Source organism: Lagenorhynchus albirostris, chromosome 15 (genome assembly GCF_949774975.1).
Source record: "Lagenorhynchus albirostris chromosome 15, mLagAlb1.1, whole genome shotgun sequence".
Taxonomy (NCBI): Eukaryota; Metazoa; Chordata; class Mammalia; order Artiodactyla; family Delphinidae; genus Lagenorhynchus; species Lagenorhynchus albirostris.
This window is the reverse complement of record NC_083109.1, coordinates 60,997,793-61,069,881: the sequence shown is the minus strand read 5'-3', so window position 1 is coordinate 61,069,881 and position 72,089 is coordinate 60,997,793. Positions and strand designations below refer to the sequence as shown.

The following is a 72,089-nucleotide window of genomic DNA, read 5'->3' as shown; positions in this document are numbered from 1 at the left end:
GGTCTGGAACCGAACCCACAATGTCTCTGAGGTCTGTCTGTACCTTCCTCCCCAACCCTTATTTGTCCTGAATTTTCTCTCTTCTACCCCCTTGTGTGTGTTTGTTGGGGGAAGATGGTGAGTGTCTATTTCCCTCTTCCCTGAAGGTCAGTAGCCCATTATGATGGGTGGATGGAGGAAGAGGAAAAACAGGTTTATCTTTAAATATAGTATGAGGTATTATTAATAATTGGATGGGACATTCTAATTTTGGAAATGAGACTAACTTGTGACTTAGAAATCATAGGACTTAAAAAAAAAACTACGAGTGAAAGGAAAGTCATGGTTCCCCCCTGAAGTTTCCATCCAGTGCCAAGATAAGGACTTAACCCACTGAAACTGCAGAGAGATAAGAGGAGGCAAAACTAAAGTTGGCTTCGTGATCTCATCCCCTAAGTTCTCCTAGACAGAAGGCCAGGCAGGTTAAGTGACCTACTCAGGGTCCCAGAGCCAGTGAAAAAGGCAGAAGCATGTTCTTAACCACATTATTAAATTATTTCCACCCTCAAGGAAATTACTCTCTCTTCTGTTCCTAACTGGCCTATTCTTTTTTTTTTTTTTTTTTTTTTTGCGTTCGCGGGCTTCTCACTGTTGCGGCCTCTCCCGTTGCGGAGCACAGGCTCCGGACACGCAGGCCCAGTGGCCATGGCTCACGGGCCCAGCTGCTCCGCGGCATGTGGGATCCTCCTGGACTGGGGCACGAACCTGTGTCCCCTGCATCGGCAGGCGGACTCTCAACCACTGCGCCACCAGGGAAGCCCCTGTACAGCCCACTTTGCTGTACAACTGAAACTAACACAGTATTGTAAATCAACTATAGTTCAATTAAAATTTTTTTCTAAAAAGAATATGATTCAAAGACCAGCAAATCTGGAGAGTTTCCTATTTCCATCTACCAAATGCTTTGATGATGATTACGATGATATTGGGATTATTAGCATGATCACTGAGACTCACTAAGTTCCAGGCACCAGGATGAGTGTTTTTTTTTTTTTGTTTTTTTTTTTTGTGGTATGCGGGCCTCTCACTGTTGTGGCCTCTCCCGTTGCGGAGCACAGGCTCCGGACGCGCAGGCTCAGTGGCCATGGCTCACGGGCCCAGCCGCTCCGCGGCATGTGGGATCCTCCCGGACCGGGGCATGAACCCGTGTCCCCTGCATCGGCAGGCGGACTCTCAACCACTGCGCCACCAGGGAAGCCCAGGATGAGTGTTTTTTACGTGCTTTCTGATTAAATCCTAGCAACCCCAGGCAATGGATCCACCTGTGCGTTAGCCCCACTTACGCGGGAGGGCACTGAGGCGTGGAGGAGCACCTCCCACAAGGATGCAGAGGCAGCTAACAGAGCCAGATTTCAGACCAGGCCTGATACTGGAGCCACACTTCTAGCCAGGGCCCCTGGAACCTCACAGCCACCCTCCCCTCATGGCTGGGAGTTACCTGCAGGGAGTTTCCTGCTGCTGTGCCTTATTCACTAAAATGGACCCTCTCACACTGTTTCTGTTGGTTTCCAATTAAAAAGTTTATTTGATCAGACCCAGTCACACAAGGCTGTCAGATCTTGAATTTTTTGAGAGCAAAAACATGGGACGAGCTTGGGGAATGGGCAGAGGGATATGATTTGTAGTTATGAAGGTGGTGACAGGACTGAGGGTCTTCTCTACTATTCAGGACATGAGTACATGGGATGTAGTCTAAGGCAGAAGCCAACATCCAGTAGAACTTGGTGACCACAATCTGGATCTCTCTAGACCTGTGATCTATCCCACTATGGGATCAAGCAAAACCAGTGCTGAAGTTTTTCACCTACACCCACAGTGGGGATGTCTCCAAAAACTATTTATCGACACTATCTAGATGACAACTTTAGTGCAGTAGTTGACAACACAGCCTTGGGAGTCAGATTGCCTTGGTTCAATACCTTAGCTATGCACCCTCCATCGAAGCACTTAGGTTCTGAACTTTGGTTTCCTAACCTGTAAAATGGTGATGCAATATCTTCTTCTTGGTATTTATGAAAGTCGTTAGTCTATTCACAAATATTCCAACTCCCCTTCCCCTCTAGGTACATGATAAAGTTATTATTATATTTTTCATCCCCTTTGAAGTTAATCATGACCGTGTAATTTGCTGGCCAGCAAAATAAGAATGAAAGTGATTTCTCACTACCAGAGGAAGCTTTAAGAATTGATGACCAGTTTGATTTTTAACTTCAGGTGTTTCCAGTAGCCCCCACCCTGAGGGTCTCTGATGAGCCCTGCCCCTCCTCCCAGTTCTAATCACCACTGGATATGTAGCAGGAGGGAGAAATATATCTTTGTTGTCTTAAGCCAATGAAGTTTAAAGATTGTTTCTTACCACAGAATAACCTAGCCTATACTGACTATTACAGGGTTGGTGGGAGGATTAGATATAAAAAAAATGAAGTTTCACTAAGATACCTCTGTACACCCACAAGAACAGCTATAAACTAAAAGAGAGACAATAGCAAGTGTTAGCAATGATGTGGAGAAACTAGAATCCTCATATGTTGTTGGTAGGAACGTAAAATGGTGCAGCCACTTTGGAAAACAGTTTGCCACTTTCTTAAAAATTTAATCATAAGCTTACTGTACAACTCAGCAACTGAACTCTTAAGTATCTTCCCCAAAGAAATGAAAATATATCTCCACACAAAGACTTGTATTTGAATGTTCACAGCAGCATTATTTTATACCACAATAACTAAGAAGTTGGAACAATCCAAATGTCCGTTATACACAAATGTGGTATATCCATACGATGGAATACTACTCAGCAATAAAAAGGGAACAAAATACAGATGGTCCCCGACATGATGTCTGACTTGTGATTTTTCGATTTTACAGCGGTGCAAAACTGAAATGTATTCTGTAGAAACCATACTTTGAATCTTGACCTTTTCCTGGGCTAGTGATATGTAACATGATTCTCTTTCATGATGCTGGGCAGTGGCAGTGACCACAACTCCTGGTCAACCATGCGATTGTGGGGGTGAACAACAAATACACTTACAATAGTTCTGGACCCAGACAACCATTCTGTTTTTCACTTTCAGTACAGTGTTCACTAAATTACATGAGATATTCAACACTTTACTATAAAATAGGCTTGGTGTTAGATGATTTTGCCCAGTTGTTGGCGAATACGTGTTCTGAGCATACTTAAGCTAGGCCAGGCATGATAGGTGGCAGGTTAGGTGTATTAAATGAACTTTCCGCTTATGAGATTTTCAATTTATGATGGGTTTATTGGGATGTAACCCCACTGTAAAGTCAAGGAAGATCTGTACTGATATATGCTACCACACAGACAAACGTCAAAAACATTGCACTAAGTGAAAGAAGCCAAAAGCCAAAGACTACATATTGCATGATTCAATTTCTATAAAATGTACAGAAAAGAGAAGTTTGTAGAGAGGCAGAAAGTTCAGTGGTTGCCTGGGGCTGAGAGTGGGAGTGGGAATTAACTGTACAGAGGTTTGAGGGAGTGTTGGGAAGTGATGGGATAGTCTAAAACTGGATTATGATAATGACGGCACAGCTCTATGTATTTTCTGAAAATCATTGAATTGTGTGCTTACAATGGGTCAATCTTACGGTATGTAAATTCTATCCCACTAAAGCCATTAAGAAAAAACTGAGCACAACATCTGGCACATGGGGAAAGCTCAGGAAATGTTTGTTATTATTCATCATTTTAGGGATGAAATGCTAGGACTGAGCCTCTACAATGAATTAATTAGGAGTAAAGATTTGCACTTAGTGAAGAAGGGAGGTCTGGCGATTGGGGCTTGTCAGGGAACCCCATTCTTATACCCCCCAATTTTGTATGTCCTCTATGCTGACCACCACCTGTAACAGGCCAGTGGATACTTACACTGTCCTGCACCAAGTTCCACTTGGAGACCAGGGGTCAGGGTCAGGTATCCTAGCCCCAGACTATTGCTGTCCTCTGCTGACATTCCAGGATGCCTTGAAACTGAGCCTTTTCAAGATGCTACAAGCAGACTTAACCTGGTCTGGCTGAAAAGTGTTTCACTCTCCATTGCACCCTATCCTCAAACCTGTATTGTCAACAATTCCCTGGGGTGCAGTGGTTAAGACTCTGCGTTCCCAATGCAGGGGGCCCAGGTTCAATCCCTGGTCAGGGAACTAGATTCCACATGCATGCTGCAACTAAGAGTTCTCATGCCACAGCTAAAGAGCCAGAAAGCCACGACCAAAGGAGCTGGTGAGCCACAACTAAGGAGCATGCCTGCTGCAACTAAGACCTGGTACAACGAAAAAAAAAAGTTGGAGTGGGGGAAGGGCAGGAAACCGGCCTGGTACACGCAGTTGTCTGTCAAGTGCAGCTGTAGCATTTGCAGACCAGCTGATGAAACTCCAAACAATTATGACTTAGGCCTTAGGGCTCCCCAGGTAAGACAAAACTGATTCAGAGAGGCCTTGAATCCTAGTGGGTTAAAGTTTGAAGGGTCACAGTTACAGTATCACTGATGGAAAGATGGAGTCCAGCCCTTCACTAGTCTGTTCAGGCTGCTATAACAGAATATCACAGACCGGGTGGCTGATAAGTAACAAAAATGTATTGCTCACAATTCTGGAGGCTGGGAAGTCCAAGATCAAAGTGCTGGCAGATTTTGTGTCTGTGAGTACCCACTTCCTAGTTCATAGATTGTCATCTTCTCCCTGTAACCTCACATGGTGGAAAGGGTGGGGAGCTCTCTGGGGCCTCTTTTATAAGGGCACTAATCCCATTCATGAGGGCTCCACCCTCATGACTAATCACCTCCCCAAGGCCCTGCCTTCTAATACCCTCACAGTTGGGGTTAGGTTTCAAACCATGACTTTTTTTTAAACTTATTTATTTAATTTATTTATTTTTGGTTGCATTGGGTCTTCGTTGCTGTGCGCTAGCTTTCTGTAGTCGTGGCGAGCAGGGGCTACACTTCATTGCAGTGCATGGGTTTCTCATTGCAGTGGCCTCTCTCGTTGCAAAGCACGGGCTCTAGGCACGTGGGCTTCAGTAGTTGTGGCCCGTGGGCTCAGAAGTTGTGGCTCGCAGGCTCTAGAGTGCAGGCTCAGTAGCTGTGGCGCACAGGCTTAGTTGCTCCGTGGCATGTGGGATCTTCCCGGGCCAGGGATCGAACCCATGTCCCCTGCATTGGCAGGTAGATTCTTAACCACTGTGCCTCCAGGGAAGCCCCCCAAATATGACTTAACGGGATATAAACATTTAGTCTCTAGCAACTAGAGACCACCATGGCCCTTTGGTTAGCATTCCGCAGGAAGCAACAGTAGAAAAGAGATAATGTGTATAGTAGCATCATCTGAACAACTGGCATTTTGGACCCATAGCCAGGTCCCCAACAGAGAAATGTGTTTTTGATCTTTTCTATTTCCAGGGCCTCAGTCCTAGCTATGACATTCTCACAGTGCATCCATCTCTCTGGCTACTCACTGGAGAAAAGATAAGGTTTAAGTGGTTTTGTTATTCAATAAAAATGAAAATAAAAAGAGCAATTAACTAAACAACTGAGATAAAAACTAATAAATCTAAGGACGGGAGAAGGAAATAAGGAAAGATAAAAGCAGACATAAGCAAATTAGAAAACAGAAAAACGACAGGATTGGTAAGATAAATAAAAAAACTAACTCTTAAAAAACCAATAAAACAGACAATCCTCTGGCAAGGTTACATGAGAAGAAAAGAAAAAATACAAGTAAATAGCCCTAGAAATATGAAAGGGATGAGAAACAAAGACATGAAAGAAGACTACAGTTAAAAGCACGCTCTGTTCAAATTTATACTAATAAAATATTAACCAAAATAAGACAATATAATCCACTCAAGAAGAGGTAGAAAAATTCAAGACAAAAAAAGTCACAGAAGAAGCTGATAAAGAGCTTTCCGCAACTTTGCTGAAATGAGAACTCAGATGATTTGGGCGGGGGTGGGGGAGTGGGCAAATTCTGTCAGACCTTAAGGGAAGAGAGAATTTCTATATGACTGAGCTGGTTCCAGAGCATAAAAAATGTTTAAAAGTGTCTCAGATGATTTTACAAACTAACCCAGCTTTGGTAACCAAATCCTGAGAAGAGAGAAAAAGAGACAGAGACAGAAAACAAGAGCCTTAGACCAAACTTATTTAGGGATAGTGTACTGGGTTGACTAGTGTCACCCCAAAATCCATATCCACTTGGAACCTCAGAATGTGACCTTAACTGGAAATGGGGTCTTTGTAGATGTAATTATTAAGATGATATCATACTGGATTAGGGTGCACCCTAAATCCGGTGACTGCTGTCCTTCTAAGAAGAGGAGAGGACACACAGAGATGTGCTCGGAAGGAGAAGGCCACGTGAAGATGCAGGCAGAGACTGGAAGTCAACGAATGCAAATGTCGCCAGCAGCCACCAGGAGCTGGAAAGATTCTCCCCTGGAGCCTCTGGAGGGAGCATGGCCCCAATGACACCTGGATTTCCAACTTCCGGAACTGGGAGAGAATAAAGTTCTGTTGTTTTAAGCTCCCCAATTTGTGGTGCTTTGTTATGGCAGCTCTCAGAGACTAAGACAGATAGGGATGCAGGTATTTTTCTATTTCTTTGGTCATTTGAGTCATTTTGAAAGGAAAGAGAATATATGGGCTGAATTTACTATCTGGGAAACAAATGAATACAGAAGTCCCTACATTGCTCCCTCCTGTGGGTCCACCCCGGTGGCCTCATGATCACCTGGAGGACTTAGACTCAGCAATGCTTTTTCCCCAAGCAATTATGGGACCTGAGCAAGAGTTTGATGGGAGGCCTGTATACCATATGGCTAGAGTGATTAAGAGATAAAAGTAAGCTAACTGCGCTTAAAAATTGTGGCACTTCTACCTTGATGGATATACTTTTATAACCACTTGGGAAGCCAAGTTTCAACTGAGAATTCTCCCAGTCTCCTTGGCATTCTAAGATATTATTGAGTGGCATAAGGACAGTTGAACACCCTTTCCTCATGGTCCCCAGCCCCGTCCTACATCATAATGGGCCTATGGGAATACTGTGGACATTTCAGCCCACTTGTCCAAGCTTTGTCCACCCTCTACACAATCAGCTGTCCCTGGGGCTTCCCTGGTGGTGCAGTGGTTGAGAATCCTCCTGCCAATGCAGGGACACGGGTTCAAGTCCTGCTCCGGGAAGATCCCACATGCCATGAAGCAGCTAAGCCTGTGTGCCACAACTACAGAGCCTGCGCTCTAGAGCCTGTGAGCCACAACTACTGAGCCTGCATGCCACAACTACTGAAGCCCACGTGCCTAGAGCCTGTGCTCCGCAACAACAGAAGCCACTGCAATGAGAAGCCTGAGCGCTGCAATAAAGAGTAGCCCGTGTTTGCCACAACTAGAGAAAGCCCGCACACAGCAACACAGCCAAAAATAAATAAATAAATATTTTAAAATTAAAAAAAACAAATGCAAAAAAAAAAAAAAATCAGTCATCCTTGGTCATTCTTCCAGGCCTGGGAGTGCAAACACGTGCCGTGCTGTCCTCCACTGGAAGAACGGACATAGGAAAGAGGCCTGCACAGGCCCTGGGTGCAGGCTTGGGCCATTTAGGTAGAAGGCAGGGAGCACAGGGCCCAGGCATTCAGTAATCCAGAATTCCCAACCCAAACAGGCCTGCACCCACTTGTAGGACCTTCACCCTGTGGTCCCTTACCTTCTGCGGAGGAGTGTGGCCAAAAGAGGGACAGAGCAGGGCCCTGTAAATCAAAGGCAGGAGCTGCCCTTGCCTGGGTCTAAGGGTGGTTTTGCTTAATAGTTTGTCACATTGCAAAAAAAGACCCAATTCTACAGTACACTGAAGACAATGGATACTTTATTAATAGCTTTATGAGACATCAGAGAAAGGAACCAAATTACAAACCACAGCAGACACTGTGCGAAATCTCGGTCCCTTCCCCCCAGAGTTCTTTCCCCCTCCTCCTCAAAGAGCCTCTAAAAAAGCAAGATTTCTGTACTGAGAAGAATCGAGCTTGAACATTTCTCCCTCAGCAAAACAAAAGCCGAATAATCATCCATCAATCCTCTAGAATGTCCGCGTGGCCATGGTGAAGCTTTACCACCTCTCCCTTCCCTCTAAGTGTCACACTATTTACCCAAGAAAACAAGGAGGAGATAGTGGTGGTCGTGCGATGGAGGCAATAGGTGAGTTTTGCTGCAAAAACAAAACAAAATAGACCTTTTCCCTCCTAGTTTTGTAACTCTTCAATAAGACAGAAAGTGGAATACAACTGTATAATAAAAGAATAACATAATGTGAGTAATTATAGCTTAGTTCCACACATCACAAAGGCAAGGATGGTTCAATATGAGAAAATGTATGGATTCATCACATTCATCCATCAGAGAAGAAAACCATATCAGCTAATAGAATTCAAAGTTCTCTCTTCATATAATATTCCTGTTAGATTGGAGAGAGACGGAGGCTTCACGTGAAAAAGAATAACTCAGGAGTCTACAAAATAGCTAACTGGTCAAACAGTGGAGGCATTTTTACTAAACCAGGATGAGGCAAGAATGCCTGGTATTCCAACTCAATACATTCTTATATTCTGGAAGTTCTAGCCAAAGGGGGTCATACCCTGAGCCTGGGTTGAACCTGACCGTCACATATTCTATATTTGACTTGCCTGTTGTTTAAAACGTTTGAATTCATTTTCAACACTTAAAAGACTTATAGATTTCACATTTTAAAAAACACTTGATTTTTGGTATATCTTTTTTAAAAATCTGACCACCTGTCAACACGTGGCCTGTTTCTCAAACGGCACAAAATGGCTGGAGCTGAGTAAGAACTTCTCCCTTTAGGTAAGACTTGTGCTCTCCCATTTGCCAAAGGCCTCACCGGGCCCACTTCTCTCATTTATGTTACTTGCCTGGGCCCCATAGGCATCTGAATTCCTGAACCCGTACTGAAGCCAAGAACTAGAAAAAGAGGTATAAATGTGGAAAGGGAGACAAAATTATCATTTGGGGGGGGAATGAGCTACCTGCAACATCCAAAAGAATCAATGAAAAACCCTTAAAATGAATAAGAGTTCTGTAAGATGGCCAGTTACAAAATCCATAAAAATTAATATAGCAGAATGACTCGGGGTTGGGGGAGGTAAGAGAGTTTAGTCACCATGTGCAATAACAACAAAAAACTTTGAATTAACTTCGCAAGAAATGTGCAGGATTTGTGTGACTCAAACTTCAAGATACTGCTGAAGAACAGGAAATACAAGTAAAGTAAAGTAAAAATATTTCCTAATATTGTTGTAAGGATGTCCATTATTACCAAAATAACATAAATTTAATACAATTCCAATAAAAATCGAAACAAAACTTTTTTGGGGAAACTTGACCAAGAGGGTCTTAAATATTTGTCTGGAAGAATAAATGCTTGAGGATAGCCAGCTAGCCAATAAAAATGTCAAAGAGCATAATAATAGGGAAGCATCTGTCCAACAAATAATTAAAATTTATTATAAAATGATAATTAAACTTGTAAGATGTGACTATAGGAACAATCAGCATAACAGGATGAGACTCGAAAGCACAAAAACAGATCCGAATGTGCACATAAATATAGTACAAGTCCTACTTCAAATCAGCAGGTAAAGAAAACATTTTTCATAGAGTTACCATATGATCCAGCAATCCTACTCCTAGGCATATATTGGAAAAAACTCTAATTTGAAAAGATATATGCACCCTAATGTTCATAGCAGCACTATTTACAATCACCAAGACATGGAAGCAACCTAAGTGTCCATCAGTAGATGAATGGATAAAGAAGATGGGATATATACACGCACATACACACACAATGGAATATTACTCAGCCATAAAAAAGAATGCAATAATGCCATCTGCAGCAACATGGATGGACCTAGAAATGATCACACTAAGCGAAGTAAGTCAGAAAGAGAAAGACAAATACCACATGATATCACTTATATGTGGAATCTAAAATATGACAAAAATGAACATATCTACGAAACAGCAGTGGTCTCACAGACATAGAGAACAGACCCGTGGTTACCAAGGGGAGGAGGAGTGGGGAAAGGGAGGATTGGGAGTTTGGGGTTAGCAGATGCAAACTAGTACATATAGAAAGGATAAACAACAAGGTCTTATTGTATGGCACAGGGAACTATATTCAATATCCTGTGATAAACCATAATGGAGAAGAATATGAAAAAGAATATATATATATATGTATAACTGAATCACTTTGCTGTACAGCAGAAATTAACACAACATTGTAAATCAACTATACTTCAATGAAATTTAAAGAAAAAGAAGACATTTTTCAAGAAATGATGCCAGGCAACTAGCTAGCCATTTTGAAAAAGTTAGCTCCAGACTTCCCATCATAAACTGACATCAGTTTCCGATGGAACAGAGATTTAAATGTAGAAAATGAAATAAGAATACTCCCCTACAATTCAGGTGAATTTTACATATCCTCAAATGAAAAGGGAATTTTTAAAATACCAAAACATATCAGATTAAAAAAATCTGAAATGCAAAAGCGTAGAAAAAAAGATAAAAGACAAATTTAGAAAAATGTTTGCAATGTTTATGAAACTGGTTAAAACCCTCAACAGATGTAGTTCTTACAAAGACATAAGAGAAAGAATATTGGGTCGATAAAAGGGGAAATGACACCAATAGACAATTCACACACACACACACACACACACACACACACGCACACAAAGGGCTGGGGAGGGGGGTGGGGGTTGGAGAGAGAGAAACAAATGGCCAAGAAACAGATGAAAAAATTAATCTCAATAATAATTGAAGAAATACAAGTTAAAATAGTGAAATGACATTGAACTTAAGAGTACTTTGATAGAAGTCACAATGCTGCCATTCTTAGTGAGTTTGTAGGAGAATGGGTTCTCACATCCTGCTGACGTGAATATCAATTGATAAAACCTTTTTGCAGAGCAAGTCCACTGGATATATCAAAAAGTGAAAACACGTTCTTACTCTTTGATTAGGAATTCCCACGTACCAGAATTTATTCTGAGAACGTTATCACGGATGTGCACGAAGGCTTAGTGTAAATGAGACGCATGTCACCATTTCTTCTAATAGGGAACCATTGGAAACGTAAGGGTCGACAGCACAGAACTGGTCTGATAAAGTCTGGGGCTGATACGAGTGTGGGAGAGCAACTTGGATTGGTTGGTGGCGCTGATGCACATTTGATAAATATTTTAAATTCCATCCACACAAGGATATACTCTGTACCGCTCAAATAATGACGTGGAAGAACATGTATCACGTTGAAAAACTATATACAATAGCATCTATGGCAAGATTCCAAAACAGAAAGCAGCCTAGGATACACGTCAAAATGCCAGAAATGATATCTCTGGCTAGTAAACTTAGATGTAGTGTTTTGCCTACTCTTATTTTCTAATAATTGCACAAGATTCTTAGTTTCTTTAGTAGAAGTTCTTTTTTTTTTTTTTTCTTTTAAGTAATTGTCAACACTGGTGGAAGCTACTCCTGGGTCAAGGATGGTCACATCTAGAAAGTGTCCGTGGCTAGGGTCAGGGTACTGGTAGTGAGATAAAGGGTTACAGGCTTTCAGGAAAAAGAGATATGTATATATCAGGAGATTAACATATGAATATGTATAGAAAAATCCCCAAATGAGGGGATTATGGTTGTTATTTTCTACATTCTTTTCTATAGAGCAAATATGATGAGATTATGTGTTGTTTATAATTGGGGGGGGAGGGGATGAACACAGTACAACTGGTAAATATTATAAAAGCCTACCAGGGCTGGGCTTCCCTGGTGGCGTGCTGGTTAAGAATCCGCCTGCCAACACAGGGGACACGGGTTTGACCCCTGGTCTGGGAGGATCCCACATGCTGCAGAGCAACTAAGCCCATGCGCCACAACTAGTGAGCCCGTGTGTCACAACTACTGAAGACTGCACGCCTAGAGCCTGTGATCCACAACAAGAGAAGCCACCGCACTGAGAAGCCCGCGCACCGCAACGAAGAGTGGCCTCCACTCGCCGCAACTAGAGAAAACCCACATGCGGCAACAAAGACCCAACACAGCCAAAAATAAATAAATAAAATAAAAATAAACTGTAAAATGTCATTAAAAAAAAACAAACCCTACCAGGGCTATAAATCCTACCAGGGCCTGGCCTTGTCACCCCCCATATCCCACCCCCATCCCTCCTTAGGTTGCTGTGCACCAGTGCCTGGGGTTCTGTTGCTTCCTTTTTCCCACCTCTGCTTTCCTAGTTTCTTCTGCCAGGAGAGACTTCTCATTTTTTGTATAAAATACAGATAAATATCTTTTAGACATTGCAATAGGAAAAGATTGATTAGACAATTTTAAAAAAATTTCTTAAATTAAAAGCTTTAGTTACATCTTATGGTTACCAGTGGGGAAGGGGGAGAGGGATAAGTTGGGAGATTGGGATTGACATATACACACTACTATATATAAAATAGATAATATGGGCCTACTGTATAGCACAGGAACTCTACTCAATACTCTGTAATGACCTATATGGCAAAAGAATCTAAAAAAAGAGTGGATATATGTATATGTATAACTGATTCACTTTGCTGTACAGCAGAAACTAACACAACATTGTAAATCAACTATACGCCAATAAAAATTGAAAAAAAAAGAAAATTAAAAAATGCATTAGCTCAAAAAGAGTCATGTACCACAATGTTCATTGCAGCACTATTTACAGTAGCCAGGACATGGAAGCAACCTAAGTGTCTATTGACAAATGAATGGATAAAGAAGATGTGGCACATATATGGAATATTACTTGCCATAAAAAGAAACGAAATTCAGTTATTTGTAGTGAGGTGGATGGACCTAGAGTCTGTCATACAGAGTGAAGTAAGTCAGAAAGAGAAAAACAAATAACGTATGCTAACACATATATATGGGATCTAAAAAAAGAAGAAAAGGTTCTGAAGAACCTAGGGGCAAGACAGGAATAAAGACGCAGACGTAGAGAATGGACTTGAGGACACGGAGAGGGGGGGAAGGGTAAGCTGGAACGAAGTGAGAGAGTGTCATGGACATATATACACTACCAAATGTAAAATAGATAGCTAGTGGGAAGCATAGCACAGGGAGATCAGCTCCGTGCTTTGTGTCCACCTAGAGGGGTGGGATAAGGAGGGTGGGAGAGAGAAGCAAGAGGGAGGGGATATGGGGATATATGTATACGTATAGCTGATTCACTTTGTTATACAGCAGCAACTAACACAACTATGTAAAGCAATTATACTCCAATAAAGATTAAAGAAATGTATTAGCTACAAAAGAAAAGATTGATCTATTTTATTATCTTAAGAACTTTTATCCATCAAAAGGTACCTTAAAGAAAGTGAAAAGAAGTACAGCAAACAAAGGATTAGTATTCAGAACATATCAGGGACCGCTTTTATAAGAAAAGCACCAGCAATTGTAGAAAGATGGGCAAAAAACACACAGACACTCTTCAGAAGAAAGGAGGTGTATTTGGCCAATCAAATTCAAAGGGATGCTCACCATCAAAGGTAAAAATGCGAATCAGAGCCACAGTGAGGTACTGTTTCACACACAATCAGTCGGCAAAAATGAAAAAGCCTGAAAACATCAAGTGTCGGACAGGGTGTGGACCCATCACTTCTCACACACATTGCTGATGGGGGTGTAAACTGGGGCAACCATTTTGGGGAACAGTTTGGCTTTGTACTCTGAAATCGAGCACATGTGCACAACCCAACTTAACAATTTCACTCCCAGGTACGTGCCCAAGAGAAGTGTTTGCATATGTGTAAGACCCTTACAAGAACGTTCATAAAAGTACCGTTTACACTATCAAGGATCTGTGAATGACCCAAATGACCAGTAACGAGAGGGTTGCTGGATAAACTGTGGGACGCTTATATCATAAAATATTATAGAGGAGCCAAAACAAGCCAAAGGCAGCAACATGCAACAGTAGATGAATCTTAACAGTGTAAGTCCTAAAAAATTGCATACAACACGATGTCTTTTCTATAAAAGTAAGAACAACATATATACACACATATAGACACATACACTTTTCTGAATACATATAATATATATATAAAACTGTGAGGCTAGATAAAAAAGAAAGCAAGGGCATACTGAACACATAAATCAGGATGAGGGTTCGCTTTGGCTTGGGAGAAGCAGGGAAATAGGCTGGGGGTAGATCTGTGTGGTTAGATGTAAGTTATAATCTTATTGTCAATGTTCTAGCTTTTTGGGGGGGCGGGGCGGTAGCTTCATGAGTACTTTCTCATTATTAAAAATAACAAACTAAATAAAGCAGGTCATACATGGATCAATGGCGACGTGTTTCAGGAACCAAGGATTATTAATTAGTTATGCACTGCTGTGCACCGGAGTCCAACAAGAAATAAAAAACCTATGTTAAACGAAAGTTAGAATATGATAAAGGAAACACAATTATTAACCAGAGGAAACATAGGAAGCTTGAATCTGGATGACAGATTGAAGATTCAGTTTGAAGGCATAGATGGAAGGTTTGAAGCACCTATTACAAACCACATGCAAAGGTATCTCCTAAACTGCTCTAAGGAGTAAGTTATAGAGACCTACCTGGGGCTTGTCTTTCATTTTATAAAAATTCTCTTCCATTTCAAAACCACCCTCTGACACCATTCAGCGAAACCAGGGAATAGTCCAGAGACCTTCAGCAGCCGAGGACATTGTTTCCTTGACTTTTCAAGACAACTCAGCTCTCTCATCGGCTGGAAAGACTCGTCTCATGCTATCTTATTCCTACAAGGCATTAAATGTGAAAGAAGGCCTAGCTGGGCAGTTTGCCACGAAGTCTACTTTTACAGCCTCTGTAACCTATGCTCACGGCATCCCAGAACTCTGTAATGCATATCACAGTGCTTGGAAGGTTTGGTCATTTCCAGGCAATGAGTGTGTGTGTGTTTAATCCAAGTAATATTTACTGTAATTCCATTATTACAAATTCAAAAGTTGGCTCTGCTTTTCAGATTCTTTTAAGATCTGGAAAAAACAACAACCTATAACTCCAGCCCCTGGGCTGTGTTCTGCTTACCGTCTGGCACACAGTAGGTGCTTCATGAGTGTTTGTTGAGTTAACTGGCATTGTTTTCCAAATAATGATTTTGAAGACCCTGGATTTCAAGAGTAAACACTTGCTGAGTCATCCTTTCTACAGATCGTGTTTACACAGGCACACCTCGTTTTACTGTGCTTTGCAGTTACTGTGTTTTTTACAAACCAGTATCAATCACGTCTATTGGCATTTTTCCAACAGCATTTGCTCACATCATGCCTCTGTGTCCCATTTTGGTAATTCTGGCAATATTTCGAGATTTTTCATTATTATATTTGTTGTCGTGATCTGTGATCTTTGATGTTACTGCCATGACTCACGAAAGGCTCAGATGATGGTAAGCATATTTTAGCAAAGTATTCTTTAACTGAAGTATGTACATTGTGTTTTAGACATAATGCTATTGCACACTTAATAGATGACATTACAGTGTAAACATTACTTTTATGTGCGCTGGGAGCCGCCAAAATGTGTGTGACTTGCTTTATTGTGATATTTGCTTTCTTGAGGTGGTCTGGAACCAAACCTGCGGTTTCTCCAAGGTGTGCCTGTATAGCAAAAAACAGTCTAAAAAGAATGAATGCATGCATGGGGGGTATGTCAGGTAAATAGATGAAATTTGGGACCGTCTCTGGAAATTAAGGACACAGCTAGTATATGTGAGATCAGCCTCTGTGGCAAGGACATATCTTCAAAGTATATGTAGAATCCAGGGAGTCAGAAAATACACACACACATACACACAAGCACCTCCCCCCGCCACAGATTTAGTAACAGAGAGATGAGATTAAAACAAAGCCCTCCTATATTAATGACCTTCTTGTAAAGATGACAAATTTTCCAAATCACTTTGTTGTGTCCCTTGAATTTGTTCACCAAAAGACAGCAGCCGACATACGGAACTATGAAAGAAATAATTAAAACCTTACCCACAAGGTTATCAGCCAGAAGCAGGTATTATGGAGAGAATCTCTCTAGGAGGAGGAAGGAACAGTCACTTTTCCTGTCCACCACGGGCATGTCATCTGAAAGCAGAAAAGTATCACATACTTTTCAGAAGAAGATCGTGAGCAAGTCCCTGCATAAACTCATATTCATATTTTCCCAATTGAGGTCGATCACATCTAAAAACATCTGGGCTGCCCCTCCCTTCATTGTGGCTCTTTCTTGATTAGCCCCACCTGCCAAACCACTTGGTTTTTCTTTGTCATCTAAGCACACATGTGTTCCTTTCCCCCTAAATTAACTTGCTCTCAGGTTTGCTGGCGTCCAAGTGTTAAGTCATTTCACCTGTGTGGGATCTGTCGGCACCGCCCATCGGCGAAGCTCCTGGGCGCAGTTATGCTGTTGGCTTGCTCTGACTTGTATTTGCTGAAAGGGGAAGGCACCCAGGGCATAAACAGACGTCTCCAGTCTCGAGGCTGCCGGGAAGCAGGTGGAGGCAGGTGCATGGCAGGTCCTTCTTTCTGCCTTTGCTACCCAGCATCTACCCCCTCTCCAAATTTGTTGCCAGTCTATGCTTTACCTGTCCGTGCTGTCTTGGGTCAGTAAAAATAAATAACTCACCTACCAGCACTACTCTGGGCGTGTGGGATCAGCACACCAGTGTTAGGTGGTATGACATCATCATCCTTTCATGCGTGTACACTTCCTCTGTGTTTGCATCCAAATGCAAAGCAACAGATGGGTATGGATGGGGTAGTGAGGGCGTATACCCGAGAGCTTAAGGATAAATCACCATAAAAATGGGTTGGCCAGGTCTTTTCTTTTTCCACCAAACTGCTAACTGTGTTTATTACTTAAAAAAATCTTTGCGGTATAATTTACATACAATAAACCGCACATAATTAAAGTGTATACTTTGAATGATAACTGGCATATGTATATGTTGTGACACTGTCACTGCAATATTCCAGACATTTCCATCAACTCCAAATGAGTTTCCTTGTGGATATGGCCAGTTTTTATCTTCAATTTGGAAGCCTTTTTGGTTTTGAGGGAATCACATCTCACCTAGGAGCCCAAGGCTTAGCATGGGGTCACTGATAGTATTGAAGAAATTAATAGCAAAACACAGCACCCCCACCCCCCACCCCCCCACCCCTCCACCTCCCCAAATCCACCACTTCCGCAGGGAAAACAATCCCTCTGACCAACAAAAGACTCGGGACTTCCAGTATGACTCACCCTCAGTCCTGGAGCGCATACTCAGGCTCTGATAAGAGGCAGTCAGTCTGTCCTCCGTTTGTTTATGAGTCATGCTGGAAATCAGGCAGCTCCTTTTTTCTCTCTCCCATGTCACGGACAAGAATCAGAGGCAGATACACTCCATTCAAAGTGCAGTCCTCCTTGAAGTGTCCGGTGACTCAATGGGGACCCCTACCGGTGGAGACAGAGAGGGCCACGTCATGGAGTGGAGGTCTGCCTTTCTCCCCACACTTCAAGGCCAGATCTTAGCGACTTGCAGATTTGCAAGAGACTTGGGAAAAAGCAGCTGAGTTTTCTGTGCATCCTGTTCACCGATTATTAGTGACAGAGTGGGGCGTGAGTCACAGCCTGCAGCCGGTGCCCACACTGGAGCGATTAACCACATAATTGCTTCAGTGATGAACCTTCCCCCAGCTGCAACCCGCCTCCCCTGGTAGAGCTTTAGGCTGTGAGCCAACAAGTCTCAGTGGTAGGAATAGTGAAGGCCGGGGTTTAAAAAGCCCAAGTTGTGATTCCTTTAGCCAGTGCCTTCCTGGCCCCGATTTAAAGTTCCTGCACACAAGTCCTGACGGGAGCAGTGGAGATGTTTCAACTAGAATTAATGTCATGATCAAGTCAACGTAAAGTAGATTGATCTGCTGTTTCAAGGTATTGCGGCAAAGTGCTCTGTTTGGAGAACAAATCACCATAGCAACTCAGCTGCCCCAGTTACAGTAGGCGCAGGACGACCAAAATAAAAATCCTTACCAAGTCACAGGATTGGCTAGTGAGAGCTGCTGAACAGAATATCAGTTTCCAGACGGCATGAGCCAGCACGTATTTTGGCTTCCTAAATCACTGAAAGGGACGCTTTAAATAATAATAAAACTATCCAGCCAGGTTACAAACAGAGGGGTTCTGGGCCATCCCCCCTCCAGCTTAAACACAAGCAGACTTCACCGCCAAACAGCAGCATTTGTCCTTAAAACAAACTTCGGGAAAGGGCTCATTGTTACTTATTGGGGCTTGCCAGTTCCGTTCCAAGTTGGGAGTAGATGGTACTCTAAATGCTGGTTTTTAAGAAGAGCCAAATCCGTATGAAAACAGGTTTTATGTAGGTGTGAAAAGAAGAAAAGCAAAACCACTCTTTCTTCCCTCCACCCCCTGGACCCCCAGCACCGAGTTCTGGTTCCATTGATTATCTGTTCTCTCTCTAGCATCTTCCTTCTCTCACTCGGCTCTGTTCCTTCCTTCGGATCACCTACAAAATCACCTTGGCCGTGGGGCTTGCCCATTGTTCTCTGCATCCGCACCGTCCAGGGCTCCCTTTGGCCCCTCAGTCTGGTGTGTGTCCCGGGATGCCCAGAGCTCTCTGCCTTGCTGCAAACTGAGGCCACCCGTGTTCCTACTGTTCCACTCCTGATGCTGTGGGTCACTCCCCTGAAATTCTCTCCTGCTTTTGATTCTGGTTGCTGCATGATTCAGAATCTTCTTTTTATAGTCTGTCTCCTCTATTGTCTCACTTCCTAAATTTAGGCATTTTCTAAAGTCCTGTCTGTTTCATACTTGCTTTAACCATTTATCTGATGTCTTCAATTCTCATTTCTAAGCAGTTGTCTACCACATCTTCAGCTGAGACTGTCCACCTATCGGTTATCTGACTATCGGTTATCTCAAAACCAACTTGGTCAAAACTGAGCTTAATCTCCCCAACACAATAGGATCCTTCTCCAGACTCTTTGTTTCTGTTAATGGCTTCATCATTTCCTGAGGCTTAAAGGCTAAGTGTTATTTAGACTCTTCCTAGGCAGATATTTTCTTTGCTATGTTCCATAGACTGTCCTTTGATGCTTCTTCCATTTATGTCCTTCTTTCCATTTCCAAAGCTATCATCTGAGTTCTGGCCATCGGCACCTGTTGCTGAGGTTGTTACAACAGCTTCTGAAATGGTGTTTTCACCTCCAGCCCTTCCTTTGAGGTAGCAAGGTATGGTAGAAGGAAAGCAGGCTTTGAGTTGGAGTCCCACCTCTGCCATTTACTTCCACTGTGAGTTTAATTTCTTAATCCCTGAGTCTTAGTCTTCTCCCCTGTAAAGCAGGTATAATCCGTATATTTCAGGGTGTGAGGATTTAATGGGGTAACATACATAAAATACCTGGTGCACTTTAAGTGCTCAACTGATGTTAGTTCCTTTCCATTTCAAACTCACTACTGCCAGACCGAAATCTTAAGACAGACTTCTTGGTCACGTCCTTCCCTTACTCAAGCATTCGTTTTTCTACTGAAATGAGGACAAACTCCTTGAGCCTAGCACTTGAGAGGCTCCTACGGTATGGCCCCCGTGTCTTGTTCCAACTCTGCTGTTCACGACTCTTTCTTTAAACACCATTCTATTTCCCATCTGCTTCTTTGCTAGTGCTCTGGACTGGGACTTAAGTGCACTGTCTGCATCTCTGTCTGATGAAATTCTAGCTGTTCTTTAAGAGTCATCTTGAATTCTATCTTCTCTCTGAGGCCATCCCTGCTCCCTACCATTGGGTATGAAATCTTCCTCTGGCCCCTGGAGCACCCTCTCTTGTGGCATTTTTATTATTCTACTTGCTCATGTTCTTTGTTTGACGTCTCTTTACTGCACGACTGAATGTCCTTGATGGCACGGACAGTTACAGCACTGAACCCAGGGAGAGCCCTCTGCCTTCTCTCTCTGCCTTATGCAATAAACGCTTTATGCCAAAACCAAACCTGCCTGGTCACGCTTCTCTTGGTCTACCGAGCTTTCTTCTTCCCTAAGCTTCTGCCGGGTGTCACTTTTCCCAGAAACAAAGTTGCACAGGGAAGCAAATCTCTTACTCAGTGAAAGGCATTCTCTCATTGACACCAAAATTCTGGAGGTTATCATTACAGGAAAAGTGTCCCCAAATATCATCTCAAATATACCGCGTCACCATTTCATCAGACCCAGTTTATTTACTATTTTCATGAACCCCAGGAAATTCCCTTATTTGAAATCACAAGTTGATTTTGTTTACCTGTCTCCCAGGCCCCCAGGGAGCACTGTTCTTTCCGTGTAGAAATACCTGCTTCATGCACATGGATCCTTGGGAATATCTGAAACTTCTCTTTTTTCTCATTCATGAATCAAGTCTCTTTAACACTGATAATACGACACAGAAAAGGAATTCAGATTAAAGATTCCATTGAGCTTTTGTAAACGGAATGAGAAAGACAGGGCCACTGAACCAGCATATTAAAATGTGTCTATAGTTCTTAAATATTTAATCAATTTATAGTTTTTAATATTAATGTCTTAGTTCCAAAGTACAGTTCTTAAATATATATGTATATATATATATGTAATAAAATCCACCTTCTAATTTATAAGGTTTCATTTTAGGATGAATGAGGCTGGAAATATGGATTCATCATTACATGGGAGCTCATGTGGCAACACCATTTGCAAAGCACAATTTTCAAAAGGTTAAAAACATGACTCTCATACAAATAGAAAAATAACAGAAGTCAAAGATTTTTTTCAATTCAATTAATGAGGAAACCAGTAAGATGTCATGATTGATTCAAGAGAAAATTCAAGGACCTGGAGATTTGTAGTTGGTCAAAGGAATTCAGAATAAATTTGCTAACAAATGCAAAACTGGTTAATGTTCCACTAGGCAATATTCTTTGTGGTGTTACTGTACAAGAATCATTTGTAATGCTATCAGTTTTCTGCAAATTAACCCCTATTCTTATAAGCTTGCATAATAGCCTTCCTAATCAGTCAGCAAAAGGTTCCCAGCCCTAGAAAATCAGATAATCCCCGGGCAGCAGAGGTCCCTAGGCAACAACCAGGTCTACAGAGTAAGGGTACTCAGTACTCTTTTGGACTGCTTTCCAAGTTTTGCATACCTGCTCTTGACACTTCTGACAGGCATGGAAACAAACCAATCTGCTTCTTCTGTATTTGTCATTAGATTTATGAAAGGGGACACAAAGCACAGTCTCCCACTCTCCACCGGCCCTCCTTTGCCCCCAGTTTTTCATCATGGGCTGTGGAGTCAAACTGCTTGAGTTCCAATCATGGTTCCATTTACTACTGGGTGACCTTGGAAAAATTACTTAACCTCTCTGTGCCTCAGTTTCATCACTGTAGAAGAGGACTTTAAGTAATAGTACCTTTATGGCTTTACCATGAGGATTAAATGAGATAAAGCACAAATGCTAATACATGTGAGTTATATTACTACTGAGTAAGGGTTCATCATTCTACCAGAGTATTCGGACATTAAAACATTTTGAGAAATAAACTGTCTGACACCTTATGTTAAAGAGGGTTTCGGTTCTACATTTCAAGGCAGAAGCAAAATACTTAAAATCACTGAAATGAGTCAATTAGTAAACTAATGATTAACTTGTTTAAGAGGCTACAACAAATTCGCAATGTGTTAAAAGAGTAATTTACTTCTTTTAACTTTAAAAGGAATGTTAAAGGAACAAAAATGTATGAGTCAGGGGTGGCAGGAAATTAATCTTTGTTGAGTTAAGGTGTCCCAGGCATTATACTTACCCCATATTCATTACATTGTCAACAAATGAGTATTTTCAGAAGGAGAATGGTTTTCCCCCTTCCTTAAGGACACATGCTACAAAATGAAAAACAGTAAAGGAAAATAACCAAAAGAAAAATACTCTGATGCCTTAGAAAGTGGGTTTACCAAGCAAGTCAAATGCCAAAGCAGTGGTTCAAAGTGCATTTCAGCTTTAATCGTTTACTCTGCGTAAAAAAACCAATTAAATATTCTCTGAATTTTAAATTATATTTACCAACACACTGGTAACTATAATGTACTGGGAATATATTCCCTTTCACTATACATGGTTATTTTTATTTTGCCCACAGAATGCTGAGGAGAATACTGAATAAATACACGTTATTAAAACACACACAAATAACTCTGTTACAAATTGATGTAAATGGTTAGGTCTCCCTCCCATACAAATTTTGGCTTATATACCCTTACATCAAAAAAACAACAGTGGTGTAGGCCACCAAATACCCATGGATAAAGATGGTAACTTAAGCACTGAAGTCCAGAATCAGACAGGAAATAGCTATAAACCAAAATAGAAAGCAAAATAATGAAGAGAAGTGACAACTCATGTCAAAGTCTGGGTAAATTTTAATATGCCCAAGCCTGAGAAAAGAATTTTCCTAAAATGTTGGTTCTTAAGGAGACATTTGTAGGTTAAACTGAACACAAAAGAAAAGGGAATTTCCCTAAAGAAGTTTTCTGAGCCAAAAGAAAATCAAATTATGCTTGAAAAACTAAAGCAAAGACTAATAATTCCTGTCTTTCTCCCCTCACCCACCTCTCCAGATTCGCTTCAGTGTAGGTTTTCCTGCTGGAGGCCATTTATTAACTCTATATTCTGTTATCTCAACACAACTGAATCTAGACTTAACCCTCTGTGTCTCAGTGGGTTGATAAATGAGACAATTATTTTCAGTCCCTCATGAGCTGGGAAACTGCATTCTGGACGTGCCCAAACATACGTAGACATAAAGACATACTAAGCCTCAGATTAAAGAAACACTAACTACTGCCAAAAGGATATTATTTACGGCCACTATTATAAATGATTTCTTCTTATATAACTTTAAGAAAGTATCAAGAGAGACACTGTGAGTTAAAACTGAAAACGACTTCTCACAATATTTCATATGCTCAAAGTTTTATGCAAAAAACTTTTAACCTAGAATAATGTTGGTCTCAAGTTTTTAAAAAAGGTTTTTAAAAAGCTAAGCATGAGTTCATAAGTAAACTGGATGTTCGTGATTTTGAAAGAAAAAGGCAAAGTTAATAAAATGATGCTAGAAAATAAAGTGATATAGTTTCTTGCAACTGCATGCATTTCTAGTTCTTTGCCAAAGATTCTTAGATTGTAAAAATTTTAAAAGAATTTGGCAAAAGTAAATACATGATGGTTGCTTTGAAGGCTTTCCACAACTGGAGACACTAAAATATATTTTAGTTGGCAGAGGAAGTGGCAGTGAGAGCCTTTCAACTATAATGACCATTTTAGAGTTCATTAGACAGTATCGTTCATAATTCAAACACACATGAGCTGGTGCACTGTCTTAAGATGTCTAGTAGGTACAACAGCAAATAACAGAATTTGGGAGACAGAAGACACTGGCTCTCTAATACAACTAAGACTGTTTTCTATGTTGTAGCAGATAACAAGGACTGTTTAAAATGGTAGCTTTGAGAGCTTATTTTTGAAAACTTAACTTGGAGTGAAACCCTTACCAAAGAATGTGCTGTCAGGATTTTCCTTTTACGTAATGAAAGAATAAAAGGCAGGTGGAATTATACCAGGAGAAAAAACCAGAAATTACATCTTTCAAGCAGAAGTGCTAGGATAGAGTGAAACAAAATTATAATAACCATTACTATTTGAGGTGGTATCTATTTTAATGTACTTTTAACTATGACTGAATGCTTAAATAAATAAATGCATACAAAAGTGAAAGTTAACGTATGTGCCTGACATTTTTGTTTTCCTATTCTCAAGGGTATATTTTTAACCCTGGGACAAAATTAGTAGCCCAAATCTTTATTCTGCCTTAAACTAACTTTTTGTTTCTTCTCTCCTCTCCAAGTCACTCTACAGAGTCAGACGATAACAAATATGGTTCCTTGATACCCCTTAATTCATTCTTGTGGTATCCTTGTATAGAGTTCAAAATCCATATACTTCAACGTATGTCGACATACCAAGAAATCAAGATGAAAGGTTCCGTTTGGAGATGACAGTTGAAAGACTTCTGTTAAAGTTGAAGACCATTTTGCGTTACATGGTCCACTGTCGACTCCGAGTTCCAACAGTGTAACAAATAAAAACACGGCCGACAAAATGTGACCCTATGTGATGTGGCCAGCAGAACTGATGTCTACAGCAGCTCTTGAGGTAAAAACTTACTACACATCACTAAATATGTGAATAATACCTAAGTTAATAATGTTTCAATATAAAAGTTTAAAAACTGCACAAAGATGCTGTGAATGTCCTGTACATATACTTCAGTAAGGACCAGAAGGAGGTTTGGAATGAGACTGTTTTCTTTATGGATTTTCAAATATATATATATTTCTTTAGGATTTTTATATATTCTATGCATTGATCTTCCATCTCCTTACAACCCTTCTGACTCAACTCATGGAAGGAAAATCAAATCTTCAAGGCTGTGGGTCCCTCCTTTGCCTGTGGGCCAGTCCCCACACACAGGCGCAGGAGGCTGGTACAGGGCGTGGGGGGCGGAGACCCGGGAGAGGACCCGAGCTGGGGGTCCCAGGACAGGTGAGGAGGGGCTGGGAAGGAGGAAGTCTAAGAGACTCTGCTGGGACTTAGGAGGATAAACAGCTATAAAAACGGAGCATTTTCAGGGCTCCTTCACCCACGCCATCCAGTTCCGTAAACTGGTAATTCATTTCATGTTTTAAAAATACTGGTTTTGAACAATCCAGTTATAGTTATAGTACGTGCCTCATATCTTCAGGTGATCAGAAGACCGACTGGCCGGTTTTAGAGGTGGCTGCCTTTCTTAAATTAGCAGTAGGAAGTCCCCATGAATTTATCCCAGAGGCAGACAGGTGGGAGAAGCACGCAGCTGAGGAAAACCTGGAGGGGAGAACAGGTCGGCAATGGCAGAGATGTTCCCTTCTCAGTGTCCTGGGAGCCCCTCTGTAGACAGAGGGTAAGAACACGATGGTGCGTTTTCAGTCTGTGGAGGAAACCTAAGTTTCTGCATGTTTCAGAAATGGCCTTCTATAAACATCTGCAGACACTTTCCCTGATCCTGACACCTCATGTAAAAATGGAACGTACTAGACCTGGCAAGGATGGTGCAGGGAAGGAGGAGAGCAGGCGCGGGAAGTAAAAATGATTCCTGAACGCAAAGTTCAGAGCCCAGCCTTGGCCTCTGGTCCCCTGACCCAGGAGACAGCCCAATCATTCAAAGACTGGCAGAGAATGAGCTACTGGGCTAGTAATTAATAAAGACCTGTGAGGGCAGGCAAGGAGCAGCCGAGAAGCATAGTCACAGGATAAGAAAACAGGCACCACTGTTCATTTTTCCATTTTCCCTTTGGAGATGACCTCTGCGTAGGAGGTGTGAATGAAGTCATAGAGCTGCCTGGCATTTGCCGCGTTCCCCAGCAAGAGCACCAGCTTGTCGAGGGACAGGCTTGCTAATTCGGCGATGTTCTTAATGTTGGTCATCAGGGAGCGACAGTTTTTGGCATTTACCCCTGGCATTTTTAACAAGAAGTCCTGGGGACCGGGATTATACTTCTCTGCCTCGGGGAGGGTCTCGGAATCGGCTGTCACGGCCATGGCCGTCGCCGCGTCCGGCTGTGGCTTGTTCTGCTTCAGCCCCTCAAACAGCTCTGCGGTGGCATGCGGGGAGGGGCACCAGAGGATCCGGAGCCTGGGGAAGTGCAGCGTGAGGAGCGTGAGCTTGGAGCTGATGTCGTTGCCGGAGATCTCCTGATGGAAGGCACCTCGGGACATGAGAGAGAAAGGCTTAGTGGGGTCGAACTCGATCAGAAGCACCGGCCGCTTGTAGTAGCGGGACATGGAGATACACTGGCTGTAGAGGCGGCCATTGTTCAAAGAGCCGATCAAATCACTGACGCTCTTGCGCTCCACGCACATTTCTGGAGTCAGAACGTAGTCTCCGACCTCTAAGGTCACTGGCTCAATGTCAATGCCCCGACGGTGGATCAGAGATGGGAGTTCGCTTCGAAACTCGCGCATGTCCACAACGATACTTTGCTGGGTACCATTCTGTTCCTGGCCGCCTATGAAGAAAAAGAAGCACTTTAAGTAACGTCACTGAGGAATAACTCTCAAAGGTGGCAGAGCACAAAGTTAAAAATCTATGTTTCCGCTGTTAATCTCCGATGCCTGGTTACACGGTATGACATGTTATTCCACACTTTTCCGTATTATAAAAAGGTTTATTTACAGTTTAAGGCTATTTCCCTTAAACTAAATAGAGCTGGTAGGAAGTTGGGGTCTCGTGGTACTTCCTTACTTAGAATTCACAAATACCAGCATTTGCCATCGTCTTCCCTCTGTGGTTCCTCTATGGCAGCGGTCCCCAAGCTTTCTGGCACCAGTGACTGGTTTCGTGGAAGACAGTTTTTCCACGGACGGGGTTGGGATGTGTGGGTGCGGGGGGGCTGGCTCAGGCGGTGATGTGAGCCATGGGGAGCCATGGGGAACTGCAGAGGAAGCTCCACTCACCCGCTGCTTGCCTCCTGCTGTGCGGCCCGGTTCCTAACAGGCTGCAGACCAGTATCGGTCCGTGGCCCAGGGGTTGGGGACCCCTGCTTTATGGTCCCTCACTGTTGCACTAACCACATTTTACTGATCATCGTCGTCCCAATTCCTAGGACATAGTAGATGCTTAGAAATGGCATAAACTGCCTTGTGGACTGCTGTGAAAAAATTTGGAGCTTTTAGTGCTTGTATCAATGAGTCCAGAGACGGGAAAATGCGAGAAGCTGGGAAAAACAAGAGCACAGAGCTTCTCCCACTAACGTGCATATGAATCACCTGGGATGGAGTTAAAGTACCTACTGTTTCTGTAGGTCTGGAATAGGGTCAAAGACCCTGCGTTTCTAACAGGCTCCCACGTGATGCCAACGCTGCTGGTTGAAGGACTCAAAAGTGCTGTTGTAGGCAGAATGGTGGCCCCCTGATGATGTCCATGTCCTAATCCCTGAAACCTGCAAATATGTTACTTTACACAGCAAAGGTGACTTTGGAAATGTGATTAAATTAAGGCTCTCATGATTGGGAGATTATTCTGTATCATCCAGGTAGGCCCAAGGGTCTTTATAATGAAAGAGGGAAGCAGGAAGCTCAGAGTTGGAGCTGCTGACCTTGAAGTGGGAGGAAGAAGCCATGGGCCAAGGGATGCAGGCGGCCTGGATAACCTGGAAGAGGAAGGGATTCTCCCCTGCAGCCTCCAGGGGGATCGCAGCCCGGCACACACCTTCATTTGAGCTCAGTGAAACCCATTTGGACTTCGGATTGTAAGATAATAATGGTTAGATAATAAATGTGTGTTGTTTCCAGACACTAAGTTTGTGGCAATTTGTTACAGCAGCAAAGGAAAGCTAACACAAGCGCTTAGAGGACTGAACTCGAAAGGGCAGATTTCTGTGAACAGCTTTCTGTGTGGTACCTACTTTCTCCAAACTACCTCATTCATATTGCCTGACATCCTGCTGTTCTGCATGACATGTCCACAGCCTATTTGAGTTAATAGGAATCTTCTTCAAAAGATACTCTGAGGCAGTGTTTCCCAGTACGGTCCAAGGACCACGTCCATCAGACGCTGACCCCATTTCAGATCTACTGATTTGGAATTGCTATGGACTGGGGTCCGTGAATCTACAGTTTTAACAAGCATCAGAGATTATTCTTAAGTACGCTGAATTCTGAGACCCACTGCTTTAACTGCGCTGGACCCCACCGAAGGAGAAAAGGGCTCAACTGTATTGTTTTTCCCACGCCTCTTGGCTGAAAGCAGCTGCTGACATGGGAAAACAGGGCCTGGGGCGTGGGACATGGCTAACCCTGCACCATGGTGCACGTGGCATCCAGCAGGTCTTGGTGGAAGCCACTGCTGGGACGCTGCATGGCAGTGAGAGTACCACACACCTGGGATCTGGAAAAGCGCCAAGAAGCAACCAACAAACACAGATATGGAAGTGGGAATGCACCCCAAACAATCCTGAATCTTTATCTAGGGGCAAACTGGCCTCTTCAGGTAAAGGTAAGAACCTAATCACCATTTACAAAAGTTTCTTGGCAAAAGTACATTCTGAATCTCAACCAGTGCTGGAGTGTAACTGATTTCCAATGCCGGTGCGTAGATCACAACCCCACTTATCTTACAGGTGAGGAGCCCGAGATCCAGGGAGGACACGTGGCTAGTAAACAGCCAGCTGAGACCAGGGTATGGGAGCAGACAGCCACGTTTAAGAGCTTATTGAGAAAAACCAAGCTTCTGCAGAGAAACTCCGGAAACTAACAGCCTCCTGCACAGGCAGCAGGAGTGCTCGGCAAAGGGCAGGACTCACCGGCTTTGCGTGTGTCGGTGGGAGCACCCGCAGATACACAGCCTCTTACGAGGTCGAGGTTCGTTTCGTCTCTGCCTTCTCTTTCTTCAGGGACAACCATGCTAGCCTTTTCCCTGGGGGTGGGAGAAAAACATCTTCAACATTTCTGAGCTAATTTCAAAATTCCAGATTTTAATCTCTTGTAAATTATAATATACAAAATGATCTACATAACTGTAGTGGTAAAAGAGAATACAGGAAACACTAGAAGTAAATATGCACAGTCAAGTGATGTGTAAAGGAAGCAGAAAGAGCTTCTTGGTTGGGTACTCCTGCTCATCTTCCAGAGTTAAAAAATACTGTTATTTATTTTCTATTCTGTATGTCCTCTAAACACTTTGCGGCATGAAATAAGCATGTGAAAAATGCCAGAGAGATTATTGAGACTTTTTATTAAAATGTGCTAAATGTGTTACTGAACATTGAAAAGGATTCAAATAATTTATATCCCAATATTTTCAGAGTAATCATAAATAGGATGGTTAAAAATCAATGATTAGGGACTTCCCTGGTGGCGCAGTGGTTAAGAACCTGCCTGCCAATGCAGGGAACATGGGTTTGAGCCCTGGTGCAGGAAGATCCCACATGCCACAGAGTAACTAAGCCCGTGCACCACAACTACTGAGCCTGCGCTCTAGAGCCCATGAGCCACAACTACTGAGCCCATGTGCCACAACTACTGAAGCCTGTGTGCCTAGAGCCCATGCTCTGCAACAAGAGAAGCCCCCACTTGCCGCAACTAGAGAAAGCCCATGCACAGCAACGAAGACCCACCTCAGCCAAAAAAAAAAAAAAAAAAAATCAATGATTAAAGAAATGAAAACAATACATGGTTAAGCTTTGATTTAAAAAACTCCAGGTGGGAGGCCCCATTAAACACCCTCGGTTTTAAAGGAAAATCAAGATTAATATTAGAAAGCAAATTTCCAACAAAAGATTTAAACAAAAAAATCAACATCTCAGGTTATGTAGTAGAGCAGCATCAATTCACTCACTTGTGCGTTTACTTAAAACATTTACAGAGGGCTCCCACATGCTGTGCGAGGTATTTTGGATACAAATACGGTTATTTGTATCCGATAATTCCTGTCTTCAAGGAAGCTCAGTATCTTAAACCCGGTAGATTGACAAGCCTGTACAATCCTAACTCAGATTTGTAATCGAGAACCAGAATCATGGCAAGATCCTCAATAACCACAGGGAGAGGAGGCCAGGTGTGCCACAGTCTTATTTTTCAAAACCAGTAAAAGATGCTATCATCAGTTCAGGAAAGAGCAAGTACTGTGTGTCCCTCTGTGCCAGGCTGACAGAAAAGATGTATAAGGATGGGTCTCTGCCCTTGCTGGGCTTGCAAGTGAGTTTCACGGCAACGTGAAAACCGTGGAACTGACTGACTGCAATAAAAGAGGCCAGGGAAGGTGAAACAAGAGGAATCTTCATCAGCAACTAATGATTTCAACAAGGGCTCAAACAAAAAGGATTTTCCAATGAAAGGAAATAAAATCAGATGGAGCAATTCCCCAACCACTCTGGATATGTGATGTTTTAGGGCAGGGCACCACGAAGAGATTCCACCAGAGAACAGAAACTCCAAGTTTAAATTCTTTACTATTTGAAACAATATACAAATGCAAGGTTATTAACAGTATAACATTTTATGACTAGATCGCAAGGAGGCAGGCAATAGTTCCAGTTCTGTGCTCCCTCATCATTCTCAGTACCGCTGTCAAGTGTTGCTGATGAAAGATTCTTTGCAGTGACAATGGCTCTGGCAGCCACTCATTACTCCCCCTTTACACCAACTAGGCTCCAGCTGGGGGTAAGGGGCAAACCGTTCAAAAAACTTACTGCTCTTAAATTTCTTTTTCTTTTATATTTGGGATCAACATGGGGGATTTTTTTTCTTCTTTATCTCCACTTACCTTACTGGCTAAGCTATCACACGTGAGGGCATCCTCATTTCCTGATTAATTTGTAACTGTAGCTGTAGAGCACAGCGAGTTAAAATGCAGACTCTGGGCCCATGTTTCGTGAATTGGAAACCACTTACTGGCTGTGTGACTTTAGGCAAGTTGTTTAATGGTTCTGTCCCTCAATTTCATCTGTAAAATGGGGATGATACTAAAATCTAACCTCAAAGAGACTGTTAAAAGGATCACATAATATATGTAAGGCACTCACAAGAGTGCCTGGCACATAGGAAGCACTATATAAATGTCAGCTGTTATTATAACCGTACTTTTCTTACACGTAGTAACCTCATCCCCTAATTATCCACGATTATGCTAAAAAACAGAAGATTTTCTTTCAAATGATTCCACAACTGTTTCAGTTAATACTGTTAAAAAACAGCTAGTTTACTATGAAATGTTATAACTGCAAACTGAATCTGAGAAAAAAATATATTCCTGAAATGAAACCAGGGTTGTGAAGAAAATAGTTAAGTCTTCCTAATCAGTAACTCAAATTAGTTTAACAGAAATTTGCCATACTTATATTCAGTCTCTTGCTTTCAACATTTGCATAATTTTTCAAGTTACTCTTTGTGATAGACACAAAATAATAATTAAACAATTCAGGTCCCTATTTCCACTTAAAGTACTGTGGTTTCTTAATTTTGCTTTAACATCTTCAGTAATATTTGAATAGCTTGTACAACGTGATAACACAGGGAGGAGACACTGGACTAGAAGTCTCTTCAAATGGGCGTTTATTCAAGCCCTCATGCTAACCCATTTTGTGATATTTTCTAACTGTAAAATTTCAAATAAGCTAATAACCCTTTTCTTTGAAGAGTGGTGACCTCTCCAAAACTATGTATACTCAGAATGTTATTACTAATTTTTTGACGCAGGGAGCATTTTATTAGCAATACTTACAAGTGTAACTTTTTTTCTCTTTACTTGTCATCTGTAATCTACTGATCTCCGGTCCAGTCAAACAGTCCTTTCACTGCCAGTTCGCCTGATTCATTCCTCTCTGGTTATTTTAAATAGTAGCATTGCTTTTCTTCTTACAACATCACTCATGGAGGTCCTGGCAAAAGCACATTCCCTCGGTCTCACATCAAATTTTTCTCTAAGTCCAGGCTTAGTGCAAATGCTCTTTCAGCCATGCACCTCACATATATTTTGCTTTTCAAAACAAACACTTCTCAAATTCCCCAAGTTTTCTGGGAAAGTAAATATCTTAAGATTCTGAACGGCGTAACTATCTGTGTAATATGGGAAGATCTAACATACATAATAAGTAGACAATCACCACTGAGAGTTTATAAAATTATGCCAGACCATAGATAAAATGACATCAAAACCTGGTATGAAAATTACTGTAGAGATTGAAACATAGGAGAAAGTCCGTATCCTTGGTTCTGCTGAGTGAAGTTTCCAGTATGTGCCAGGCTTACCCGAGCTTTGTCACTGAGCCCTTCGAGTGTAAAATCACTTGTGTAAGCTGGGAATGGCACGTGGTCCCCGATACCTGGCTACAATCCACTGACGGCACTCTTTTTCTAGGCCAGGTTCTGATGCACTGGAGAAGAGGCAGTCACGGGAAGGAGGCCTGCAGCATAAAACTCACCTACTCAGAGCCTACCAGGCCCCCCTTGGCTACAACACTGTGCAGGAAACGGTTAAGGGAGCAGGCCCGGGCTGCTCAAACCCTGCACATTCCCAAGAAAGGCCTGTCTCCTCAGCTTGTCTTCCCAGAAGCCCTTGGCCAGCTTCTGGGAGTTGAGGTCTGAGCTCTTGGAATACAACGCCTGATAAGAGGGTTTTTATAATGCCTGGGGCCACACGGCACCAGTGTGATCAGATGGTTTATGCCAACAGTGTGATTTCTAGCGAATACCTGTTTTTGCTCCAGGGAGCTGGAGTCTGTCACTTGAGTACTATGTCTATATGACTGACTCCCAATAAAAACGCTGGACTCCAAGTCTCGGCTAAGCTTTCCTGTGGACGACACTGAGCGTGTGCTGTCACACACTGCCACTGGGAGAATTAAGCACGTTCCTGCGACTTCACTGGGAGAGGACACTCAGCAGCTTATGCTGGATTTTCCTGGACTTGGCCCCGTGTGTTCTTTCCTTTTGCTGATTTTACTCTGTGTCCTTTTCCCTGTAATAAACCGTTAACTACGAGAATACCAGTTTTTCTGACTCCTGGGGGTCCTTCTGGTGAATCACTGAGCCTGAGGGTGGTCTTGGGGACCCTCAACATGAACACCAACAACCTAATCCGAATATTTTAGCTCCATGTGCTCATTTGTGATTTAGAGACAGTTACTTTAATCAGAGAAGCCTTAGGCAAAGGATATTTTAAAAAGAGTGAAGGAGCAATTAGGAGGTACTGGCCCACATCCAGTAGCACCAATTCTTTGATGCCATTTCCTCAATATCTCTTAAATCTGTCCCCTTCTCTCCATCAACCTAATCTTGGCTGCCACCGGTTCTTATCAGACAATTGCAGCAGCTTTCCTGACTACTTCCCTGCTCTATCCATTCCTCAGTTTGATGCCAGAGAGAGCCTTTAAAAAATACTCCATGTCACTTTCCTAATTAGAACTCTTCAGTGCTATCTTACTGGCTACAGAGTCAAGTTCTAAATCCTTAACAGGCCTTGTGCACCTCGGAGCTTTCACACACACCCTTGTTCAACAGAACCCCTGGCCCACCTTGTCCACTTAGCAACCTACCTTGTCCACTTAGCAACCAGCACACATGCTCCATGGGTCAGCTTAAAGGTCATTCCTTCAGTGACACCGTCCCAGACATCCCACACTGGGTCAGATCTCTTTGACAGACTCTCGTAGGATACCTTTTCTTTTACCTTTGTAGCCCGCCGCCCTCTGCCCATGTCTGTTTATGGTATTATTCATAATCATTCAATGTTTGTCTTTTCCACTAGGGGATAAGCTCTAGGAGGCAGGACAGAGCCTTTTTCTGCACCACTGTAACTCCAGCACTTTAACATTAGCACAGGGGTTGGCTCATAATAGATGCTCAAGAAATATCTGTTGACTGTTTGAGTCTTGGGAGATGAAGGTCTAGGAGACACAGAGAGGCGCTAAAAAGCTCTAGATAAGAAGAGGTAGTCTGCATAATACCTGTTTTTTTATAACACTTTCTGGAATACTTTTTCAAAAAGCATATGTACACACATATAAACTATCCCATAGAGCACATTAATAGAAAATACATATCTACGAAATGCAAACAGATTCGCAGACATAGAGAACAGACTTCACAAAGGGGAGGGGGCTAGGGGAGGGAAGGATGGGGAATTTGGGATTAGCAGATGCAAACTAGTATATATATAGGATGGATAAACAACAAAGTCCTACTGTATAGCACAGGGAACTATATTCAATATCCTGTGATAAACTATAATGGAAAAGAATATGAAAAAGAATGTACATATATGTATAACTGAATCACTTTGTGTATAGCAGAAATTAACACAACTATGCTTCAATCAAAATTGAAAGAAAAATACATATTTTCATAAGCTGAAAGGACTGACCAATAATTGTAGGGCCAATAGCTGCAAGAATCCATGGCTAAGGCATGCCACAATCACAGAGGATAGGAAGGGAAGAGAACTGCCCACGAACCGTGCTGAGTTTCTTCAAAGGGACTCAATGACACTGATTCAATAAGCACTCCTGCTTCTGGGAACGCATGCCCTGGATGAACTGGGGTATCTGCATATTTTAAGCATATACTGAGAGCCCACAGCCAGTGTTGAAGGATGGCCGTCCATTTTGAAATTATGTCTAGGTCCTGGCTAACTGCCACTAAAAATGATTTCTGCCCTCTCGCTGTCACTGATATGTTGCCTATGTCTGAGGCTTGAAAGACTGGTCTGGCCCAGCCACTGCCAGGCCAGGCCATGGTCTCCTCCGGTCTAGCCTTTTCTCTGGCTCGGATCAAGGATGCCCTGTCCAGCCCCCGCCCTGGCTTCTGGGGCTCCTTAGAGAGCATCTGATCCATCTTCTCTCACCAAGCTGCCGTTTCCTTGATAACATCCCTTGGGGGAGGCTATTAGATTTCTCAAATGCTTGCAGGAGTAAGAGGTAGCCATGTAGTTTGTGAATATCTCAATTAGAAACATTTTCCTTACGTTAAACCAAAAGCTTTTTCTATTTGGATATGGAACATTAAAGGCTACTTACTCTCAAAAAACACACATCTGTTCAGACCAATGTCACACCTTTAAAAAAATATTTTTCCCAGAGTGATTCTATTGATCTGAACTGACCAGGTCATAAAAATATTTCCCAGTTGGGCTTCCCTGGTGGCGCAGTGGTTGAGAGTTCGCCTGCTGATGCAGGGGACACGGGTTCGTGCCTCGGTCCGGGAAGATCCCACATGACGCGGAGTGGCTGGGCCTGTGAGCCATGGCCGCTGAGCCTGTGCTCCGCAACAGGAGAGGGCACAACAGTGAGAGGCCCGCATACCGCAAAAAAGAAAAAAAAAAAAAATTCCCAGTAAACAGTAAAACAGTCACCCACCCATGGACAATGGAAACTTTACAAGGGAAAAAAAAATGATTCCAAGGGAAGGGAGAAATCTTGTACATGGGGGAGGGGGAGAGAGTGTTTCAGTTCTATTGCTGGTGTTTTATGTTATATTTCTTTATTAACATAAAAGCAGTTTTCTTCACATTTCTATTCTATTAAACCCCTGAAAAGCACCTGGAGATGGAGAAGCAGGGGAAGAGAAAAGGAAATGTGTATTGATGTATATAAACCCTGGAGTGAATCAGACTACAGGTGTATCTTGATGTGGCCCTCCCCAGCAGCTTCCTCTCTCCATCTTTCCTGACGGCTAGTAGATATTCCCCCACTCAGAGAAGCCTCTGGATCTTCAAAGGCCTTTGATTCCTTCATACTGATCTTCTATGTATTTACCTTATGAGTTTTTCAAAAGCTTCCTTTTCTTTCCGCAAAGCAGTGAGATAGCGCTGTTCCTCGGTTGAACCTCCGTATATAAGAAAGTAAACCCTGCAAGTTAAGACAGAACTCTTTTAGGTTGCAAACACATAATTTTTAATCCCTGGAAGGAAGAGCATGGCATTTGAAATCAGCAACCTACAGTGTTCAAATAATAAATATTTGACTGAGAAGAAAAGGTTCCATTAATCACACACTTACTAAAATTAAGCAGCCTAAACCCCACCTGTTAAAGGTCTCATCACCACATGGGTTTTTTTTTTCTTCTTTCACCAAAAGGAGGAGCAGAGTTTAGGTAAACACTGAAATATAACAAAGAGGGATAGAATAATGCTTTCCTCATAACTATAAACAAATCAGAAAACACAATCTTAGCGGCTTCTCTTTTTTCAATTTTTTTCTTTGCATCTCTGCCAAACAATCGTTTAAAAAGTTGGATGGTGGTTATAAAGGCCAGCGTATGAAACTTCATGTTAGGGAAAAATAAACAAATGAAATCTATATGACCTTTACCTTCACAAGTAATTTCTCAGTTCCTTTTTATTCATGTCTTAACAGAACCGAGTCATCACACATTTTATGTAAACACACAGACAGAGAAGACATGGATTATATCAAGCTCCTCAAAAAATAATTTGACATATTCTTTTCTCTTAGAAAAGGCCAGCTTTCCTATCTTGTTGGTTGCTAAGAAGCTGAATGAAGCACCTCCTCTGCCCCTTTTCTTCACCTTCTATCAGAGACATTTTCCCTTTTTAGCCCTCGATTTTTCTTTTGGTCTTCATTTTCCTAGCTTATATTTCTTTGAAGTGCGGGCAGGGAAAAAACCATTGGCCAATGAATCCAGAGACCTGAGCTCTTCCATGAATGTATCATGTGGCCAAGGGCAAGCCATTCACCATGTCTGGGCCTCAGTTTCCCACTGATGGATCAAGTGGTTGAACTCTGAGGTCCCTTCTGGTTCTGACCTTTTGTTTCTAAATATCACACTATTCCATATTCAGGCAACAGAGAACTTTTGTGCACACAAGCTATCTCCAGTGTTGATCAACAGCAAAGTATGAAAAATTTATCAGCCTATAATTATTTCACCAGCTTTGTCTCATCTCTTCATCCTGGGTTATTTCTGGTCCACCTCCTCCATTCACCTCTACTCTGAAAGGCTGCATTCGTTAAACTGGCTGGAGAGGTTTCTCTTGGCTCTGCTTTTGGTTCAGGCTGAGTTCAGGATATTAACCTTGAGGTTTATTTCCCTCAGATAACTGGAGAGCCGGAACACTATATTCTTTGGGAGGCATCATTTTCTCATCTGATATTTCTTGAAACTCAAGAATACAAGGTACAATAATTCCCCAAATACTTAGTTTTATGTGGCTGTAACTTAGAGTCACTTTTTCAGATTTACAAGAAAGACGTTTTAGAATTATGAAATTTAGCTGAGTCATAATTACATTACCATTTGGTAGAAGTTAGGATATTGTAAATTCCCTAGGCTTGTTCAGAGACGGTGCCCCCCATAGGCTACAACCGATGCATAAAGAATATGGCACAGAACAGCAGGAGAGCAAGTAACGAGAAGGGGGGCACTCCCTCAGATTCCTGGATCCACTACAACATTCGACCTCCTTCCCATGCGTACTTCCCACACTGGTACTTCCCAGACTGATCAGAATGCCAAATAAGGTTTCATAAACTCAACCAACATCATAACAATGTAACGTTAAAGATAAGAAAGCCCGTGGGCAACTGGTCTATCTGTGCTAAATCCTAAAGAACTGCAAAACTGAAGCCCATGCGATCGCAGTTCATATTCCTTACAACTTGCCTCAGGGGCTTCCCGGGCCGACTTGCCCTGTAAATTTCAAGCTGACGCACGAAGGTCAGCTCTGCGTCGTACAGGACCACGTATCTTGGCTCCACCTCGTGCAGCACCCGTGTCAGAGCGTAGGGGTCGCTGCAGCCCAGGAGTGGGTGGATAATGGTGAGGGGGTCTTTCATGATTCCATACGCGGCATCAGAGGACACGTTTAAATCAAACTCCTCATGCTTAATTTCTTCTAAGCAGCTTTCGGGGCTACTGCTTAGGTCTCTCGGACAGCCCTCCTCGACACCCCCCTCCTCCTCCAGTTCTTCAGGTTGTTCCATCATCTGAGTTAAAGTCAGCCTTGGTTTCTTCTTTTTGAGAGCCCTCTCTTTGGCAGAAGCCCTGTCTTTGTTTCGGAGGCCTTTGGGCCTTCTGTTGGATTTCATAATTCTCTTTGAGCCATCCTCCTTCCTAAACCTCATCCACACGTCTTCGGCTTTGCTGTCCTTCTCAAAGGTTTTCCTGTACAACCTCAACAAGAAGGCCTCTGCTCCGACAGCGATGCACTCTCGCAGCTGGGAACAGGTCCTGTCATCACTTGCGCAAATAAGAACGTGTCCTAAAATTAGAAACAACGTTATGTCCTGATTACCACACTTGTCGCCCTACCCCACGCACCCCCTCGTCCCTTCCCCCCCAGAGACACAGCTCACCCCTTGGCGCTAAAGATACTTTACAATTTGTTTAAAAAGGGTCTCGGATGCTCATCAAAGGCTTTCGCCTCCCTGGCAGGATTACTTAAATCTTCTGGGTAAAGGTGAAGCCAGAAATATTTAGAGTCTTACGAAAGTATAGCTGTGGTATAATGGAGGCTTTAAAGAAGCTCTTTTTAATTAATAATTTTCCAGAGGATCTGGAAATAGATCTGGAAATACCAAAATAAATTCCAAATGGATTACAGTCAAATGTTAAATGATACATCATGAAAAAAAGATGACTATTCTCCACCTCTCCATATGAAGATGATTTTCCAGGCTTACAAGCAATGGAAGAAATCTCAGAGAAGACTGATATCTGTGAGAAGATATCAACTGATCAATCAATTGACTGACTCTATGAGAATAAAAAACTGCATTAAAAAAAGCTAAAGACAGGCTGCTCCCAAGCCTTTTGAGATGGACCACATTTTGCCTATGGAATGTGCATCTCTAAATAAATCCACTTCTTGCCTAAAAAAAAAAAAGCTAAAGACAAAAAAACCCCTTTATGTAACTATGATAAATGTTAGTGTCTTTAATATATAAAAAGTTGATACAAACTGAGGACACACTCTAAACCAGCAAAGGAAACTAAGACAATTCACAAAAGAAGAAATGCATCTGAGAAAAAACTGAGCTCCCCAAGCATCAAAATTTGAAACAAGATCACATTTTTCTCCAATCAAATGAATAAAATTGTTATACATATGTAATATATGTAGATACACACACAAATATATACAGAATCTCCAGTCATTACTAGCTGGGTAAAAAAAGATAAGCTCTTATACTTCCAAAAGAAATGAAAATTGATAAAAACTTTCTATAAATCAATGGGGTAATATGTCTTGAGAACTTTAAAAATGTCAGTATCATTTGGCTCATTAATTCTATATCCAGAAATTATATCTACACTATAACTTTAACAATGTGAAACAGAAAATACACGAAAGAAAACCAGGAAGGAAATATGCCAATGTTAACAGTGGCTGCTAGATGTAATTTTTTCCCCTTCTTTATTCTTTATGCTTTTTTTCTAAGTACACATGTATGACTCTGGGTCTTAAATCACAGCACCATAAGTTCTGGGATAATATCACAGCATAATTACTCATATAAGGATTATGTGCTTGCCTTTATTGCTTTAAAGGAGTTCAAAGTCTCAACAGATTTTTTTTTTTTTAACATCTTCACTGGAGCACAATTGCCCCACAATGGTGTGTCAGTTTCTGCTCCACAATAAAGTATATCAGCCACACACACACACACACACACCCACATCCCCTCCCTCCTGCGCCTCCCCCCCACCCTCCCCATCCCACCCCTCCCTCCAGCTACCCATCCTACACTTGGTAGTGTGTATACATGTCCATGGCACTCTCTCACCTCGAACCAGCCCATGCCTCCCCGTCCCCGTGTCCCCAAGTCCACTCTCCATGTCTGCGTCTCCACTCCTGTCCTGTCCCTAGGTTCCTCAGAACCGCCCCTTTTTCTTTCTTTTTTCTATATTCCACACACGTGCGCCAGCACACGGCACCTGCTCCTCTCCCTCCGACCCACTTCACCCCGCATGACAGACTCCAGGGCCGTCCACCCACCACAAACAGCTCAACTTCGTCTCCTCCCGTGGCTGAGCGACACTCCATTGTGTATACGTGCCACATACTTCCCTCAATAGATACTTTTTTAAATTTAGTTTTATTTTCTATCTGGTTTTATTTTTAAAACTTAATTCAGGTTCAGTCTACAGTTCAGGTTCAGTCTACTAGTATACTTGTGTTTGAAGAGAGTAGCCCCAAAACTTGAAATTTTTTTAGCACTAGGTCAATGTCATTCTATAATACAGTTGAGGCTTCTTTGAAAAGACACTTGCTGAGAACCTAAAACTTAAGCCCATTAGCTTTCTCCTTGAGGATTCCAAATTTAAAGCCTGGTGAATATATATGTAGAGATTTTGCTGCATCTTTTTTTTTTTTTAATTGAAGTATAGATGATTTACAATGTCCTGTGAATTTCTGCTGTACAGCAAAGTGATTCAGTTATACACACACACACACACACACATACACACACACACACATTCTTTTTTATATTCTTTTCCATTACGGTTTATCACAGGATATTGAATATAGTTCCCTGTGCTATACAGTAGGACCTTGTTGTTTTTATCCATTCTATATATGATAGTTGATTAGTTGCATCTTTAAATAGAAGTCCTGAGAACCCAACCAGTAAAACAACCTGCTTTCATGAATATACAGTGATTCAACCTGGAGAAAATCACATCAAATGAACAGATAGGCGCTTGTCACTAAGATTTCAGTGTTCATGGGGCACTTACTCTTCTACATTTGATAAAGAAGATAATAGTATAAATTATTTGTAAAGAGCTAATCTAAAAGACTCATTTGCTAGATTTTGAATGCAAATATCATTATCTCCTTTTTTCCTACCTGGACCACCAAGGGCTTCACTCTCCTTATTCTCTGCCTCAATTTCTTTCAATACTTCCGAGAGTGCCTCCCATTTTGGGTTGTTCTCTAGGACCAGTTCCTTTCTTGTTTCTGTATAGAAATAAAAGACAACCTCATTCTATGTGATAATATTTATCTATAAAGTATTCCAAAGGCTTTTAAGACAACAGATAACACAGGCATCACTCCATAAACCCACTCCTTTGTGCTTCTTTCATAATACTCTATAGATAGGATCTGCTTCTTTGAGAAAGGTCTCCTTATGGTCTAAATGAAGACACCTCAAACCAACATTAACACAGGTTCCATAATGCCTTGAGAGAAAGTGATATGAGTGGTCACTAATAAGAGATGATTACATGTTAGTTGTCAACTGTGACATTATATATAAACTGCTACACAAAATAAAGGACTTGGTATTTCTTATTTCTAAAATAACAGTATTTATTATTTCTAAAATCCCCAAGATTTTCACAATCTTGAACATGGGATATAAGCAGACAACAATAAAACTTTTATTTCTGTAAGTACTCAAACATATTACTAATGTATTTAATTAACTTTTGAAACAGACCTTTGAACTAGGCAAAAAGTAAACATTAACCCTATCCCATGCTTTAAAAAACCAACGATATTTATTATACTTACTAGATGAGTGTGAAATAAAACCCACTATTTGCCTCATTCTAGTATTTATGTCCCCTAAAAGCTAAAAGGGATGTTAAAATGTCCCACTAAGACTTCAAGTGCCCAAATAGTAATTATTCCGAAGTTAAAAAAAAAATCTATAATTCTTATGTAGTAGTAAGAATCCTCTTTTTTGCGTTACGTCTTAGTTGCGGCATGCAGGATCTTTCGTTGCAGCACGCAGGCTCCTCACTGTGGTGCACAGGCTTCTGTCTAGTTGTGGCGCGGGGGTTTTCTCTCTCTAGTTGTGGCACACGGGCTGCAGAGCGCATGGACTCTGTAGTTGGCGGCACACAGGCTCATTAATTGAGGCGTGTGAGCTCAGTTGTGGGACGCAGGCTCAGTTGCCCCGCGGCATGTGGGAATCTTAGTTCCCTGACCAGGGACTGAACCCGCGTCCCCTGCATTGGAAGGCGGATTCTTTACCACTGGACCACCAGGGAAGTCCTAGCAAGAATACTCTTGATTGATATTTGGCATTTGTTATTTGGAATCCCCTGGCAATGAATCCATACCAAATACTTTTACCATACATTATATATGTCACACGCAGTTACACATTCTTCACACAGCCGAAGGAGATTTAAAGTTATACTGTAACTTGATGAGCATTTCCACACCAAATACTTAAATAAAAGACATTTGAAGACTTAAGCATACAACATACCTTGCTCTTCTTTAATCTCCAGTTTTTCAGGCAGTTTGCCTTTTTTACTCATTTTGGCATCTGGAACATGATAAACCCTTGCTCGAGCATTTATAAACATTGAGGTGCTGGAGTCAAGAAACAGCCAACCTAATAAGTTTAAAAAAAAAAGCCTTCAATTTATAGTTTACTTCAGAGAATCTCTGAAGGTCACATGACCTGTTTATCAACCGGTCACCAGCTTATTCATCCCCCAACCACACCTTCTCCCTTGTTATGGCCTCTGTCACTGTTTGGCTAGACCGTGGTTTTCAAAGTGCAGCCTATAGACCCCTGGGGGCCCCCAAGCTGTTTTTTTGGGGGGAAGGGGGGTCTGTGACCTCAAAACTACTCTCATAATAATACTAACTCATTATTTGACTTTTTTCCACTGTGTTGACATTTCCAATAATGGTGCAGAAGCATTGGCAGGTATCGCTGCTGGTGTCCAAGCACAGATGAAGGCAGTGGAACCCAAAGCGTACTAGCAGTCAATATGTTCCTCAATGCTACACATTTGTAGTTTATGACTCGAGAATATTCCTGGTGAAGCAGTTAAGAAACATTATTTGTATTAAATCTTGGCCCCAGGGCCCCTGGACCACACTTTAGAAAACATTGGTTTAGCCAGACAGTGAGAAAGATCATGGTAGTGGGGGAAGGATGTGACTTGTAAAAAAACAAGATGGCGGACAGCCGCGTATGTATGTTTCCCTACAAACCTCTTCTCATTCTTCACCACTTCAGCTGATGAAATTCCATATTCCCATTCTGTTTCTTCAGGGAATATTAATTTTAAGTTCATAACAACTAAACTTCCAGAACACAACCTATTTCTAAGTTGGGGACTGCCTGTGATATACAGTCTTTTCTAGAAATAAAATCTCTTGTAATGGATATGAATATTTATTATTATACAGAAGTAGGTGGAAACATTAGCTATCAATAAAACCTACATCCTTGTGCTGTGAACATAAAACGTAATTTGAAATCTTACTATACCATGTAGCTGAATATAGCACTGCCCACACCTGATTCCCCCCAAAAATCCAGTACTTTATTCAAATGAGCTCTTAGGATAAATATTAGTATTTTTATCTCCCACCTGAATTCTGACCAAATGCCTTCTCTGTTGCTTTGAGAGATTCCAGAAGATTAAGAAATGTGATGCAATCATACTGAGAGAGATATTGCAGCAAAGTTCGTAATATCTTCAAATCCTGAACCAAGGATTTAGTCTTGGCTCCAAGCTGGTGCCACAAAGGATCCAGATAATGGCGGATTGTCTAAAACAAGAAAAAAATTAGAACTGCTAAAAGATGTTCAATATAGCTATAATTAATGCAAATTATACTTTCAACAAACATTATCCCTTGTATACATAAAAAATGGTTAAACTGGTAAACTCTGTTATGTGTATTTTGCCACAATAATAAAACATTATCTCCCAAGGAAGTGAATAGAAAATTTAAGTTCATAAGATTCTAATAATAATGTTTAATTTTTCAAATATAAAGCAGAGTGTCATCACTAGAATCTTTATGATCAGATAGAGTCAATTCATAGTTACCCATATTTACATTATTAGGAGAAAAAAGGCCTGATAAACATCAGATGATCATTTATTTGCTTTTATGAAGAATGAAAGCATGTAGCTCAGATACATTCAATTTCTGCCAAGTTTGGTCGAGACCCCATCCTGGGTGGATAGAGATGTGAGATCCAGCTGCACGAGGAAGCAGAGGACATAAACTAGAGAAACTACATGGAATCAAATTAAATAACAGTGGACCTTAGTCTGTTGGTATAATAAAATATTTAGTTTTTTTCTTTAAGTGTGATTCATGTATGGGAAAATATTTGTTAAATTAACAACTAACCAAATTTGAATACTTTTTAAGATCCTGAAAAGTTGCCTAAAACACAGAACAGATTTATGTATATACTATGTAGGTATCTACATATCCACAGCTATATATATGCACGTTTCCTTCACAAGCTGATTCTGTTAACTAAAAGGGATAATGTAGCATGATCTGGAAGCAGTTTCACTACATGGCATCTTATCTAACATATTTAATACTGAGCAGGAGTAATATATATTTGGATGACCAAATAATCTATTGTCCAAACTGGAACTCTTGTGAAAATGAAATGATACTATTAATAATTACTCCAGGATAACAGGCAGGTACTGGGAGTGTCCTAGATAAACTAGGACATATAACTCTTTTGTATATCATCTTTTGTAAAAAATCATTTACATACCTCTTTTGTAAAATCATCTACAAATTTTCTAACAAGTGCAAATTATGTCTTGGTTACTAAAAGAACGCCTAAAACAATACTTTGACTTTCACTGGCCAGGTGATGATAAACAGAAATTTAGTGCAAAACATATCTGGTTATATTTTGGTTTTCTAGGGACATATACATTCTACTAAAAGAATGTGAGAGGTTTTTTTTTTGGTATACCATGCACTAAATTATAATAAACTCTACTTTAAAAACAGAGGCACACAACACATGGAATTACTTTTATGTATCATTATTTCACAGTAAAATGACTTTGGAAGAATCAGAAAAATGAGGACTTAAATTTTCCTTTTTAAAAATCAATATGCATTACTTCCAGTGACAAAGAGGTTGATTCAGAGTTTGAAAGAAAAGAACTTGTTCTACCAAAATATGAAAAAAAAGCTGCCTGGAATTTTTTAAAAGTCAGCATTTTCTGTATGTACAATTCAATCTTAGACATTTACATACTGGAATTAATATTGATCTATGATGAAAAATTAGTTAGATAAAAAGTCCTTGCACTAAAGTCTTACCATTTTCTCAATTCAGAATGCAATTTTAAGACAGAGCAAGTTTCACATTCCTCAGTAATCAAAACTCATCCAAATTATTTTTATTCCAAATAAGAGATCATAAATTTGGAAGGATTCTTATGTAAACTCTTCTATCTGTAGCTATCCAAACGTTGCCATTTCAGAGCAAAAGGTTATTCATCATCCTCTTACATATACTTAAAATAAGAGATAATCACCATATAACTGCAAAAGTCAGAGTTGTGCTTATATGCCAATCAATGTATTCTACTACAAATTACTTTCCAGTAAACCAAAGAAATTATACTTTAAATCACCTCCAATTTAATTTTAAAATAACAGCAAATTCCTATTAAGAACATTGTAAATATTAAAATAACTTGCATTCTTAAAAATTACAACATAACCAATGGTGCTTAAAAAGGAAAAGAAATAAAGAATACCTTGTCAAAAGGTTTTCCAATAGCATTTTCTAAAGATAAATCTTCAACTTCAAGCGACGGGTTATGGCATTTCAGTTCCTTTAGACATGCATTTAGAATGTCCAGAATAGCAGTCTGTATAGCAAGCATGGCAGGTGTCATAGAAACGTGAATTTCTACGACTTCGGGTTTATGCTGTTCTAAAAATGAGTTTACTGCTACATGGAACCTAAAGAGACAAACATTTTTCAAATATTTCTAGAGTTGCAAGAGCTATGTGTTTCTGGTCTCAGTTTAATACTCTAATAGCTCTTTGTAACTGCAATTAAGAAACAAAACGGAAAGCCAAATGACAGTGTTTTCAAGAATACTTTCAACCTCTATGAATAGAAGTATTACTCAAATAAGGCAGGGATCAGCAAATTATGGTCTGCGCTAAACCCAGTGCCCGTTTTTACAAATAGTCTTATTGGCACGTAGCCACGCCCATTGTTTATGTATTGTCTGTGGCTGCTTTCACACTGTCACGGCAGAGTTGAATAACTGTGACAGGTGCGTGGCCTGCAAAGGCTAAAATATTTACTCTCTGGCCCTTTACAGGAAAAGTATGTCAATCCCTGAAGTAAGGTATAATCAAAAAAGGAAAAAGACTGCAATAACTACTCTCAAATACCATACAGTATAACCAAGATACATATTAGCATAGGTTGCAAAATGTTTTGAAAATTGATACCTTATGTTTTTCCTAGAAATTTACATAGATTTTTCAAAATCTTGGTGCTTTATTTCCCTCAAAGTGGAAGTTGGAATCTTAACCAGTGAATCTGCAGTTCACCTAAAGCTGTTGTGTATGTGAGCCTCTAGATCCCTGCGTGGTTTCACTAAATGTACAAGAAAGTGATAGCCCTGGGCTACCAGAAAAATAACTATCAATCCTCTCTCTCCTGTTAAAAGAATCACAAATGTGGTGACCATTTATTTATATTTGGATGTACTTGTTATGAACCTGACTAGCATGTATCAAGTGCAATGACAGTAAATTTTACATTATAGTGCAAAATTAAATTACGGCAGGTTCTCTCGCAGAAACTGGTCACATAATGCTATTTACCTTGGCCACAGATACAGCTTCCTTACGAAAAGATTTCTCATCACTCTCTCCACATGACAAAAGCCGGTGTCAAAGGCAATAGCGTTGTCTGTGAAAGCTTTAATAAAACCATGTTTGTTTTTCTGTCGGAAGAGGCGCAAGATGAATGCTTCTTGACAAGACTCGATTATTCTGTGAGCTCTGTACACCAAGATGCCTGGGCGGGGGGTGGGTGGGGAGGAGGGCGGGAATCAAAATTTAAAGTACAGAAAAGACATGTCATTTTCATGCTCGCTTTCATTGATTCATCACAGTTTTCTTGAATGCCTACTTGAGCATGGGCAAGCTCTGTTCGAGGTTGGGGATACAGCCATGAACAAAACACGTAAAGCTGTCCTGTGGCATTTACAATAAACAACTACAAATAAGTAAAATATTTAGTAGGTTAGAAGGGATAAGTGCTGAGGAGAAAAAACGATCAGAGGAATAAGAGAGGGAGTATGTGTGAGGGGTGGTAGCTTGCAATTTTCTTATTTAATCTTTTAAAAATTGAAGTACAGTTGACGTACAATATGTTACAGGTGTACGATAGAGTGATTCACAATTTTTAAAGGTTATACTTCATTTATAGTTATTATAAAATATTGGCTATACTCCCCGTGTTGTACAATATAGCCTTGTGGCTTATAATAGTTTGTACCTCTTACTTCCCTACCCCTATCTGGCCCCTCCCCTTCCCTCTCCCCACTGGTAACCACTCATTTGTTCTCTGTATCTGTGGGTCTGCTTCTTTTTTGTTATATTCACTAGTTTGTTGTATTTTTTAGGGTTTGCAATTTTAGACAGGGTGACCTCACTGAGGTCTTAAGTGAGTAAAGCCTGGATGGAGACGAGGAGGTGAGCCTTGTGACCATGTGGGCCAAGAGAGTTCCGGGCAAGGGAATAACAGCAAAGGCCTGGGGTGGGGCATGTCTGGCCTGGTGGAGGAGGAATTTCTGAAAGCAAAGCAGGTCACTCATTCTTTTAATATATGAATCAGATGTGAACTATGCAAAACAGCTGCCTTTCAGAAGTTTGGGCAACATCTCCATCACTTATTAGAAGAATTCAACTTTCAGAATCAGAGTATACTCAATTGAAAGGTAAATTAGTCCATCTGAAATAAAAATCTTTAATGAATATGCTTAAACATCTGTTTTGTGGGGTGGATGTGATAATGACACCCCTGAATTACAAAAACAAGGACCATCATATGTGTTTCCTTAATTATAAAATTAGAGTACTGGACCAGACAATCTCTCATATGTATGTATGATATACACATGCCATTGTGGTGCAGTGGGATTCATGGAAAATTAGGGAGAGACATGAGATGACATAAGATTGCACAGATGTCATTTCTGGATCAAAAACTCAATTATTCTATGACAACTCTCAGTCTTTTAGACCTAAACCAAGCCAGTTACCATATATATTTGCTATAAATGCACTCGCATGTTTTTGCTCCCATGCTCATTGCTCCTAGGATCTGGAAAATGACACCAATAGTAACCCAAGACTCCTAGTAGTTCAATAGACTCAATTCAGCTTCTACTATTTTGGTGTTTAAATTTTAGATTGAGGTGGATGGAGCTAAAATTTATTCTAGCTAAGCAAAATTGTTTTTCAAATATGGTAAAAATTAACAGTGCTATTTAGGACTTTTTAGACAAAAGATTTTCAATAACACCAGTACGTGCACATAACTAATCTACTGCTCATAAAATATTCCGTACCTAGCAGGTATGTTTTTCCAAGTACTCTATTGGGCCAGAGTTCCTGGACTGAAATATGACAAAGCTAGAAATAATAAAAATGGACTTCTAAAGAAAAGGTGAATCTCAAGTTAAGAAAATGGTGTGCTCCAAAAGGTTGTCATTTCTTTTGGAATCTAGAAGAAGGAGGAGAAGAGAACTAATATTCTATCCCAGGCACTGGGGTTAGGTACTTTTATAGACTTTATTTCATTGAATCCTCACAATAACTCCATGGGGTAGGTATTACTATGAGACCAGGAAAGGGAAGCAACTTGATCAAGGTCACTTCGCAAGTAAATAGGAGACCAAAGGTTCCAAATCATGAGTGTCTGAGAACAAAGCCATGTCCTTCCTGTTAAGTGACATCATCTGAGGACCACACCGCCCCCTTTAAAAAAATACAAGCAGGTTAGGTTTCTGGGGCAATTCTAGTCCCACATTTTTATGCTCCCACAACACTCTGTATCTCATGCTGCACTGTAATTACTTCTCTACACCTGTCTCCTCCACTAAATTGCTTGAGGACCAGAACATCATAAGTAGTAATCAGAGAATGTTTACTATGTGCCATGCGTGATGCTAAGAATTTTACATACATTAGCTCAGTTCATCCTCACAATAATCCTAGGAGGAAGGTACTATTACTGTCTCCAACTTACAGATGCGAAAACCGAGTCATACAGAAATGAAGAAACTTGCCCAAGGTCACACAGCTGGTAGCTGGTGAAGGTGAGCTCAAACCCAGAAGCCGCCTAACTCAGGAGAGCACCCTACCGTCCTGTCATCTTTCTGTCTTCAGCACCTACCTCATTCCTGCCAAATAAGGGACGGTTAGTAAACGAAATGTTTACCAACATTTAATGTTAATAATGTTGAATGAATATAAAGCTGAATTATGCACTGGGTACACAAATCTAACATGTAACTTTTTTTTTAAAGTTTCCCAAGGAAAGCGTGTTCTGAGTTCTGTTTAGAGATGTCACGATCTGTTTTAACAATGAAAGCATCCTCCTGCCCCATTCTTTTGAAAGTACAATCTGGAGAGATATTTTCACAGTTCTCCCACTATTGAGGAGTTGTGTTGGCAGGGACACCTAGGGTGGGGTATGGTGGTGACATTGGGTAGTGACAGGGGAACAAGTTAGGGCTGGTACATTCAAGATTTTCTAGGGGGTTACATGCTTCTGGGACACTCTGGTCTGTAAGAGCTATGGTGAAAGTTCCTACAGGGGCTGGGGGGTTGAGGAGGTAGAGGATGATCCCGGGGGTGTAGCATTTGAAGAAATTCATTTCTGCCACTCACTTAACATTCCATTCAGCGAAGCAGCAGTAACAGCTCCAGCTTCATTACTGGCTGGGACTTGATCAGAAACAGGAATGGCATTTTGCCCTTTTTAATTAGGAACTACCTATAAACTATACTTTGGATATTTCTTTGATTCAGATTGCTCTCTGCCTAATTAGATTGAAGTGTTACTGGGAGACACAGAGTAATACTGACATCTAGTGGTCATTTCAATACATTTTTTTTTCATTTTATCAACTGAAAAAATAAGGAAACAAAGCTAAATTTATAAGAAAGCAGCAAACAGTAAAAGACTTTACAATGTATCAAGATTTCTGGCTATAAAGAGCCAATTTTTTGCTATTATTTATGATTTACTATGTACCAGGCAGTATGCTAAGCAATTATTTATTTTACTTCATTTAATCCTTGATAACTTCACAAGGCACTATTTTCTCAATTTAAGCAATGAGAAAACTGAGGCTTGTGAAAATTAAGTACAGTAGCTTGCTTGTAAGCAGTGGCATTACCCTTCAAAGTCAAGTGAGTCTGACCTCAGCTGTACTGCCCTGCCAGTGCTTATAACAATGAGAAATACAAAAGTATAACAAAACTTTCCAATAATCAGTTCACCACGAACCATATAAAACATTCATTCATACATTTATGCATTAAATATTTCTTGAGAGTCTTCTAGGTTCAGGGCAATGTGATAGATATGGTAGGAAGGACAATTATGAATTCCACAACCTCTCTGCCCTTCGAAAGTTCATTAAAAACTGTCGTACATACATGCATCACTCACGCAATATATATGTGTTTGGTACCTACTATGTACCAGTTACTTGTCCTGGGATGAACAAGTTGTTCCTTACTCTTAGGAAGCTTGTCATCTCATGAGCAAGACAGACAAATAAATAGGCAAATACAGTGTGGTGTTCTGAAGTGCTCTGACTGGGGAGAAGCATGGGGAAATCAGAAAAGGTTTCCAAAAGGACAAATAATCATGAAATATGACTCCTTTTCTATATTAATTCTGGCTAAAATTAAATCATTCTTCTCAAAATAATTAAGCAACTAATTGGTTTAATTTCAATCATGGGAGAGAGGGGGGATCAAGATGGTGGAGCAGGAAGACCCTGAGCTCACCACCCCCCACGAGCACATCAAAACTACAACCACATACGGAGCAACTCTCTCCAAGAACGACCTGAAGACTAGTAGAACGGCTCTTTTACAACAAAGGCTGTGAAGAAAGAACCCCATGGAGCCTGGTAGGAGGGGAGGAAAAGAGATCTAGTTGGGACCCACGCCCCTGGTGGGCGACCCAGCAAAGGAGGGGGATGTCATAAGCTCAGGGATCCTCCCTAAAGAGTGAGGGGTTTGAGCCCCACATCGATACTCCAGCCTGGGGTCCAGCACTGGGAAGACAGGCCCCCTTGGCTGGTTTGGAAACCAGTGGGGCTAACCAGTGGGCTGTAGGAAACCAAGACTCCATTCTTGAAGAGAGTGAGTAAGCACAGACTTGTTTGCTCCCAGTCTCAGCAGAGGCAGCAGACTGAAAACTGCCTGGTGCTCTGGTGGCCCTGCCTGACCGCCCCAGCCTGCACTGAGCTCTTGCTCCAGCCCTATCCCCCACCGAGGAAGCTCTGCCAGTGGACCCTGGGAGAAGACACGGCCTGTGCCCTCTTCAGATTCAGCTCTCCCACCAAAACCACTGGGGACACGCAGACTGCACAGGGACACTCCCACACAGGGACATGGATTCAAGACTGGGATAGGTAACTTTTGCCTAACTTCATAGGGACAAACAGAGAAAGTTAAATAAAATGAGAAGACAGAAGAATATGTTCCAAACAAAAGAGCAAGATAAAATCCTGAGAAAAAACCCTAATGAACAGACGTAAGTAATTTACATGATAAAGAGTTTAAAGCAAGAGTCATAAAAATGCTCACTGAACTTGGGAAAATAGAGGAATATAGTGAGAGCTTCAACAAAGAACTAGAAAAATATTAAAAAAAAACAATCAGAACTGAAGAATACAATAACTAAAATGAAAAATACACTAGAAAGACTTAAGTCCTTACTTAAGTAAATTTAAGAAGACTGCAATTATATCAAGGATATTTTCCCACCACAACAGTATGAAATTACAAATCAATTTTGGGAAGAAAAATGGAAAAATACAAACACATGAAGACTAAATAAGATGCTACTAAAAAGCCAATGGGTCAACAAATAAATCAAATAGGAAATTAAAAAATACATTGAGAGGAACGAAAACAGAAACATAACTTTCCAGAATCTATCTGATGCAGTAAAAGCAGTTCTAAGAGGGAAGTTTATAGTGATACAGGCCTACCTCAAGAAACAAGAAAAAACTCAAATAAACAAGCTAATTTTCTATTTAAAGGAATTGATCCTTTAGCCAGACTCATCAAGAAAAAAAGAGGAAGGGCCCAAATAAATCAGAATTGAAAGAGACAAACTTACAACTGATATCACAGAAATACAAATAATCATAAGAGAATATACTAAGAGTTATATGCCAACAAATTGGACAACTTATAAGAAATGGATAAACCCCTATAAATACACAATCTTCTAATACTGAATCAGGAAGAAATAAAATATCTAAAGAGACCAATTACTAGTAATAAACTGAATCACTAACAAAAAATCCCAACAAAGAAAAGTCTAGGACCAGATGACTTCACAGGAGAGTTCACCAAACACTTTAGGAGAGTTAATACCTATCTTTCTCAAACTATCCAAAAAACTGAAGAGGATAGAACACTTCCCAACTCATTTTATGAGCCCAGCATTAACCTGATACCAAAACCAGACAAAGATACTACAAAAAAAAGAAAATTAAGGGCCAATATCCCTGATGAACATAGATGTAAAATCCTCAACAAAATATTAGCAAACTGAATTCAACAATATATAAAAGGATCATACATCATGACCAAGTGGGATTTATTCCAGGGATGCAAGGGTAGTTCAGTATTGAACCTTGATTTGTGGATATTGAACCATTAACAAAATGAAGGATATAAATCACATAATCATTTCAACAGATACAGAAAAAGCATTGGACAAAATTCAACATCCATTCATGATAAAAACTCTCAACAAAGTTGGTATAGAGGGAACATATCTCAACATAATAAAAGCCATTTATGACAAACCCACAGCTAATGTTATACTCAATGGTGAAAGCTAAAATCTTTTCGTCTAAGATCAGGGACACGACAAGGATGTCCACTCTCACCACTTCTATTTAACATGATATTGAAAGGTCTAGCCTCAGCAATCAGACAAGAAAAAGAAATAAAGGCATCCAAATTGGAAGTGAAGAAGTAAAACTCACTATTTGCAAATGACATACTATATATAGAAAACCCTTAAGACTAGAAAACCCTTAAGACGATTAGAATATATAAATTCAGTAAATTCAGTAAAGTTGTAGAATATAAGATTAATATAGAAATCTGTTGTATTTCTATACACTAAGAATGAGGTATCAGAAACAGAAATCAAGAAACAATCCCATTTACAACTGAATGAAAAAGAATAAAATATCTAAGAATTTAGGTATTAAATTAAATAAATTAAACCAATTATAAATTTAATAAGGAGGTGAAAGATCTGTACTCTGAAAACTATAAGACACTGATCAAAGAAACTGAAGACAATACAAATAAATGGAAATATATCCTTTGTTCATCAATTGGAAGAATATTGTTAAAATGTCCACATTACCCAAAGCAATCTACAGATTTAATGCAATCCTCATCAAAATACCTATGACATTTTTCCTAGAACTAGAACAAATAATCCTAAATTTTGATTGGAATCACAAAAGACTCTAAATAGCCAAAGCAATCTTGAGAAAAAAGAACACTGAAGGTATCATGTTCCCTGACTTGAGACTATACTACAAAGTTACAGTAATCAAAACACCATGTACTGCCCCAAAACCAGACCCAGAGATCAATGGAACAGAATAGAAAGCTCCCAAATAAACTCATGCACATGATCAATTAATCTACGACAGAGTAGTCAAGAATATACAACGGGGAAAAGACAGTCTCTTCAATAACTGGTGTTGGGAAATCTGGACAACTACATGTAAAAGAAAGAAATTAAAACATTTTTCTCACACCATATACAAAAATAAAGTCAAAATGGATTAGAGACCTAACTGTAAGACCTGAAACCATAAAACTCCTAGGAGAAAACATAGGCAGTATGCTCTCTGACATCTGTCTTAGCAATAATTTTTGGATCTGTCTCCTTAGGCAGGGGAAACAAAAACAAAAATAATCAAACTAAAAAGCTTTTGCACAGCAAAGGAAACCAACCAACAAAACGAAATAGCAACCTGCTGAATGGGAGAAGATATTTGCAAACAATATGTTCAATAAGAGATTAATATCAAAATACACCAAAAACTCATACAACTCAATATCAAAAAACCAAAGAACCTGATTAAAACATGGGCAGAGGATCTGAATAGGCATTTTTCCAAAGAATACACACAGATGGCCAACAGACACGGACAATGAGATAGTACCTCGCACCTCTCAGAATGTCCATCGTGAAAAAGACAAGAGATAACAAGTGTTTTTTGAGGGTGTGGAGGAAAAGGAACCCTCGTGTACTCTTGGTGGGAATGTAAATTAGTGCAGCCACTATGGAAAACAGTATGGAGGTTCCTCAGAAAACTAAAAGGAGAAGTACCATATGATTCAGCCATTCCACTCCTGGGTATTTATTTGAAGAAAACAAAAACATTAACTTAAAAAGATATATGCACCCCAATGTTCACAGAAGCATTATTTACAATAGCCAAGATATGGAAGCAACTAAAGTGTCCATGGATAGATGAATGGATAAAGAAGAGGTGGAATATATATACAATGGAACATCACTCAGCCATAAAAAAAGAATGAAATTTTGCCATGTGCCACAACATGGATGGACCTGGAGGGTATTTTGCTAAATGAAGTAGTCAGACAGAGAAAGACAAATACTGTGTTTTCACTTTTATGTGGAATCTAAAAAATAAAACAATGGAAGAAATACAACAAAACAGAAACAGACAGCAAACTAGTGGTTACCAGTGAGGAGAGGGATGGGGCGAGAGTCAAAAGAGGTGAAGGGGAGTAAGAGATACAAACTATTAGGTATAAAATAAACAAGTTAAGGATGTAATGTACAGCACAGGGAATATAGTCAATATTTATAATAAATTTGTATGGAGCATAATCTATAAAAATACTGAATTACTACATACCTGAAACCAATATAATATTGTATGCTAACTATACTGAAAAAAATTGTTTTGAAAATTTCAAATCATGGGAAAAAATATTCTTTAAAGAGGAAAACCAAACTCTTTTAGGAAATATATAAAGAATATTTATAAACATTTCAAATCTGAGTAGTTTCTAAAAGCAAATGCCTGTCAATTACTAAGTATTGACTGAATATGAGCTTAGAAAACAAGGAAACGTCAATCTTACATTTAGTTTCTTATTCAGGCCATAAATATTTACTAAGCATCCAAAATGTGTCAGGTATTGTGTTAACACCTGGAAGCACAATGTTGAACAAAAACGTCCAATGCTGTTCAAAAGAAGGTTCTAGATTAGAGTTTAGCAGAGGGAACAAATACATACAGAAAAAAAAGAAAGTGCAAACGTATATACAAATAACAATAAGGCTTCAAATTCTTACCGGTAATTAAATCTGAAGGTATTCTATCAGTCAAGAAATCAACCACAAGTATTCGACTTGTTGCAAATATCACACCGCCTTGTGTGTACACCTCATAGCGATTGCTACTTGTGATTTCATTTGTTACTCGGCGAGGGAGATGTTCAACTCCTTCTAACTTCAGCTGATTGATAAAATATTCCTAAATTAAATCAAACTTGATTAGTAGACCGTTTAATAGAGGGCAGTTTTTATTAGGTTACCAGTATTTGTATTTAAAGGGATATGCTGCCTTTTTCAGAGATCATGAACTTAATAATGAACATACAAACTAAATTACTTTACGCTGATCAACCAAACAATCGACATTTATCTAGGGTTTTGTTTTTGTTTTGGGGTTTGCACTAAGGACTCACTGCACTTGAGATGTTATTAGCAGTTTAACGACAACGAAAGACTTTTAAAATCCTGAGTTAAAAGACTTCTGCTACCTAGAAAATACTGCCCACCAGAGGCAACTCTGCAAGCAAGTGTAAATACCATGTGAGAAGATAACAAGGGAATCCTTTCCCCAGGTGGTGTTTTAGACTATTAGTTCTGTCCTCGTCCACCCTAGAGGGGATTTCATCATGTCAATGGGACCCTTGGTCCTTTAAGTTTGATACCACCTTTCCTGGGGGGGCCCCCGTGTTGTGCTAAGCGCTAGTCAAGCACTAGGGATACCTAGATGGATCAGTCAGGGAGTGTGTGGTCACTCTTCTCAGCTGGCATTTTCCTTCTGGCCATCCGCTCTAGATATCTAAGGGCTCATCAGAGTCGTCAGATCAAGCTGTGTCGCCTGTCACTACCCCTCAGCAAAGGTGTATCCCCCTTCTATCTTCCTCAGTGTTCTCCACTCTCTCTAACCCAGGTACCCTTCCCCAATACCCTCAGCTTCCAGCTCCCTTCCCTTCTGACCCTATGCCCCTCTTCCCACAGCCTGGGTGAACCCCCAGTCCCTCCTCTTCCCTACAGGGTTCTCCCCAACCTCAGCGTCTCCTTTCACGTCTCCCCATTCCCTTCAGAGATTCCTCCATCCCCATCACTGTTACCTTCTAGAGACCTCACTCCTCTACCTCCAGCCAGTCCCTTAATACCCAACTTCAGGACTGCCTCGTTATTCCCTTCCACATCCTCCACCAGACAACTCCCCACCCTCTTCAGAGACCTCCCATCCTTCCCACCTCCACGCTTCTCAAATGACTCCCCTACTCCTCTCAGAGACCCTCCAACCCTTTCAGGTCCTCGAACCCGTGTCAGGGTCCTGCGACCCCGCCCACCGTCTCAGCGTCCCCGCACCCGCGTCAGGGGCCTGCATCTGTCTCAGGGACCCCTATTCAACGCCTTCCCGCCCGCGTCAGGGACCCGCATCGCCCTCAGAAGCCTGGCCTCCGCGCCGAGGCCTGCGTCTGCTACGAAGGCTCCCAGCGTTCCCGGGGTCCCCTCCCCCAGCGCGGGCGGCCGCACCTCCTCGGCTGGCTGCGTGTTGAGCACCAGCACCAGGCACGCCGGGTGGCAGTGCAGCCGGAGGAAGTGGTAGAGGAGCCGGTCCGCGCCGAGGCCACGGGCGCACACCACCAGCCCGTCCGCGTCCAGTAGTTCCAGCACCAGCTGCCGTTCATACTCCAGCAGCGGCGCCATAGCTGTCTCTCGAGCCGGCAAGCCCGGTTCCCTGGGCGCCCTTCGGCGCCGCGGCCGAACGTAGCCGAAGAGAGCCGAGTCCGAGACGAGAGCGAGCAGAGCGCGGCCGAAGAGAGCCGAGCCCGAGAGGACACGAGCCGGCCGAACGCAGCCGAAGAGAGCCGAGCCCTAGAAGACGAGCGAGGCCGAACTCAGCCGAAGAGGAGCCGAGAGGAGCCGAGAGGAACCGAAGATTCGTTGAGTCGCGGGGAGGTGCTAGTGCTCCCAACAGGTGTCTCTTTTCAGGCTTCAGGCTGCGCCCCAGAGTCTTAAGTTATTTCACCTTCTCTGTACCTTCGATTTGAGAGTCAGGCGGCCTAGACCTAGACCTAGACCTGGACCTAGAACATAAGCTACCACCAAGCGAGAAAGGAGAATTAAACCCAAGGAGCTTAGTTCCCCGACCTTGACAATTGAAAAAGTTAATTGTCAATCTAAGGATTGCGCCTAGAATTGGTAGCACCTGCTTCCCAGGGTGAGGTTTGCTCCTTTCTTTTGCAATGGGCCCCTCTTTTTAAAAAATTTTGAATAAGCAGCATAGCTTACTAACTTTAGGCTCTTGTTTCTCTCGGAAAGTCTTGAATACAATTAGCTATGTGAAAAGTCGCAATCAGGTGTTCCAGCGGCCGCCCCGTCCCGTCTTCCACTAGGGGGACACCTTCGGTAGTATTGGTTCTATACCTAGAAACGCCTGTTAATTTCACTAGAGGAATTGTTCTGTGTCGACGTCCCTTTTCCCCAATCTTCATTGTTAGAAAATTAAAAATACTTTATAAGTAAGCAAAAATAAAAACCACTTCTTATTCCATTACCCAGAAATAACCACTGTAACATCATGATATCTACACTTTTAGTCTTTTTTTTTTTTTTTTTTTGGTATATAAAAGCTCTCTCACCACAGAGAATTCTTTTGCTGATGTAATAAGCAACCCTGACTTAAATCCCGGGTTTGTCACTATCATTTGACAAGCCTCTGAACAGGGTATTTAATATTCTTTTACAAAATCCTTTTATATGGCTGATGAGATTTCTGCAATGAGGATGTACCATACTTATTTACCCAGCTCCTTATTAGTGGACATTTAGTCTGTTTCTGTTCCCCCTGTCATATTATAAGTAATATTTCACTGAGTATCTTTGGACATAAATTCAACGACGCCGCTAAGATGCACTTTAGAAGTGGATACTTACTAGGATAAAGAGAACAAACATATATAAGGCTTTTCATTATATTCATAGTGCCACATTGCCCTCTAGAAAGCCTGTACCAATTTACATTCACATCAGAAGTTTACAAGAAGATCTGTTTCTCTGCCTCTTACTGCTTAATCCAGTGTTTTACATTTACATTTTTTCAAGATTAAAACAGTATATAGTAGTTCCTAAATGATGGTCAAATGGAAAAGACTGTCTGGAGACATTCTCCATACAGCAGTTCCTATGAGACAGATATGAATCCCTCCACTTTTGCAACTGAGAAATGGAGGCTCAGGGAGGTTATGTGACTTGGGCAAGACCACTGAGCTAGTTAGTGTATTTCTTAGATTTAGTTCAGGACATGATAAGTAGGGACTCAACATATGTAGGGTATGCATGTTGAAGTGACAACGCTGAAATTCAAACATGATTCCGCAGCTGTGATATGCAAAATAATGGCTCTCCAACGATGTCCATGTCCTAATCCCTGGAACCTGTGAATATATTACCTTATGTGGCAAATGGGACTTTGCAGATGTGATTAAGTTAGAGATTTCAAGATGGGGAGATTATCTTGGATTATCAAGGTGGGCCCAATGTAATTACAACAGTCCATATAAGGGAAGAAGAGAGACAAGAGGGTCAGAGTCAGAGAAGGAGATGTGACAAGAAGCAGAGGTTGGAATGGTGTGGAAGAGGCCACAAGCCAAAGAATGCAGCCTTTAGTAGCTGAAAAAGGCAAGGAAATGAAGTCTCCTATAAAGCCTCCAGAAGGAACACATCCCTGCCAACCCATTTTGGACTTCTGACCCCCCAGAACTGGAAGATAATGAAATGTTTTAAGCCACGACATTTGTGGTAATTTGTTATGGCAGCAACAGGAAACTAATACACAAACATTCACTATTACTACTACACTGAGCTCTAAAGATGAAGTCCCCAGCTGGTGAAAACAAAACAAAACAAAGCAAAATAAAACAAAGCACATGGGAGTATATAATGAAACAATAATATTGGAGGGTGCTTGGTCAATATATATAGAAATTTAAAAAATATCTGAATAGATCCATATACACATGATATTTACCCCACAAATGTTTATTTGGCACCCGCTCTGTGTCAGTAAACAAAACAGGTAAAATCTGTGCCACCATAGAACTTATATTCTAATGGGGAACTTGTGTATGAAGGTGTTTATTCATCATATAATTTTGTGAACTATCATTATTTCTCAGGCATTTCTCCTGAATTTCCAATACTAGGAGACTAGTCAGAACTTCTTCCTGCATCCCATAAGTGGGATATCATACAACAATTATAAGCTGTAGGTGACAAGATACCCAATCCATGCTATTACATACTAAAAAAGTAATTTCAAAACAATGATGTATAGGATGGTCCCATTTGTTTAAAAAACCAGCCAACAGATATTATTTCCTTATGACTACATAGAAAAGCTCTTAACAAAAGGAATTACTTCTGGGGAGTTGAAATGGGTGGTTTGTGTAGGGTGAGACCTTTACATTTCAGTTTACTCCCTTCTGTTCTGTTTGACTTTCTTACCATGAACTTATATTGCTTTTATAATGAAAAAAAAGGAAAAAACTTCCCAGGTACTAAATAAATACGTCATCAGCACTGCATAGTATTACCTCGTGAATTCTAGATTTAATATGTGTGTGCTGGCCCACAACGTCAAAAGTTGGTATCTGGGGAAACAGACTTTTGTAAATTCTAACAGGTATCTAGACATTGTAGTTTTGTCCATGGGCAAAAGTTTTCCACTTAAGGTAAAGGATTCTTTTTTTCCCCCTATGTCACTGTCACAACAATTCTTCAAACATTTCCTTATTTTTAGATTGTTCTGATCATCAGAGCCATCTCCCCTCCAGATCACTTCGCAAGTTTCAGTTTTGCCCACAAGGACACAGCTCAGGCAGCGGTCCTTTGGTCTTTGGCATTGGGCTGGGAGTGAGATTCAGCATCATTTTCCTCCTGACCGGAGGTAGAAACCAACACACCTCAGTTAACCCTAGCTTGACTGCTGTAGGTAGGCCACTGTAATTTCTCTTAGCAACCTCAGTCTTTCACATACATATGGGGAATGCCTACTGAATCTAGAGGATGGGGAAAAGATAAAGAGAACTTTTCCTAGATTTAGCTCCTCTGCTAGGGCCAGATCACCACTGGGCCTCCTAGAGCTTACTTGTGTGGTCTAAGCGTCCATTCAGGCTGTAAGTCAGAAATGAGACAGGCCTGGGACCTGGTCCCAGGTCCCTTTGCTGCAGTGTTGCAATGCTTGCACCTGGACATACCTCTCCTCCAGTAACAAAATACAAAGAAACTATATGGGACTAAAAATAACTGCATGTATGCACAGTTAGGGCAAATTCTGAACAAAGGATACAAAGAGACCAAAAAACCCAACTGCCACTTCTGAAAAGCCTGGAGCAAAAACAGGGTGTTGGGAGCAAAAGTAGGGTACTGAGCATGCCCCCTGCACTCAGCATCACCAGAGGGGTGGGCAAAACACCTAAGCCTGCCCTCCTGTCCAATCCCTGGACACACCCCCACCCTCACCCCATGTAAGGGTCCAGCTCCCCCCCACCCCCTTGGGGAGCAGCAAGCAAGGGAACCCGTTGCTTGTTCTCACTCCCCCCTGCTGCAGCAGGGGCCCCAGTAAAGCCTTGCCTGAATTTCTTGTCAGGTCTCTGGTCAATTTCTATTGATTGGGGAAGGCCAAGAACCCTGGTCTGTATCAGAAAGACCTGGGCTCGAAAACCAGCACAGCTACCTACCAGCTGTGTGAACTATGTAAGTTATTTAACCTCTCTGTGCCTGAGTTGCCTCATCTTTAAAATGGGGCTGATGTAAAAAATAATGAAATAATGCTATTTGCAGCAACATGATGGACCTAGGGATTATTATACTAAGTGAAGTAACTCAGACAGAGAACGATAAATACCATATGATATTACTTATATGTGGAATCTAAAATATGACACAAATGAACTTATTTACAAGACAGAAACAGACTCACAGACATAGAAAACAAACATGGTTACCAAAGGGGAAAGGGGGTAAGGGATAAATTAGGAGTTTGGGATTAGCAGGTACAAACCACTATATATAAAATAGATAAGCAACAAGGCCCTACTGTATAGCATGGGGAACTATTGGGTTGGCCAAAAAGTTCGTTTGGGATTTTCCGTAAGATGTTATGAAAACGAACTTTTTGGTCAACCCAATATATTCAATAGCCTGTAATAAACCATAATGGAAAATAATCTGAAAAAGAATATCTATATCTATATTTGAATCACTTCGCTGTATACCAGCAACTAACATAACATTGTAATCATTGTAAATCAACTATACAAAAAATAAATAAATAAAGTAAAGTGGGGCTGATAATACAACCTACCTCATGGGGTTGTAGAGATTAATTGAGCCAAAGAATATAACAGGATATGAATATTCAACCAAGTTAAAATCAGAAACTTAATGACAACTGCTTTAAGTGATCCAACCCATTCTAGGACCTGAGGCACACGTACTCTAAGGATGGAAACCAAACATTCTGAGGCTCCTCCCTGCCCTTCAATAAGGGGAAGGTAGCTTGTGGTTGCTAATCTTTCGGGTTCTGGCTTTAAAACACCTTAAGGATGATTGTGAGAGGAAAAGAAGATATTTACATGGAGGAATGATCAGGGTGTTGGCTCAGAACTTGAGGGAAGACTGACTGGGGGTGTGGGGAATGAGGGGCAATCAAGGAGGTTTCTAGGGAAATCCTGGGCCTGGCTCTCAGAAAAGATGTCCAGCCCACTGCCTGCAAGGACAGGACTAAAGGAAAAGGCCCACGAGGCCATGAGTCACAGGAACCTCCCACCCAGAGCCTACAGCCTTCCCCTCACCACTCAGTCTATATGGCAGGGGTGGGGTTTGCAATTCCAGCATCCTGTCCATGGCTCAGCCAAGCTGGCTCATGAAATGAATCCTCATAAATAGAATTACAATATATCTGTGGTGTTAAAATATCATGGGGAAGTCCATTAGGAAAAGTAATGTCTTAAAAGGTAATGAACAAAAAGATTAAGAAGCACTGCTCTAGAAGGTGCTTTTAATCATCACACAGGTTAGGACGGCCAATCAGCTAGAGAAGGCAGGCAAGTGACTTAACCATTGTAAAAATAACTAAGTGATACTTATTGTAGGCTTGCTACATGCAGACACTATGGTCAGACTATTACATGCCTGTGCAGGGCATGTCACTAAGCACCGTCCCAGCCCCAACTCGCTCTGTTCTGCTCCTTCCTCCCCTTAGATGGGAGTGGGGGCTCCCTCCACCACCACGATCCCCTTCCTTTGAGATCAAGGTGTCCTGGGGTGGTGTCCACTGAGATAACAAGGTAGGTACTGCTATGTTCACCTTATTTTACAGGTGAGGAGAAGAAGACATAGAAGTTAACTAGCTTGTCCAAGGCTACCCAGCTAATCGTGGAGCATGGAACACAGTCCACCTAACTTCTAAACCTGTGTTCTTCACACCTACTGCCTCCTTAGATGCTTCACACTGGAAGGCCTTGAATGCCATCCTGAGTTGTTTAGATTTGAACACGTGGCTCAGATGGTCCCCATCCTTTCCACGCTTAAGCATCCCTTTAACATAAACTCAGAATACTCTTGGATGGATCCTTCAGGAAGGCAGTCGGATTTTTTATGTCTGTTGGTTGGGACAATGCATTTAAAAAGTTACTATGAATTCAGCAATGCTTTCATATGACATTATTTCATATAGATTTTTGACTTATTAATTCCAACAGCATCTACAAACATTTGAGAAACTTTAGTATATGACCTCTATTACTGATTCTGTCTGTGGGCAATGGTTGGTACACACAGGACTGGGGAAGCAGTTGCAATACCTGTAGAGTTCTGCTCACGACCTAAGGTCCGTGGGAGATCCATTGGTGTGTATCACACATATCAATTGTCTGAAAATGAAATCACCTGTGTACTAATGCTGTATTGTTAAGTCCACTAAAAGAAGACAGTATTTGGTTGACTAATTTTTACTCATAGAAGCAGAGGGAGTTTAGTCATTAAACTAATCTTTTCTCTTGGAAATAAGGACTTTCGATGGATGGTAATTAAAATAAAAATATTATTGCTGCTTTGACAAGCCATTCATCATTAACAGAAAAGGAAAAAAAAAAGTAAGAATGATGTGGAACACAAAAAGCAATTACCTGCCCCTCTGTGCAAAAAGTAGCCTTTTGTGAAAATGATAGTGGTTCCTATGGGTTAGCAGTTAACCTTTTGTAGGGATTTAGGAGGAACCCCATGGAGGCTTTCCCACGGGGAAAATAATACTTAAATCCCGCAAGTTTTGTGGAGTGTGTTTTTCCTTATTTTTGGAGACATACTTTTTCCCTTACTGCACCCTCTGTCTTAGAATGCATTCTGAGAAGAGGCAGAGGGCAGTGCAAAATAAAAATTCAGGGCATCTTGTTAAAAAATTGAGAATTTCAAGGTGGTGTCCGCAGAGCATTCTACCAAGCATGGGGCCTTCCTGAGCCTGTGTGACTGTACATGCCTTGGAACTGGCTCTGGCAAAGAGGTTTGACCTTGCAAATGACAATGTTCTAAGAGTTATCTGGCTTTGTTAGTAGGCACTGATGACTCTGCTGTTGTAATCCATTTGCCTGATTTGGAGTTAGTCTTGTGGGGGAAAGTTGGGCTAGTGATGGGAGGGGCCATTTCCCTGGGGAACCTATTCACAAGGGTCTTAAATGTAGACTTCTGATGTTTTCTCCAAATGTCGTTCTACCTGCCGTCTTGTAGAAGAGGGCAGGGATGATAGAAGAAGACATTAAATTTGGGTCTGATTATTGGACCACATTGCCTGTAGCGACCTTTGACTTAATATTAAAAAGAAATAAATCATGTAATTTTATTGTAGGACCTTGTCATTGGGGTGGGGCCTGTATACAGACTTAATTTTGTAATTTATAAGTAATACATAGCTATCATTTTAAGCATACTTGCAATAATACTATAATTATCCAAAAATCCCAAATAATAATATTTTACTGTAAAAAATCCCCCCCAAACCCTGTGGTTTTTTATTAATCAAAAACAATTGATTTTGTTGAGTGAAGAAAGCAAGGTGCAGAACAATGTATAAAATATGCTACCTTTTGTGTAAGATAATTTTTGTGAATATAGATTTATGCTTGAATATACATAAAAAAATCTGGCAGGATATAAGAAACTAAGATAGTTGGTTTTCTGTTGAAGGAAATTGGACAGATTGGATTCAGGATGAGAGAGAGATTTTTGTTTTTCATTGTTTATCTTTTAATTCTTTTTGCTATTTTGAATCATATAGTTTAAAAAAGTATTAAAAAATAAATAAAATTAACAAATAAAAATGTAATTCAATAAAAGCTAAATCAGTTATTATACATTGAACCAAATTTTGGGGTTAAAAGCATAATTTAGTAAATAAATGAATCTAAATTATAGCCATTTGAAAAAAAATCCCATTGTGTCATTTCTTCATGGCCTGGTCTTTTCTTGACCTCTGAGATGCTTGATTTGGAGTTTGCTTCTTATATTTTTCTAAGAAATGCCATCGGGTGAAGGTACTTTCCCAATAAAAAATAGGTTTAGGGAATTCAAAGCTGGCTCATTTCAAAAGTAGAATTGATTGTTATTTAACATAAATCTAATCAGGCCTAGTTTTGCCTCCACAGGGAGATATGATATACAGCATTGACATTTGGAGTGAGAATGATGTTTAGAAGTCAAGACAAGTGCTTGGAATAACAGAAAGGAGGAAATAGTATGATAGTTTGTGTATCATTTTGGTGGGAGAAATGAGATTGTAAATAGCTTATTCATGGAGATTATTCTTTAGGACTAATAAATCAAAAGGTTGGTTCTTTACCCAATCTTGAAAAAAGAATAAATGGCATTCTTTCTCTTTTCTCTCCTATGTCACTTCCAGATAAATCCTTGAATTTTTTAACCATATCAAATTTTATCATACACTATAGTCAGTGCAGTGGATGCTGTGGTGTGCTTCCTCATACTCCATTCAAAGCAGAAATATTTATTTCCTCATCTGCTGGAAATGTTGGAGGCCAACAGTTCTCATCTGAGTCTCTAAGTCTTGCTCTCAGCTGAAGAGAGCTGCCTCATCCCTTCTCCTTCCTGGGGCTAGCCAGGTATGATTGGAATGGATATATTAGGTGTTTGCGAGAGCCCCGTATTGCTTCCCTGGCCTGTGGAGTAAAAACTACCATAGTGGGAGCAGGCCAACTGCAAGTGTCTAAAATGACCCTTCTCTCTCACTTCAGCCAGAATAGTATATAAAAAACAATATTGCAGGGGGTGGCAATCCCCATCATACCTTCATTTAATTCACTGGTCTTTCCCCTACAAAAGTCAGATGAATCCTGGTAGGCGAGAGTGGATACTGCAAACTCAACAAAGTGGTAGCCCCAGTTGCAGCATGGGATGCTTTTGAAACCTACCTGCAAATTCTTTGACACTCTTCCATCAAGAGGTGCTGTTCAGATCCCCTGTCCTTGAATCTAGAGGGGGCTTTGTGACTATCTTGATGATTAAAATGCGGCAGAAGTGATTCTGCTGCATGACTTCCAAGGTTAGTTTAGTAAAGGCCATGTTGGTTTCTTTTGGGACACTCACTCTGGGAGCCTTCAGTTGCAATGTAACCAGTCTGGCTACCCTGAGTCCACCGTGTCAAAACACTACTTCGAGATATGGGTGAGAGAGAGGGAGGAGAGGGGAAGAGAGAGAGAGAGAGAGAAGAGAGAAGAGAGAAGAGAGAAGAGAGAAGAGAGAAGAGAGAGAGAGAGAGAGATTGAGACTTGCCTGAGCAAACTTGGATGTTTCAACCTGTAGCTATTTGAGTCATCCCAGCCCAGGGACCAGACATATGAGTGAAAAAGGCTTTGTGATGACCCTGACCCCAGGCGCTGACTAACTGTAACCACATGAGAGACCCTGATTGAGAACTGCCCACCTGAGCTGAGCTGATCTCCAGTATTAGAGCAAAATAAATGCTTGTTATTATTTTAAGGCATTGAATGGTTTGTTACAAGTAGGTAACTGGAACATAGCTGCTGTGCCAGATATGGTATCTTTTGCTAGAGGAGATCAGTATGTCCTCAGGTACATGGCATGTGACTACTGATGGAAGAAATGTGCTGATTTTCACCCCTATCAGAAAGGAGGACCAGAAACAGTTTGCATTTACTTAGGATGGACAACAGTATACATTTATTTTCTTGCCCCAGTCTTATTAACTTTCCTTCCCTTTGTCAAAATATAGTCCCAAAGGTCCTTGGTCATCTGGACATCCCATAGAACATCCTATTGGCTCACTCTACTGATGACATCATTGACATACCAAATGGGCAAGAAGTGGCAAGTACTTTGGAGGCGGTGGTATGATATCTATGTGTTGTAGCCTGTTTGGGCTGCTATAACAAGATACCACAGATTGGGTAGCTTATAAACAACAGAAATGTATTTCTCACTGAAGAAATCCTTGGGTGTCTTTTGATACTCATTGGCCCAATTTTGGTTGGCCTGAGAAACACATGTGACCAGGTGCTCAGACTCCTCAGATAAGAGGGTCTAAAGCAGCTGCATAGCACAGGGACATCAGCTCGGTGCTTTGTGACTGCCTGGAGGGGTGGGATAGGGAGGGTGGGCGGGAGGGAGACGGCAAGAGGGAGGAGAGATGGGAACATATGTATATGTATGACTGATTCACTTTGTTGTAAAGCAGAAATTAACACACCATTGTAAAGCAATTATACTCCAATAAAGATTAAAAAAAAAAAAAGAGGGTCTAGATTGCTCCACCAGATAAGCCACCTTGACCTGCAGAAGTGCTAGCCATGGGTGAGGGGAATCTAGAACGGCTGGTTGGAGGAGGGGGCATAAAGAGAAGCAGTTTTGGCACTGGGACCTGCTTTAGTGATGGGGGCCATAGTTCATCACATTAATTATCCTGTGGAAATTTGCCCCAGGAAAAGAGACCCAACAGAATCCTGGAGAAGCTGCTCACAGACTTAATTATGTGAAACACATGGATCTGACAAGGGGTAGACTGTAGTGGATACTTTAATGTGCTGACCAGATCACTCCCTTCCAGGACTGAAACATTCATTCTCTCAGCTGCTGGGAATATTGGCAGTTGTAAGTTCTTGGCTGAGTTCCTTTCTAAGAATTGCCTTCAGCTAAAAAGAGGTGCTTTGCTCAAGATTACTCCCTGGCTCTTTACAGGGGTGGCCACAACTAAGGACTGGTTGATGCAGGGGTCGGAAGTTCTCTTGCCCCAATTCAGGCCAACCCAGCTCCAGAACACCTTATAGGATCAGCTGAGGCCTTTGTTGTGACCGCATCACAATTCAACCTCTCCTTTTGATCAGTCTTGCTTTCTTTACTTCCTTATAGGTGTTGAGAACACCCCAATGAATTTCCTGTATGGAAATCTTTTTCTCAAAGTCTGCTCCCTGGAGAATCTGACTTGTGGCAGACAGGAAATGCATTTACCAATTATTAAGCACATTTTAACATTATTATACGTGTGTTTAGTGCACAAAAATGGGAAAATACAGAACAGTAAAAGGAAGAAGAGAAAAAGTAACCATAACTATTTTTTGTAGATAGCTTTTGCTTTTATTTGAATGATATTATACTTATCATATTGCTTTTCACCTAACAATATAATTTGGAGATCAGTGTAAGATAGGTGCTTGAGGGTGAGCAATTGAAATTGATTCTGGTTTATTAAAAAGCAGAAAGCTCTTTGTTGAAAGCTATTCCGTGGTTCACAGAATTGCCAGGAAGGCTAGAGAATCAGGTTACTAAGAACAGAAACCAGGGAAATTAGGGACCAAGACCATAGGTAGAGCTACTCCCCAGGAGGAGTATGAGCCACTGTGGCCACCACTGGATGGTGGACACATTCTCCTCTGTCTCTGTTTCTTTGTATCACTTGTTTCACATCCAAAGCCCAAAATGGAGATGTCTGTCCATATCCCCAGCTGCTAGGATGTGGCAAAAGTGTGTAAATGGCCTTTTCATGGTCTGCAAAGAGATGTGACAGCCAGTCTCTGTCTCCTAGAAGTTCCTTTTCCTGCTTGCATCCTGTCTGTTAGAGGCTGTCCTCATGTGCTTGGTGATCACTGGCTCGCTGTTAATATTAAAGAGTGGGGCACCAAAGGGATGACTGAAAGCTCTGCGTGTGTGAGTGGGGCTGGTAGACTAATTGGTTTCATTGAGGGATCTCCGTACTTCATCTTCTCTAGGTCTTTCCTCTTGGGAAGTGTTGTTTTTTGGGAGAAGAATCCACCAGGTTTCTACCTGGGGACACATGAGTCTGGTTTCCAGAGCTCTGGGACTTGGCTGGGAGGTTTCTGCAGAACAAAGTTTAATAATGGTCATGCCTTGCCTTTGGCTTTAGTGGAACTGTTTGTTTCCATTTTAAGATGTTTCTTCTGGTCCGGGGTAGTTTTCGTATATGTTATTTCTCCTTTTTAGTAGTTTATTTAAACTCTGGAATGGATGTTGGATTTTAGCAAATATTCTTAAGCGTCTATTGATATGATCATATAATTTTTTTCCTTGATTTATTGAAAAACGTTGAAATTTAGACTTCCTAGTAACAATCCGTTCTTGATTTCCATAGGCATTTTAGCTAATTGGATAACAGCACTTTTGGAAAGTCTATAACAATGTATCTGTGTAACCATAGTAGCCAAAAAGAAGCCTCATTCCAGGAGGTTCAGCCCAATGTACTCACAAAAGCACAGGCCCTGGAACCAGAGAGCTGTATCTTTGAGTCCTTCTTCTGCATCTTACTAATTATATGACTGTGGCAAATTTCTTGATCCTCAGACTTTTCACCTGTGAAATGGGTATACAGAAATGAAAGTTAACTCATGGAAATGTTTTGAGGATTAACTGAGTTAATCTGCTGCATAGACAGAGCTCAGTAAATATTAGGCAAAAGATATTTTTGAATGAAGTGTATACCTGTAAGAACAGAGCAACTTGGTAACCATAAATGTCAAAAGACAGTATGGAGGTAGTTTTGTCAGTGTGAGCTGAAGCTTCAAAGAGCTATATTTCATATCAAATTGTTAGCACTCTGAGAAAATACACGTTTCTCCCCCAATCATTTTATTCACTACACATTTTATTCCTAACACCAGTTGCATATTAAAATATATTATTAAAATTAAATAAAGAAATTATATTTAGATGAAACTTTTCCTTGTTTCTTCCTCCAGAAAAATTACTATGGTTCCAAGAAAGAAGATTGCAAATAAATGGAAATTGAATATTAACTTTTTGGGTGAATTTATTTTGAGTAAGCATTAAATCCAAGGGAAGGAACTGAAAAATAGACTTATGGATTCAATTCAGTTTAAATATAGATGCATTTTAGATTATATGTGAATGTAGGTATATATATTGTATTGATCTATATGTAATATAGATTATGTATAATATATATTACAGATCTATATAAATCAATATATAATATCTATATAATATATACTGTAGATCAATGAGTTTGAGCTTTGTCAATATGTAGCACATATAGCATGTGTGGGTATAGCTGCAAAAACTTATTCTTTTTTTTTTTTTTTTTGCGGTACGCGGGCCTCTCACTGTTGTGGCCTCTCCCGCTGTGGAGCACAGGCTCCAGACGCGCAGGCTCAGCGGCCATGGCTCATGGGCCCAGCCACTCCACGGCATGTGGGATCTTCCCGGACCGGGGCACGAACCCGCGTCCCCTGCATCGGCAGGCAGACTCCCAACCACTGCGCCACCAGGGAAGCCCCCAAAAACTTATTCTTGATCTGTGTGCATATAACAATTAGTATGCTTTATTATTTTTGTTCTAATTGACTTGTGTAAATACAGATTTCCACCTTGATGAAATCAACAATAAGTTATGCAGGCTTTCTCATCTTTTCATATCCTATTCCCAAATATAACTCCACAAATATAGATAGTGTTTACCATCTTTTGGGATGTGAGCAATTGCTTGTTTATTTTGATGAAGGAAATAAATTACCTTCCCATAATATTAGTGTGAGTCCCTAATCTCATTAGGTAAAGAATTTAAAAGACTCCAAAATGATTCAAGACTAGTTAATAGCATCTTAATTATCTCACATCATTTTAGGAAATACAAAATGTCCCTCTGGGGTGTACTTTGCCTTGGTAGGAATAATGACTGATGAGGGTTTAGAGAATGGCTGTGCAGTTATGTAGCAAATTCTTCACAAAGAAATACATGTGACGACTCAAGTCAGATCTGTTGACTGGACCCTGGAGAAGTGGCTTGTTGGAGGCGAGAGGGGAAAACCCTGGTTACCAGGAGGAAGAGGGATAGATGTTAGGGACAGGGTGGAGAGGGCCAGATGAACTGGCTTTCTCTTTAATAAAGCCACATTGGCCAGTTCCATTCTCTGGGTGGAATTTCCCTTACAGGATGAGGAGAAGGAAAGAGTGGGGGAAAGGCTGCCTAAGGTTTTCCCCCTTAGGGGAAACCATGTTTTACTCAAATTCTGAGCCGGAGAGACACACCACCGACACCAGACACAATGGCTTTGACATCGCTGCTCATCACCACAGATGTGCAAGCACATAAGACAAACCAACTGCTATATGAAAGAATATCAGATTTCAAAAGAGAGGGATCAAACTCAACAATCAGAACAAAAATTGCCTGGTGAGCTAGAGGTGCTGCAAGAAATGGGAGAATACTCAATGTTTAGAATTTTTCTAAATTATGTTTTAACACAATTCTTTGGAGCATTGCATTGTAAACATTATGTTTGCAGGTGATCTTAAAGAGGAAAGAGGTGGAGATTGGGAAGGATTGTGTGGAGAAAACATACACAATAGATAAATTAAAATCTGTGATGACACAATCATGTACTTATAGGTTGTCTATTGCAGAAAATGGAATCAGTGAAGGGGGAGACATGCTCTAAAATTTCTCCCATAACTCAGAAGAAGAAGATAAAGACATGGACATTGACTTAAGAAAAGATAAAGGAAATGTAGGACAGAGGGAGAAGAATGAGAAGAATCTCAGAAGGAACAAACTGTAAATAGAGAAGGAGTATTTTAAATAAATAATAGAAGATACTTTGATTTTTAGCTGAATAAAGATTTAGGTATTAAATTTATGGTTTACTAAGCATGGGCAAAAATAGACTAATGAAAATAGACTAACAGAGTATAACGCGTACAGTATTGAGTCTAAGAGGGTTTCATGCTTGATATTTTTCAGAGGTGTCGATAGAAGGGTTTGCAGAATGATGACACTACTGCCATATGGTAGACAGAAACTGTAAGGTGTATCTTGATTCCAGAGGGTATAAAAATGCAAAAAATTTCATCTTTAATCAATGAAATAGGCTAATCTAGTGAAATGTTTGCATTTTAAGAAGAAGAAAAAGAATATGAAGAGCACTACTTATTACGGAAAAAAGATAAGGTTAAGATTTTTCTTATCTGCAAACCAATGATCAAAGACAATGGAGCAACTTGCACAGAACTTGGAGAGGATGAGATATTGCATTAAGATCGTGATACCTGCCTCCTCTGCTGTTCATATGAGAATGCAACAGAAAGACATTCTCAGACATGCTCAAGATGTACACCCTTAACACACACTTCCTGAAAATAATTACCTGCCATCATATTTCAGACAACCAAAGAATGAATCAAATTAAAGAAACCAAATATGTGGAATTCATGGTATAAAACAATTGGTGGCAAGTAATTAAATTACTAATGCTTACATTAAATCTAAATAATTATTGCCCATATTACAACACAAATATTTTTTTAAAATCTTTAAAGTGAAGCATGTAATGTATAAGTGTATTAATCAGAGCTCTTCAGAGAAACAGAACCAATAGGATGTGTGTGTGTGTATATATATATATTTATTTATTATAATGAATTGGCTCACCTGATTAT

The 72,089-nt window shown here is 40.8% G+C and overlaps 1 protein-coding gene across 1 annotated transcript; it reads right to left on the bottom strand.

The window, feature by feature from the left end:
* Positions 1-22,160: 22,160 nt before the first annotated feature.
* Positions 22,161-56,843, bottom strand: ERCC4 (ERCC excision repair 4, endonuclease catalytic subunit). Its single transcript, XM_060124127.1, has 11 exons — positions 56,628-56,843; positions 55,143-55,323; positions 46,337-46,532; positions 45,247-45,454; positions 43,078-43,258; positions 41,955-42,083; positions 40,580-40,690; positions 37,390-37,987; positions 35,523-35,615; positions 28,575-28,687; positions 22,161-26,279 (listed from the first exon to the last, which is right to left on the bottom strand). The coding sequence occupies exons 1-11, from the start codon at positions 56,799-56,801 to the stop codon at positions 25,546-25,548; spliced, it is 2,718 nt and encodes a 905-aa protein (XP_059980110.1). The 5' UTR covers positions 56,802-56,843; the 3' UTR covers positions 22,161-25,545.
* Positions 56,844-72,089: the final 15,246 nt, after the last annotated feature.

What these genes read in the sequence shown, in the direction of transcription:
- ERCC4 (XM_060124127.1), bottom strand. Translation starts at nt 56,801, where the DNA reads ATGGCGCCGCTGCTGGAGTATGAACGGCAGCTGGTGCTGGAACTACTG. An exon ending in TGAAGCCCTTGGTGGTCCAG is followed by an intron (nt 37,988 to 40,579) that starts GTAGGAAAAAAG and finishes TTCTAATTTTAG; the next exon opens with GACACGTTCTTATTTGCGCA. An exon ending in GCTTTTGAAAAACTCATAAG is followed by an intron (nt 28,688 to 35,522) that starts GTAAATACATAG and finishes TCCCACCCCCAG; the next exon opens with GGAAAAGGCTAGCATGGTTG.